Genomic DNA, 72089 nt, shown 5'->3' on the forward strand with positions numbered 1-72089 from the left:
TTTCAATTTGCTTAAGGAAGGTTAAGGCCTTCCTCTTAATCTTAATAGGAGCATACCGACTAACGTTTCTAGCTCTGTTTTTGTCAATTCTACAAACTGGGCCAATTGGATATTAAATTCGTCGATACCTGTTTGTCCGTCGTATTGCGGAATAGATTTTGCTATCTCTACATTCTTCGCGACCAACTTTTGCACCATTAATAGTTCGCTTAATTCTTCTGACATTTTTGGCTTTGAATAACTAAAAATAAATTTGTTTTTTTTACTTAACCTTTTTGGAGGAGGCTATTATCTCCTATGATATATTTTAAAGGGTTTCCTATTATAGCTTAGCGATTATAGGCCTAATCACTTTTTCTTATAAATCTGTATCTATCAAATTATTTAAATTTAAATTACGAAGTTTGTAGCCTAAGGCTGCTAGTTCGCATGTTTTCCTCAAAATTTACGACCGCGCTATATGTGGCGTTACGATTTAAAGCTGTAGAATATAACGTTAAGATTTAAAGCTGTATGCCGACCGCACAAACTGCGCCGTTGAGATTTGAAGCTGTGAACTTACACCTTATAAGTTTTCCGATAGCGCCACTTATAGCGCCAAAGATTGTGCCACCCGGGGCTACACCACACTAATGGGGAGTAAGGTTGATGGGTGACCGCGCCACTCTCAATTTTAGAGAGAATAATAAAATATGTAATTATATAAATGTAACCTCTTTTCTTTGAGCTATCTAAAAATCATATTTCTTAGGGAACGGTACCAATGGAGTACAAACGAACTAGTTACCTGCTGTGCGATTAGATACAGACATATAAGTAAGACAACACAAATAACAAAGTAATAGTTTTATTGAGACTTACATTTTAGGCGTACAACAGTGCTTCACTTCAACTGACGACAATAGTGGCAGAGATAACAATAATGACCAAATATCTACAATGACTGCATAATGATAATTCTGACAAATGAAATGCCCAATAATAGTTCTGACAAACAAATGCCCTCATCATAATGCCTTCATAATAATAATAATAATAATAATGACTGAATTGCAATGCCTGAATGCCAATAATAATAATGACACGTAAAATACTTTTCATCGCCATATATCCTAAGTCCTGATTCTGTGCCGTGATAGCTATTTCACGATTGGCCCAAGTCCTGTGGAGGGCCCGCTACCTTGTAATTATGTTTGCAAACTCACTTCATCATGCTAACTGTCCATCCAATAATTTGTTTTAAATATTTTTGATGATTCAACATTCATACTGCTCTTATAACTTAAGCTTCCTGAGAACTCTGTATCTAGTGATTTTGTTTATTACCAAATATTTTAGCGAAATTCAAAACCGAATAGCGCCGTTGTTTGGCTGAGACTAAAATGCAGTTTTTCTTTTTGCTTATTAAGCATTTTTCTTTTTGAAACGAGATTTGAACTTAATTAGGGGAAGTTTAATTTATCTCGGAATTATCCTTAGAAGCAAAGAATTTTATTTTTTTTTGTATTTTAAATACATCACATTTTACTCACGGTACATATCTACGGAAAGTTAAGAAACCTAGCTAAGAAAATATTATTAATAGAATCAGATGTATTTTAAACTGGGATATTCTTATTTCTGAAAACTAAAACCCAACTTTATTAAAAAATATGCAAAAATGTACTTAATTATTAAAGGTAATCAAATACTATTAATAAAATCAGATAAATATTAAATATGGATGCTCTTATTTCTGAAAATTAAAACCCAACTTTATTAGAAAATCAAATATTATATTAAAACCAGACATACACCTACAAAAGGTTAGATAATCTAGCTCAAAAAAGTCCAAAATAGCAAACTACACATCCCAAATCATGAGTTTTATGCAACAGACATCTACGAAAGGTTAAGAAACCCAGCTAAGAAAATGTTATTAATAAAATCAGATGTATTTTAAACTGGGATGTTTATATTTCTTAAAACTAAAACCCAACTTTATTAAAAAAAATGAAAAACATGCACCTAATTATTAAAGGTAATTAAATATTATTAATAAAATCAGATAAATTTTAAATATGGATGTTCTTTTTTCTGAAAATTAAAAACCAACTTTATTAGAAAATCAAATATTATTAATAAAACCGGACATACACCTACGAAAGGTTAAGAAATCTAGCTCAGAAAAGTCCAAAATAGCAAACTATACATAGCAAATCATGAGATGAATGCAACACATATCTACGAAAGGTTAAGAAAAATAGCTAAGTAAATGTTATTAATAAAATCATATGTATTTTAAACTGGGATGTTCATATTTTTGAAAACTAAAACCCAACTTTATTAAAAAAATATGCAAAAATGTACCCAATTATTAAAATGAAATCAAATATTATTAATAAAATCAGATGTATTTTAAACATGGATGTTCTTATTTCTGAAAATTAAAACTTAACTTTATTAGAAAATCAAATATTATTAAGAAAACCAGACATACACCAGACATAAACTGTACAAAAATGTGCAGAAATTATTTGAAAAACCTATGTTTTCTAAAGAGTTAAAGAGGCTGAGTCACAAGTTCATGCCTTAAAACTTACAGGGATTAGGAGGTACAGTTGGGGGGCTGCCGCCCCCCCAACCCCACGCGTTTGCAGCCTCTTTTGTTAATGTTTTTTTAAGTCCTGTAGCCTGCAATCAGTTGGTCGTACCAAGTTCATCACATTATAGCTTGTTATCGGTTAGGAAAAATCTCCTGTAAAAAATCCAGCAAACAGGCTCAGTACTGTTTCTAATCAAAGAAATGCCATAGGATTTTCTTACGGTAAAAAATTCAAGTAGACTTCGTTCGTGTTTTAAAGTATTTCATTGCATGGGAAAATGCAGGGGTTGAGGGGGGCGGCAGACCCCCAAAATAAAAATCTTAACAAAAGAGGCTGCTAAAGCGGGGGGTTTGGGGGTGGCAGCCCCCCAACTGCACCTCCTAATCCATGTACGTTTTAACGTTCGAACTTGTGACTCAGTCTCTTTAACTCTTTAGAAAACGTAGTTTTTTTCAAATAATCTTTTAATAGAGTTAGCATTCCCTGAGATGCCTTACCTTTTTCGTTTCTACTTCTTCAAAATTTATCATTTCTCATGGAGAAATTTTGTCAATCAGATATCTTGTCCGGTCTGTATTTCCAACTCTCTGATAAGAATGTTCCAATGTTGAAATTTCCTTATCTGATGATGTCACCTTGTTATCCCAATATTTCTAACTGGTGATTGACAGTTGTAAAATTTCCTTATTTGATGATGTCACCTTCTTATCCCAATATTTCTAACCGGTGATTGACAGCTGTCATCTTGTACTGACAGTATTCTAGCTCATTGGGGGTCAATGATCTTGTACTACTCGCCGTAATACCTCTCCCTCTACTTATACAAGACATTGCTCAGTACAGATATGAAATTAGACTCAATCTAATATCTAAAATATCTTGACATATATACGAAGTAAACTAGACCAGTAATACGCAATCGACCCCGTGATTTATTACAAGCTATGGGTCAATTGCTCTTACGACATCTGAGAGAGAAAGGTGGTCATAAAAACATCCAGGTTTATGTCCCTTAAACCCAACAAACGTGTCCCGCATGGCATCTGATTAACAAAGAATACACATTGATAATGAAGTTCACAACCCTCCCCCCACTTAAAGGAAAAAAAAACTTTTTTTTTCTTAATTATTTCTTCTTAAGTAAATTTTTTTCTTTTTTTTACTAATTAAACGAAATTTACATTATGATAAAGTACGCTATATTGTAATAGAAAATGAACTAGTTTTTATCTACAATACAACTTAGTATGCATTGATAATAAAAATACACTCAAACTTAAAATGCGTTATATCCACAGAATGTTATTATTCACAAAAGGAAAAATTCACTTACGGCAGTGTGAAAGCTTTAGTTCACTACATAGTAAAATTGTCTTGTTGACACCAAGTGTGAGCATTCTTTTTTATAGATGAGTGTACAATTGTCGACAATAATCTCTACACCTAAACATATAAATTCACTAGAACACTAAAACGAGGGAATTTTTTTCTTTTCATTCTGTTTTTTGAACAATTTAATTTTCTTTAGCTGTTTGAGTGCCAGTTCTTTCTCCCATGTTATTATCTTCGCTTTTTAATGAAAAGAGAGGGAAGTGTAGGGATCTTAAGCGAAAGCATTTCCATACGCAATCCGTTCCATATACTACCAAAAAAATGACGTTAAAAATACCTATGATGTTCACAAAGGATGGAGCTAAATTTGATTCGCCGTCGTCAAAATTGATTGTACTAATTCTAATTTTAAGTGCATTATCATTTACCTTAAGGTCACTGCTTTTTCCTTTTAGACCAAGAAATACCTTTGTGACGCCATCAATGTTATCATTGTTTACTATTTCATTCAGTTCTATTTGTATGATTGAACAATTTAATTTTGCCATTTCTAATGGAGTTCGAACGACCGATTTGGAATGTAGAAGCTCATTTATCCTAAACTGATGGTGGTGAACAGAACAAAATGGAGATAGCTTTACTATCATAGAACCTGTTATATTAAGTGTAAAATATTTGTAAGCATTCTCGGAGGTTATAATATTTGAAGTTGCGTTTTAATGTGACATGGCTTGATTCACCTGGTGGTGATGTAAAAACGTAGTTTTCTTCGTCCAAGGGTTTTATAAACATTGATTCTATGTTTGTAAAAGATCTTATACATGTCCTTTTAATAATTTGTTTTTAACAAATGGTCCATAAGAACAAGATTAGTATGTCGATTAAAAAAAAAAACTAAGTGATTTTTACAAATATACTTGTTGTTAATCGAAGGAAATGTTTTTTGTGCTAGTTTATTTAATAAAATATAACTCTGTTTATCTTTAGTTGGTCCAAAGAAATCGGAAGATGGTTTGGTGACGAAATGGCTGCTTAATGACTTATCGACAACTTTAATTATTTCGTTTTGAATTTTATTCATTCTTTGGTATAATTCATTTATAACAGAGGTGGCTGCAGAAGCAAATTTTTTTTGTTTGCAATGATAATATTTCAAGATTTGTTTTGATTTCCTGCTTAAGGCATTCCGTTGATAAACTAAATATATATCCAAGGATTGATCCTTGGATACTGGATCAAGAATGCTCCTTTCTTTCTTTCAGGGTTTTTGATGGAGTCAATAAATAGTTAAAACTTTAAACTTTTTCTGAAAGCAATGACAATTCATCATTTAAAATTCTTTCTTTGACTGACAAATAATCGAGAAAGTTTAGTTTAAATTGTTCGAATTAGCATATGTATATGTAACCTTTGCGTGCCGGGATGCAACCCTTTTTCACATCCCTATGGACACAAACCTTTTTTGTCTTCCTTGAGCGGTGGACGCAACCCTTTTTTTGCATCCTTAAGAGGTGGACGCAACCCTTTTTTTGCATCCTTAAGAGGTGGACACAACCCGTTTTTGCATCTTTAAGAGGTGGACACAGCCCTTTTTTGCATCCTTAAGAGACCGACGCAACCCTTTTTCGCATCCTTAAGAGGGGCCCCATCAACTTCCTTCTGAAAGACATGACTCCCTGTCATGACATTTCCGTGACTCCCAGCCACAATAGGCCTACTCCTAATGGTTAACCTATTTCTACAAAACTACGGAAACTGGGCCTGTGCTTCCGGTGGTTCCCCAACCATTTCCCAGAGGCCGCAGAACTTTTGGCAAAAATTGCCCTAGCATTTTTCTTGGGGTTGGTTTATAGGTGCTGGAGCTAAACAATATTTTGTTTTGTGTCCTGTTTAACCATAGCGGACACGCGTTGGAGTTTATTCACATTCTAATTGTCTATGTGGACCCCCGAAAATCCAGCATTTTAAGTGAGCGTTTTTTCTTTCACTAAAATTATTCCCGGAATAATTAGCTCTAGTTAGTCTTGACATATCTATTCTAAAATGGCCGGAATCTTTACAGTTAGGTTTTCCCGTGTTGTTGCCTTGGGGTAGGTGGAGTCTATTTTCAACTGTTACAGCAGCTGTTAGAAATTCGTCTGCCAGTTTGGTTGCTATCTCTATCTTTTCATATTTACTAGTGATTCTAAATGCGTCCTCCAAGTCATTGATATTATAATCATTTTGCATATGGAAATTTCTGACGTTATGCGTAAACCTTCTCTAAATGTGTTTAAAGTTAACGTTAATCTACTTAAATTCTTAACATTGAAGACACAGACCAGGCGAATTTGAAACACACCCATTTACAACCCGCTCACTAATAGATTCACCCCTTAGGGTGGTTTATTCCTTGATTGTATTATGAGTATGTTGACTAAATGCTTGATCGGGAGATAATGCGAGTAAGCTGTATGACTCTAAGTGGCCCTCAAATATTGAACAAGCCCCTGGTAATTTTTTGAGGGGGGGGGAGCTTTAGTTATTAGCACGATTGTGCACGGGCTCTTTTGAATCCATCACTGTAGCAACAAAAGAACATGCATTGCACCGATCTATTACCCATGGTCACTAACGTGACTATTGCGTCCTCCCCCCCCCCCTAGGAGCCAAGATATAGCCCTAAGTTCTATACAAAGTTACTGATATTCTTTTTCAAAATACATTTTTTGCGCTTGGAAGCCAAAGATGATGAGAAAGGCGCCAAAAAATCATGCCAGCCAACAAAGGAAGTAACAGTTTTGTATAGAAATTAAATTTAAAAAAAAGTTTTTTCAACTGAAAGTAAGGAGCAGCATTAAAACTTAAAACGAAAAGAAATTATTGCGTATATGATGGGGGTTGCTACTCCTTAAAACCTCGCTCTTCACGCTAGTTTTTTAGAACTCTAAAAAAAAGCTTCTTATTGTTCTAATTAAACGAACAGTGTTTCGTGAGCCGTTGTTAAAGAATTGGGACATAATTCAAACTTTAGTGTAAAAAGCGAGGTGTTGAGGAGGAGTAACCCCCACATATACGTAATAACTTCTGTTCGTTTTAAGTTTTAACGTTGCTCCTTACATTCAGTTGAAAAAACTTGTATTTTGTTTAATTTCTGATCGTTTTTAAGTAATGCCAGGAAATCTGGCAACATCTCCACGGATAAATCCCTCTTGCTCACAGATTTATTCTCTAGATACTTCAATCCTGGTGAAAATTTACCTCGGGCAAGTACCCTTAACATCTCCACGCGTAAAATTGAGTCGGCAATAAGAAAATAATAACTGACAAGAATTTTCGTGTAGGAATTCTGGCAACGTCCCCTAGTTTAAAATTTACCGCCTGGAAACTACCCTCCCCATGGAAAATCATACTCGTGGAGAATCCTACCAGCAGAACCCCCCCCCCTCCCCTGAAAAATGTATGCAAACTTCCCAATAACAAATACTATACGTGAATAATGGGCAAATTTATTAACGTATAGACCTTTCCCCACGGGCTGTGGGGGGCCCAGATATCTCCAAAGGCATAAGTATTTGGCCTTTCAACAGTGGCGTCGCTTGGGATTTGCAAGGGGGGCAGTTGCCCCCCCCATTTAATTTAAAATAGCTATTATATAGCCCATGCTCCTTGACTCTCTGGATGTGGAAAATGTTTGCCCCCTCAATAAAAATACTGGAGGTACGCCCCTGCCTTTCAACTATGCTGAAGAAAATGGATATCTCAAAATTTTGTTTGGACCGTTTTGCGATAAAAGGGGCGTGTAAGGGGACCTAGTTCCCCTCCAATTTTTTTGGTTACTTAAAAAGGGCACTAGAACTTTTAATTTCCGTTTTAATGAGCCCTATCAAGATCTTCTAAGACCAATGAGTCGATACGATCACCCCAGGGTAAGACTAAAGTTAATGAAACTTACATATTTGAAATAAGCACAAAAATTCAACGTCTGATATATCTACTGGTATCAAAACTCTGTTTTTTAGAGTTTTGGTTACTATTGAGCCGGGTCGCTCCTTACTTAAAGTTCGTTACCACGAACTGTTTGACTAGGGCTATATCGAACCATATTTGGGAGGGGATCTGGGATACGGTATTATCACGGTAGCAGTCATTGCATGTGGGAATAGTTTTGAAGGCGAATCTATGGGTCCCATGTTTTTGCTAGTATAATGTCTAGTCCAGAAAGCAATAATTCCAGAAAGCAGATCAAAGCAATGATAAATTGTAGGACAGTAGGACATTGAAAACCAGATAATAGCAACAGACTGTCAATGAAAATACGGTCGTCATTCAGTTATCTAGTTTATAAATTAGCTAGGGTGCGGAAACCTCTTGTTCACTTTATATTTGAAATTGAAGTTCCATTTAAATATTTCTGAATTATAATCCACTCAAATCTCTTGACCCAATATAATTTTTATCCCATTGGTTCAATATCATTAAGTCTTGTATGCAGAATCAATCAATATGCAAACCATACTTGTTCGGCTAATTTCTAAGTTCTATTATGCACCCCCACCATCATATGTAGATTTAGTCAAATCAGGTTGGTGATTTAACTTTTTTAGTGAGAATGATGTGTGCATGAATATTTCTCGGGGAAGGCTCTAAAATAAAATACAAAAATATAATAATTTGCATAAGAAAAATGCAGAAATTTCCGGAAAAAAAGGATATCAGGCCTCGGGTCGATTAGGATTTCAGCTTCCAGGTCCCGAGATCACTTGCATCCGTACAGTTTTAGTAAAGAGCCTGGGAATAAAAACTTGACTAAACTTAACTGAATCGTCTTTATGAAAAGAAAAACAATTCTGGAAAGTAAAAAAAAAAGAAAGACATAAAAAATAAGATCATTTCTGTTACACAGATTGAGACTAATTTTTGGCTGTGTCAATTCATGAACCCCAAAATTTGTTCAGTCTCAAATAGTCTGGAAACTTACAGTGTTTGTGAAACAGGGTCAAATAGACCCTAATAAAGACATAACATTTTAGAAGTTTGGTTGTATCAATATTAAGCGCCTAAAACTGCCCAAAAAACCTTTCCCAGTTGCCTTAAACTTACAGGGCATATAGACAGGACCAATGGAGGCCCCCTTTAATCAGCATATAAAGATAAAGAAAGTATGAATAAAAATCGGTTACATCAAGTGGGGACACGCGAATTTCTAAAAACCTTAAATTCTCCTCTTTTTGGGTTGAAACTTACAGGGCATGAGAAAGGGACAAAGGTAGATAAATCAAAACCCCTGTGCTTTCTAAAAGCCAGAATATTCAGAAATTCAGTGCTTAACTGAAAAAAATTCTTTTAAATGTTTTCATTTTTATAACTTTAAGATTTCAAAAATTAATTAAGATTTTAAGGAATCAATTTCAGCAAATGTGTATTAACCTGACACTGGACATTTTTTTTCAGTAGATTCATTTGAATTTTTTAAGTGAAGTACAAATTATATCCTGGCTTTTGGAAAGCATAGGGGTTTAGATCCCTACTCACATTAATTCCTGCTGGTTTTTAGTTTGACTCTGTTATTTATTTTGATTTATGTTTGTTTTGGGTTTCATTTGTTTATTGATGCTGATTTGTGGTAGTTTTATGCTTGGTATATTATTTGACTCTATTTTTGTTCATTTTTGGTTTAATGTATTAATTTTTTTTTTTTTTAACTCATTTCGTGGAAAAAGTTTTTTAAATTAATTTTTTAAAAATTCAGTTGTTGTGTATTGATTTGCCAAACCCCAAAATGGGACAGACATTATTTTTCTTCTGTCAACTTAATTGATATTGATCAAACAGTCAATAAGACCGGATCAAGACAAAATTAAAAAAAAATAACGAATTTTAGAAGAAAAAATTCGGCTATATTGATTCATAGTAAGACAAAGTTCAACGTTTTACCTAGCTAATTGAAAGCTACAAAATAACTGAACTTAATGATAACTTGGGAACTGCAATAGAAATATAATCCAATAAGCACTAGTTGGAATTTTTTACGAATTCTTAATTATTTATTTTATCTAATTAAAACAAAACCTAATTCCTTATAAGTAACATTGTCGTGAATCTATTGAAAAAACAAAAAAACTGATAGTTCTGACAAAACAGTACGTGAAACAATTTTTTTGATAAATAGTAGAAAAAGATAAAAGTATATTCAAGGATTTCTACTAGCTAAGGGTCGAAACGGCCTCAGTGATATACTTAAAATTATAATACTCAATCCTTACAATTATAATTCCTCATACACAGCCACCACATACAAAAATATTAGTTAAGCATTATTACAAGAAACGACGATTGATATAAAATTTTTAAATAATTTTTAAAATTTTATATTTTTATAAATCTACGTTGCATTCAATTAAATTTCGATTTAAAAAAAAAACAAAAAACAACTGACAAACCCAGTAGTGTAAAACTCTACCAAACACTTCGACAATTCACCCTCAATGAAAATATTTAAATTAATGCGAATACTAGGATAATTAAAAAAAAAAACCTGTTCATATAAATTTTAAAATGAAAATAAAAGAGCCATAATATAAACTGAAACGACCCGAAATAAAATTATATAAAAAGTCAAACTTAATATTAACACAAATTGCTATCATACAATAAATGGAACATAAAACGAATGTCAATTAAAATTAATAATTATATCAAAACTTGGAAAAAACACATTTTCCAAAAAGCTTTTCAGCGAAAAGTAAAGAGCCATAATATATCCTGAAATGACCCGAAATAAATTCGTATAAGAAGTCAAACTTAATGTGAACACAAATTCCTATGATCGAATAAATGAAATATAAGACAAATATCAATTAAATGAATAATTAAATCCAAAATAAATATAGGAGATGCTACTTTGGATGAATAGACGGAACCCATAAGGTCCAAGTATTAAAATGAAAAGTCAGGTCTTATCATAAATAAGACATTGACCGCCTGCCTTTTTCTGCTATCTACTAGCCAAGGGTCGAAACGGCCTCAGTGCCAGACTGAAAATATAATATTCAATCCGTATAATTAAAAGCCTCCCCATCCTTTCCGTGCAAAAAATATTAGTAAAAAGGTATTGCACAAAACTACGGATGATCTAAAATTTTTACAAAATGTTTTAATTTTTAATTTTGAAAATATTTGTTGCATTCAAATATTTTTGGTAAAAAATTGACAATCGAGAAGTGGAAAACTCTACAAGCACTTCGACGATTAACCTTCAGTGAAACTCTTTCAGTAAATGCGAATAAAAAAACAACACATTTTCCAATAAGCTATCCAACGAAAAGTAGAGAGCCATAATATAACCTGAAATGACCCGAAATAAAGTCATATAAAAAGTCAAACTTGATATGAACATAAATTGATATGATCAAATAAATGAAATATAAAAGAAGGAATCTATTAGGTCCAAGTATTAAAATGAAAAGTCAGGTCTTATGACAAATAAGACCTTGACCGCCTGTCTTCTTAGCCCATCAAAAGCCAGAGCGTCCTTTGGGTATGTATTTACCATAACAAATCAACCAAGAATCATTAATCTGATAAGCCTTGAATTTTTATCGAAGATTTTTTTTCTTTTCATCAAATTTGACTCCATATTAAATAAACTGATAAATGATTTATATGTTCATCACCCATTAAATTGTAATAAAAATAAATATAGAAATACAAGCAAAAACTACGGCTCAGGTTCAGAGTCAGACCAAATAATTGGCAAAAATTCTTCAGCTGCTAATTCTTCAGCTGCTAATTCTTCTTTTCTTCTTTTCTCTGTTTTTTTGTGGTTTGTGTTATTTGCGTTCAAAATCTGCCTCTTACCGCTATTATAGCCCAACGTTTTCATTGCTGTTCCAATAGATATTGGTTCTCTGGGCTCTAGATTCCTGAGAAGGCGCGAATCAACTATTTCTGGTAAAAGACTTTCCTTCCAGAAGCTTAAAGGCTTGGGAATACTCGGGCCCAATGCTCTCTATTGCGTTCAATTGTAAGGACGTCCCAATCCTTCTCGTTATTATAGACAAGTAGGCAACATTTTTCTTGATTTGAAATTTAAAGCTGTCTTTGAATTTGGCTATAATACTTGTGAGTGGCTTTGAGCTTAATATCTAAGCCGATACTCTGCAGAAAGAAGTCTTTGACAAGGCCTTTCGTACGAGCTGCATCAATTATAGTTTTGTTTTCTGGAATATTGTGGACAGTCTTAACCTCTATTGGTGTCCCATCTGGCAAAATCCCGTCTAATGAAGTACCAAGAAACTGGTGTGTCGATTGAACCAAAAGACTAATATCCTCACCTTTCGTAATTTCCGCGCCAATTTTTTCTTCATATGCTCTTAAAGCAACAGGATCTAACCGACTACCTTTCAGCATAGGAGTTGAGTGGTAACCACAACCTCCACTTTTAATATCTTTCACAATCGGTGCAGTTTTAGTTGATTGTTTGCGTGTAGCTATTCTGTGAAAGTACGTGCTGGTTATTCTATTACTTCTTTCATATATCCAGTTTTCATTGGAAGATTGGCCTTTGGTTCTCTCGTAAAGTTCTTTCAAAGCGGTGTCACTGCTCTTAAGATAGGACTCCTCAAATGTAACCATAGCTATTTTTAGCTCCTCTTCTTTCATATCAGGCCTATTGCAGCTTGGTTAATAGTCAGAGTTACCCAGAGAGAGTTGTTGATTGTATTTTCTTTTGGCCTGGAATCTACCTCCATTATTACTATAGTACCGTATCAGATTTCGCTTGGATTTAGCTCTTGTGGTTTGCGGTTTTACTACAGAATTTCTTCATTATATTTGTTGGACTGTGATTAAATGTTTTTTTCCATGTATAAGCATGCCACTTGTTCATCGTTGTACATCGGTAAGGAGGAAATCTGCTTTCTTGCACACGTTCTCAACCCCATGTCTCACATCCTGGAGAACCTGTGCTGGCAAGTTGTACCAACGATCCTCTATAAAGCCATTGGGTAGTTGACTTTTTTTGGGGCAAATATCATTGCACTTTGTATGATTTCCAAAGACATGATCGGGGCCTTTGTCGAGCAAACTTTTTAAATTATCGGCTGTACACTCCTCTTACAATTTTTTTTTTATTTTCCCACGAAGGTATTTTGTAAGTCTTTGAATAATCTCTCTTTTAAGAAATTTTACATGTGCATCTTTCTTCATTTTCACTAGATTATATAGATATGAAGTGTTGTTTTTCTTAATATAGTTTGCACACTCTTTTTTTTTCAATTAGAGGACCGTATGAGATGTTCTGTTTCAATTTGTATTAAACACTCGAGTCTCCATCTCCAATAAAACGACGGTACTGCAGTCCATGCATTTCATCGCTCACTCTAAAACCTTCAGTGAGAATATCCGTCTCCATACTCTTTGACGGGCCATCATAATTCATAAAACACAAATGTTGTAGAGGAGTTTTTACCTCTTTTTTTGCCCGAAAACAAACATAACAATATTTATTTTTTATGCCCACGTACAGCAATTTTTTTGTGTAAGCGTCAATGATTACAGCCACACAACCCTTAGCTGTATAATCATGCCCCTTACTCCGTTTGTTCCACCCACCATCACAAACCACTTTGGTCCATATGTATCATCGACATATCGATCTTCGTGAATTGCACGGTGTAGGGATTCTTTTCCATTCTCCAGTAAAACATCTGTCAAAGTATCCATCCATACTTTCCCTACAGAAAGTTGAGTTTTCAAAAATAAATTTTGTGACATGCCTTGCACACCTAGTACACCTAGAATCTCACAAAGTGTTGCGTAGCCTCCTCCTGAGCCCATGACACCCCAAGTAGCCTTCAAATTGAGGTCTCCATGCACATTTGTGTAATGTTCAATTGATTCTTTCGGATTTTCTTTGGAAAAAGATGTTAAATAATCTTTGATCTTTATCACGCGTGGGTCAGGTTCATTTTTCACTAGTTTTTTCCACTTACAGGCAGTACATTCTGTCACTAGTGTGATTTTCAAGCCAACATTATATACACGAACGATGCGGATATCGGGGCTTTCTTCTCTACATTGAAATTTGTGCAGTAAAAATTCTGCGAGCTCTTGGACGAAAAATGGAAGGTTCACTATGCAGCTGAGATTTGGAATGTTCCCTAACTCAACACCCTCCAGAATTTTGTTATCTTTGTTAATGAGAGCTGGTTCTGCATCTGATACTGAATCACTAGCATCATCTGTAGACTCATTAGCAATAGAAGTTTCCCTTGGAAGGTAGTACCTGAAATACGAAAAGCAAGTTAGTAATCGAACAGGCAGTGAGAGAACAAGCAATTTTAAAATAAATTAATTATGCAATGTTTTTCCGAAAACCAAATTTAAAGGAATACCACTCTAGCTAAACTTCTTGGCGCGCAAAATGTATTTAGAATAGTGTAATTATCAATAATCATTTATGTGTAAAAGAGGGAAAGGGGGGCTGAAAAATTAACTGAGCTTTTAAGTGAATCTAGTTGGCTCCTGTTGTTTCAAATCAGGGTTGTCAAATGCGTTCTTGTCAAATTTTATTTGATTATTTCAGGGATAACACCATAAATCATTTGTTACTTTTTTGACTGGGATAAGGCACTCTGAAGATGAATTCCGATTCAAAAATTATAAAAAAGTCTCTAACATAACACAGTAGTGAAGTAGAGCTCATTCGCGACCACTTCCAAAACAAAACCTATCAGAGACAAAAATAAGAAAAATAACTAGAATATATTCATTTTCCTCTTGAAAATAAATGAAAGTATTCATTTTGTTTATCTAGGCCAGCTGAATTTTAAGTGTAGTTCACTCTTGTCCAGAGGCAGACTGAACCACTGCTCCTCCTGTCACCTGGTTGGTGAGTCCTCAATAAAAATTGCACTTGAACCTTCGGATAAAAACTAAAAAAAGATTGAGGAAAAAGTTGAAAAACAAATAATATTAAACTTAACGAGTATTATATATATGGTATAAGCATAAAAATTGACTTTTTAAGGTAAAGCATAGCATATATTAAATGCATAACCTAAACAAACCTATTTTAACCTAACCAAACCTATCTAACCTAATGAAGAAAAACATGATGAAAATAGAATGCTAGCAAAATAGTGAAAACTACAACTTGGGAATATGCTCCCAGAGCATATTTAATTTATAAAATAAATTACGTATTTTATACAATAAATTACGTATAATTTATACACTTATCGCACATGTTTTAGATTAAACCATCCTTTGTTGATCTTTTGTCTACTTGTTGTTTGCATACGAGCCTTTCAGCGGTCAAACTCAAATTAAAAATGAACTGGCTCCGACTTAGAATGGTTTTGGTAATAAGACTATTTTATTTATTAGGGTTTTTTTATACCATGGGACATACTTTAAGAATACATTCTTTTTTAAAAATTTATATGAAACTAAAGACTCGGATTAAAATGCTGAAAAGATAGTACCGTATCAAATAAAAAAAGAGCTACAATTTGAAATCAATTTCGACTTCGTCGCTTTTATACAAGCCCTACAAGAGTCTAAATTGTGAAAATGTAAAAAGAATCGTGGAGGAATAAATTAAAAAAAAATAGAATTTTCAAATGGGCCAATTAATTTAAAGATTTTTTTTTAATTTATGGCTCTTTAAATTTTTTAAAATTGTCATTTTTTTACGCTCCAGACCTTTACAAAAAAAAGCTACCAATTTTCACTTTATATTTTTTTTATTTTTTCTGGTAATTAAATAAAAAAAAAAAAAACGGCCAAATTTTAGATCCTTCTTCAAAGATCCCTTGTGGAAAAATTTGTTTTGCTGACATGCCGGGTCAGAGAGCTAGATCTCTTTTCATAGCAGAGGAAAATTAACATTACAGTGGATTTAGGGAGTTTAACCTTAATGGCTTGACGGCGGCGTTTCGCAAACCATCGCCATAACCCACTGAATTTGCGTATGCTTTTGCTGTTCTTTCTACCCTCTTGAAAAATTGGTATACTGTTTCCTCAGGAGATTCTTTACACCCGATTAGATCCTGTAAAATTTGACCATGGCTTCTTGGAGGAACAAATGCTTCAAGAAGTTTTTTCTTTAGTGTTTCTAGGGTTAGAGTTTCTTTATCTAAATCATCAAAAAAACTAGAAAATTTGCTTTTCATGAACATTTCCGCTGTCGCTACCACTTGTTTATCTGGCCAGTTTAAAGTACTTATGATGCGTCTTAGTTGGCAAATAAACCTTTTTATTTGATAGGGTTCTGTTATACGTGTAATTAGGGATCCTAAATTGGTGGTTGCTCTTATTGAAAGACTTATTATATAAGGGTTATATCGAACCATTTATATATTTTTGTGTGTGTCATTGCATAATCTGAATCGAGGCTGCCTGACAAAACTTGAGGGTTAAAAGTTAAGAGCCAATAAGCACTAACTCTTTCAATGTCCCTTTACTGTTGAGTGATCCAAAGACTCATTAATATGGCCTCTATAGTATTTAGGTTTTAATTGTTATTTATCGTGTGGTGTCACACCGTTTTTTTAAGTAGGCTTTTAATTTTTTTTAATTTAATTAACTGTCATTGTTGGTCAACGTTGAGCGATTTCATGTCGTTTTGTTAATTGAGCATGTCTGATAAGTTGCCTCTTAGCTTATTTTTGGAACTAATTTAGTCTATTCCTTATGGAGGGTTTTTCAATAAACTCAATTAATTTCTTTTAAAGAGGGACGGGGGGGGGGCAAAAATATTTGGTAAAAAGGAAATTCAAGAAACCTTAAAAGGTTTTTGGGGAATTAAGTGTATTTAAAAACGCTTAAAATTATGTTGTTTTTTTTACGCTTTTTTCATATCTTATGTTATTCCAGGGAGTCAGGGTAAAAAAAAAAAAAAATTGTAACTGTCATATTCTTTGTTGACATAAATATACCAATTTGTGTATCGATGCATGTTTTGCCATAAAATAAGAGAAGGGCCCTGGCCAAAAAGGTAAAGAAAAGACCTTGCTACCCCTAATTGTTTACAAGTCATTTACAAAAGAACTTGCAATTTTGTGTTGAAAAGAACCCTACAGGAATATTCTCAAAGGGTTAGGTTTGTTCCCAAGAACCCTCGAGATCGTACTTTTAGGGGGAATTAAAAGAAAGTGCGTTAACAAAATATTGACTTTGAGTCCTCAAATTCCCAGGATTACATTTGCGCTCGGCGTTCAATTCAAAGTAAAAAAATATGTTCACCTTTGCCTAGAATTGTATCAATTATTCCGAACGTTTAGAATTTGACATTTGCAATCTTGTTCACTTTGGTAAAAAAAAGGAAAGTTCTTGGAATCTAAAAATATTTCGGATATTGTTTTTGTGTGATTTAAAATTGTCGTTTTACACCACAAAATGGGGAAAAGGGCTATTTCGTTTTGACATAATCTTTTCTGAAAATTAAGAAGGTCAGCAGAATGTTCATTTTTTTCTAATAAGCTTTCTACTGAGATTCAAGAACCATAGGCTTGCTACGACCACCCCTGGATTAAACAATAAAACAACAACAAATATACACGCAGCTCTACCCAAACATCTCAAAATAAACACAAATTTCACATTTTTGTAGATATGGGCTTCAAACCTCAGCAATGGAGTCTTCTTGTATGCCTTATATGTGGAATTATTCGGCGTGATTTCCGAAAAAATCACTCACTCTTTTTTGGTTGGGTTTGGTTGGGTCTTTTTTGGTTTCCCCTTTTTTGAAAATAGGACGCATTTTCTCAGGCTCGTAACTTTTGATCGGTAACTTTCAACTTTATGAAGTTTAAATAGTTAGCATCATATAAAATCAAATTTTCATTTATTGTGTATACTGTTTTGTATATATACCTTTTTTAAGAATTGTGTTTTCTATTACCACGTGTTTCTCTTCTTACTTGCAGTTCTTTTATTACCAGTTGTGTAATATAAGAGAAGAAATGAACACAATACCCCCATATTTCCCTTTAAAACTGACAAGAATAAAGCTTCTGGTGTTACCCCACTCCCTACACAATAACCCACCAACCCCTTACTACTTCTTACTTGACGCTCTTGCTCAGCAGGGTCGCCAGCGTAGAGGCAACTGGTTGACATCGCTGTCAGTCTTCTCCAAGCAGTCCTGTTCAGGGCTAAGGATGGATCCTCATTCGGGTCGATGTTGCGGTTGCAGAGGCATTGATTTATAACATCAGCCCATCTGGTGCACGGCCCCCCTCGAGGACGGTTCCAGACAATCGTGGGATTGAAGTCCGATATGATCATTGCAGGGGTTGATCTGGCTGAGATTTCGGCGTCAAGTGTACCACTTGATAATATAATTGATCCGAGATAAGTGAAATGCCTTACCACGTCAACAGCTTGGCCGTTGATTGCAACAATTAAGGGTGATGCCGATGCGGTCTTTTCTATGGGTATGATCTTCATTTTCTTCCAGTAGATTTGAAACCAAAATCCGGAGGCAGTGGAGGAGAGCGTCTCGAGTGCCGACTTTAAGTTAGTCGAGAGTTGGTCGGAAGTCAACATCAGACAAAGGCCTCCCGATATAACTTATGCCAAAAGAGAGGGCACTGTGTGTCTCGTTCAAAATGTGGTCAATCACGCAGTTAAACAGCTTAGGTGCAGCAGCGCATCCTTGCCGTACACCATTTTTGATGGGGAAGGATGAAGAAAGCTTCCCGTTAACAAGGACAGCGCTTTCTGTGCTGCTATAGAGTCTTTAAAGAGGATGACTATCTTTGTTGGTAGGCCCGCAGCTTTCAGGACTAGCCAAAGGAACTGCCTGTCAACAGTGTCAAAGGGCAGAACGAAAGCAATGAAAGCTAAGTAAGGTTTCTTGGTGAATTCAAGTGTCTTCTCAACGATTTTTCTGTCCGTATGAATTTGTTCAGTTGTCGATCTTCCTGGCATGAATCCGGCTTGTTGGAAGGCGGCGCAAAGCATGTAGGAAACTTATTGCACGTTTTAAAAGGAGCATTGCAAGCAGCTTACCAGGGACAGAGAGTAGGGTGATACCACAGCAGTTGCTGCAATCTGTCTTGCTCCCCTTGCTCTTAAACACTAGCACATTGATTCCTTTCTTCCAGTATGACGGTATAACTTCAGTGCGCCAGATCACGATGAACACCATATGCAGCCAAACTATCATTACAGGGCCGCCCGTAGTAAGTAGCTCTGAAGCGATGCCATAGGTGCCAGCTGCTTTATTGCTTTTCAGTTTTCTCATAGCATATTTAATCTCCTCAGGAGAAAATTCGACGCCGTCGGAGACAGGGTTAGCCTCTGCAGCAGCGGCAATAAGCCCTGGGTCAATGCAATCGGACAGATCTGGTTTTAGCTGCTCGTTAAAGTGTTTCTCCCAGAGACCAAAACATTGAGACTGATCGTATATAGTTTCTCCATTCGCTGCTTCCAGGTTTGTGGACGTCACAGCATGTTGGCCAGTCAGCTCACGCAGGATTTTAAATGTTTCGCCTATGTCTTTCTTTTCGGAAGCTTGCTCAAGCTTTACCAGGAATGAAGTCTTTCTTGTCCTTGTGAAGCAAGGAGTTGCGTTGTTTGTTGACCTGTCTGTAGAGTGTCATATCTCCTCGTTATCTTGCTTGCCGTCTCTGCTCAATTATTTCAAACTTCTGGGTACTAATCCACTCTTTCTTCTTTCGCGGCTTCAAGCCCACAACCTCGGAAGATGCTACAAGAACATTGTCTTTGAAGCCTCGAAGCAGTTAGAGACTTCAACCATGTACCGCTTTTGAACCGAGGGGTCTTGCTTCAGTCAAGAGGTGTCCATCTTCTTGGTTGATGAGGAGTTATTCGTACTGGCCCCTAGCCGGAGTTTTATCCTTGCAGAGACGAGACGATGGTCAGCATTGCCAAGCTCGGCACCTCTGTATGAGCTGCAGTTCTAGGCAGTAGAAAGCTAGCGTCATCGAACAATGACTTAGTCAAGCATCTTTTTTGTCCTGCCATCATTGCTGTACCATGTGCACTTCGTAATGTCTTTTCTCACAAACCAAGTATTTGTGACTGATAGAGCGTGGGTGATGCAGCAATTGAGTATCCGCTCACCATTATCATTCAGAGTGTCAACTGTCACAAGTCCAACAGCAGTATCGTACAGACCAGATCTGTTACCCACACCAGCGTTAAAATCTCCTAGGACTAGGAGGTAGTCGTGTGGAGGTACGGAGGAGAGCTCGGAGGACGGTACGCATAGAAGTCGTCCTTATCTTCATCCCCTCGTTTGTCGGTGCATAGCAGTTAATGTCAGTTATCTTCTCGAGCTTCAATTTTCGCTCTCAGTGGACGTGGTGAGATAGGCGTAAATGACAATAGGGCATTCCGAGTGAAATTGTGGAGAACGAGGCCGAATCCCCCTCTTCTTTGGGGTCCACCAGACCCTAGCAGTGTCCGCCCTTTTCCAATATCTTCTTCGCCGCTTTCAGTAAGATGTGTTTCTGTTATTTCTGCGATCGTCACTTTGTATCTTCTTAGTTCTTTTGCTATAAGAAGCTTAGAACCAGGCTGGTTCAGCGTCAGGACATTCCAGGTGACGACATTAATGCCACCTTGGTCAACAATTTTCAAAGGGATACGTCCTTGGGCAGGTATGGGTGCAATATATATATATATATATATATATATATATATATATATATATATATATATATATATATATATATATATATATATATATATATATATATATATATATATATATATATATATATATATATATATATATATATATATATATATATATATATATATATATATATATATATTTATCCTCCTGACGACCCTTGTTCTGGGTGGACTTAGAGTTAATATTTCTTAGCGCAATAGTTATTAGTTTGAACGTCATCTATGTACCACAGTTTAAATCAGCGTATCTGGATTGCAGTGCTTCCACTATGTCGGATTTTTCCGACATTGTCAGATTTTTGGCCTTCTTGTCAGACAAAAAAAAATTGTGTCAGACATCAGAATTTTTTCAGATTTTTAGCAAAAAATAGAAATTTGTTGGATTTTTTCTTGTTCTAGATTTTTTTTTTACTGGAGAAGGATTTGTTCTGCAATAAGGAGTTGGATATACAAGTAGACCTCCTTGATATGGTTGAGTGTTGTAATGGGAAAGCAGAAACCATTTTCAACCTTATTTGCAATGTTCTTCAAGATAAAAATATACCTACAGAGAACTGGGTTGAATTTTGTGCAGACACAGGTAATACTATGTTTGGGCATGATAACTTGGTTGTGAACAGAATCAAAGACATATTCCCATCTGTGATATGTTTCAAGTGCAGCAGTCATTCAATTCATTTAGTTGCATCTTATGCTTGCAAACAATTGGAAGATCTGTGTTGAACAGTATATAATCACTTCAGCATGAGTGCCAAATGTTGCTCTGATTTTGAATTGTACTAGAAGTTTACAGATACACCAGTCCTGAATGTGCATGCCCCAGGTCAGACATGTTGGCTGTCTCTTTGCATCTGTGTTGAGCAGCTATTGTATAATTGGGATGCACTTAGTAGCTACTTTCAGGGATTAGCAGCTGAGGATACAACTCACCCAAATGACAGGGCATCACAAGCCCTAAAAAATTTTATTCTTTGGATTCTACTTGAGTTCCAGCTCTATGTGCTGGAGCTGTTTACAGATTTTAATCTTCTTTTCCAATGTTAAAAACCTTTGTTTCACAAAATAAATTAAAGGTGGAGATACTTCTAACAAATCTGACCATAATTTCATGAAGACTAGCTACCTTAGATCAACCTCGCCATTGAATATCAGCCCTGACGAAGCAAGTGAATACTCACCAGCTGAAAATGTGTACTTGAGGATGGTAGCTCATAAGTCTCTTCAAACCTTGCAGTCAAGTCCGAGTACAAAAACAGATGAATGTGAAGTGTAAGTCATCTATAAATGTGCTTGTAAGTTATATGTGGAAGCGGTGAATCAAATCAAGGAGCAATTCTTGTTTGAGAACAAACTGTTTATGTTGTGTGAGATCCTTGACCCTATGAAAGCTTTGGAAATAGGTGCAATTGGTCTTCTCCAAAAGGTTCTACAGAGATATAGTGCACTGTTGTGGGATGGAAGAAAGATAGTAGAGGAATGGCAGAGTTTACTGTTTTTATCTTCCAAATGTGACAGATATCTGTGATTTTTGGCATCACTTGGCTTCTATAAAAACACCAAATATTACTCAGAGGTTCTCTAAAATAATCAGCATTGTCCAATACCTCCTGGCCTTGCCATTTTTGAATGTTGTTTTAGAGTGGTTATTTTCAACCTTAAAGGATGTTAAAACAGATCATAGAAACTTAATCAGAAGTGTGACCCTTATCTCAATTATGCAGGCCAAGTTTGGCATGAAAAGAAAAGACATACATCCCATGATTTAGAGGTCCAATCTGTATAACTATATGTTTAGAGGTCAAACTACTCAAAACTGTAAAAAGTCAATATGACTGCTGATGAGTGCATTCAGCATAGTTAAAAAAGTGCAGCTAAAAAAAGAAAAAATGATGAAAGTTTAGAAAAAATGATGAAAGTTTGTTCTGTATTTGAGGAAAAAAGAGATTTTATATGAATTTTTAAATATATATGAGCTAAAAAGGAATAAAAGTGAGTGTCAATAAGGTGTGGAATTTTTCTTGAATGGTAAAGATATATATGTTACTATTGAGGGAGGAGGAGCCGTAGGACAGACAGTGTAAAAGATTGTCTTTTGAAAAGAAAAAGATTTCAATTAGACAGAATTTTGTCAGATTTTTTTTTTGGAGTCAGAAATTTTTTGGATTTTAGACCAGTGTGTTGTTGGGGAAAATGTCTGATTTCCTGTGGTCAGGTGTCAGAATTTTCAGACTTTCTAAACTGACCAATTGGAAATCTGGTAGGAACAAAGTGGAAGCACTGCTGTCTTGCCATCTGTCATTTTTTAAGCTTGTTACTGGTATTAGAATAGTTGTTTATGCATTAAAGAAATTGAGTAAAATTCGAAATCGAAAAAGAGGAGGAGGGCAAGAGGTAAGAAAATTTCAAATTTTTATTCTGAATGAAAGGTGGAGCCTGGAAAAAATAGGCTTACTTGGAAGGATTACAAATTCATTTTGGGAGGAATTTGGCCATATATATTTATCGCCATCTACTGGTGGGTAACAAAAGTTCAATGTCCACCCCCATGTACATCGGTTCTCAATCAAGTATTTTGAAATTAAGAGCTGACATAATAGAACAAATTTGTAGTTTAATTATGGTTTCTTTACCATAGATTAAATTTCGTGCAACTATTCAACGTAAAATAATGGATAGTCAAAATAGTATACTGTGAAAAGAAATGGTTCCAAAAGAGTAGAAACTGTTTAATTTTGGCAGGGAAAGAGACTGTTTTCCGGAATGTCCATTGGATTTAATAAGGTCTAGCGACTTCATCGAAATAGAAAACCATTCCAAAATCAAATAAGGTATCATTACTTGGAAAACAGAAAGCAATAGCAGTGAAAAATATGCACACATGAACCAAAAAAACACTTTTTTTTTCAGCCAGGCAATATTCCACATCACTCTCTATGGATTTAATATTAGGTCATAAGCACTTGTCTTTTTAATTGACTTTATATAGTTAAAATATTGATACCTTTCAGTGTACCTTTTAATTTTATATATATATTTATACCTTTTCGTGTTTATTCACTTATTTTATCCCCCCTCTTTTTTCAATGTCCCTTCTAATTTTCTTAACTTGTGTTTATGTTAATTTTCTTAGTTTATTTTGTCCAGTTTTTATCTTTTGAACTTTTTAATTGACTTCTTACAGTAAAATTATTAACTCACAAATAATTGTTCATTCTGATTTTTCGTTTTCGTTGTTGTTCTTGCATTTTTGCCAATTTCCGTGTTTTAATATGATATTTTGACTTTGAAGTCCAAAATTGGTCCTTTGTGGGCTTGTGGTAGTGAATTTTTTTAAAATAAATGTCTTATTTTACCAACCCCGTAGAGATCATAAACTTAATCTAACTCCAGAGTGGAGGTTCTAAAGCTTAATGAGAAATTTTAATGAATGAACTTGAAACTATTTTTCTTTACTTGTTTATGTTTTCTTTACTTTCGTTTATGGTCATCTTCAAAAGTTAGAACCATGTTTTCCCTTATAGTTACCTTGTCTGATGCCTTGGCAATCATTGACGCTAGTGATTTCGAGGACCTTTCTGCAGATAAGAGTGATGATGACCTCTTTGAGCCTCATGATATAGAACTTGGAGATGAAAGTGAAGATGAAGATCCTAACAGTGCCTCCCTTCCAGGCGACGAAAGTATCATCGACGAGGAAGTATCTTAGCTTTAGTCTGATTTTGAAGATGATATACCGTACCCTTAGCCGAGCAGGCTCGAATACTGCAGCGACCTATAAAACGACCGAAATTGATGAAACGGAGGGAAAGCACGAGGTTTGATATTCACTTGGGTTCAGTAAGAGATGAATTTATCTTTACTGATCATTCTGTTTGGAAACCAAAAGAGTTTTTCACACAATACTTCCCCCAGTATTTTTTCAATGATGAGACGGCATGTGCCACAAATTATACCTACCAAAAAAATTCCACAAGAGCCAGAATGTCACTAGTGACGAACTTAAGACATTTTTTGGAGTTGTAATATTGATGGGTAATCTCAAATATCCTCAAATTGAAAAGCACTGGAAGGCAAAGTGAGGTGTAAACCAGATATCGGAAAATATTGAAAAACCGTTTCTTCATTCTAAAAGGCAATCTAAAATTTGTTGTATATGAGGACATTTCTGACGATATTAAGAAGAACAATCTGTTGTGAAGACTTCAGTCAATTATCGATCTTTTCCGTACCGTTTGCCACTCTTTCCTGAGGGGCGAAATTTGTTCAACTGATGAACAGATGATCCCATTTTACAGAAAAACTTCGTTAAGGCAGTATGTACCCAATAAGCCAAACCTTGTCAGCCTTAAAAACTTTGTTTTGGTTAATCCGAAGTGCCTCATACTTGACTTTGAGATTTATCAGGGTGCCACTACTCTTCCTGAAATTATGCGATGCCATGGCCTTGCAGCTGGAATCGTACTCGGGCTATTTCAAATTCTCTCACTTGGATCTAGCCTCTACTTTGATAAATTTTTCAACTCAATTATACTACTTGACCTTTTGTGCGAAATGCAGATAATGCAATGAAACTTATGACTTGGGATGTCTAGTTTGCTATTTTGGACTTTTTTTTGGCTAGGTTTCCTAACCTTTTGTAAGTGTATGTCTGATTTTATTAACAATATTTGATTTTTCTAATCAAGTTGGGTTTTAATTTTCAGAAATAAGAACATTTATATTTAAAATACATCTGATTTTGTTTATAATATTTGATTTCTTTTAATAATTGGGTACATTTTTGCATTTAAAAAAAAAATAAAGTTGGGTTTTAGTTTTCAGAAATATAAACATCCCAGTTTAAAATACATCAGATTTTATTAATAACATTTTCTTAGCTAGGTTTCTTAACCTTTCGTAGATGTGTGTTGCATGAAACTCGTGATTTGGGATGTATAGTTTGCTATTTTGGACTTTTCTGAGCTAGATTTCCCAACCTTTCGCAGGTGTATGTCTGGTTTTATTAATAATATATGATTTTCTAATAAAGTTGGGTTTTAATTTTCAGAAATATGAACATCCCAGTTTAAAATACATCTGATTTTATTAATAATATTTTCTTAGCTAGGTTTCTTAACCTTTCATAGATGTGTGTTGCATGAAACTCATGGTTTGGGATGTCTAGTTTGCTATTTTGGACTTTTCTGAGCTAGATTTCCTAACCTTTCGTAGGTATATGTCTGGTTTTATTAATAATATTTGATTTTCTAATCAAGTTGAGTTTTAATTTTCAGAATTAAGCACATCATTGTTTGAAACACATCTGACTTTGTTAATAATATTGGATTTCTTTTAATAATTGAGGACATTATTGGATATTTTTTTTTAATAAAGTTGAGTTTTAGGTTTCAGAAATAAGAACATCTCAGTTTAAAATACATCTGATTTTATTAATAACATTTTCTTAGCTTGGTTTTTTAACCTTTTGTAGATGTGTGTTGCATGAAACTCATGATTTGGGATGTATAGTTTGCTATTTTGGACTTTTTTGAGCTATATTTCAAACCTTTCGTAGGTTTATGTCCAGTTTTATTAATAATATTTGATTTTCTAATCAAGTTGGTTTTTAATTTTCAGAAATAAGAACATCCATGTTTAAAATAATCTGATTGTATTAATAATATTTGATTTTCTTTTAATAATTGGGTACATTTTTGCATATTTTTTAATAAAGCTGGGTTTTAGTTTTCAGAAATATAAACATCCCTGTTGAAATACATCTGATTTTATTAATAATATTTTCTTAGCTAGGTTTCTTAACCTTTCGTAGATGTGTGTTGCATGAAACTCATGATTTGGGATGTCTAGTTTGCTATTTTGGACTTTTCTGAGTTAGATTTTCTAACCTTTTATAGGTGTATGTCAGGTTTTATCAATAATATTTCATTTTCTAATAAAGTTGGGTTAATTTTCATAAATAAGAACATCCATGTTTAAAATACATCTGATTTTATTAATAATATTTGATTTCATTTTAATAATTGGTTACATTTTTGCATATTTTCTTAATAAAGTTGGGCTTTAGTTTTCAGAAATATGAACATCCCAGTTTAAAATACATATGATTTTATTAATAACATTTTCTGAGCTAGGTTTCTTAACCTTTCGTAGATGTTTGTTGCATGAAACTCATGATTTGGGATGTTTAGATTGCTATTTTGGACTTTTCTGAGCTAGATTTACTAACCTTTCGTAGGTGTATGTTCGATTTTATTACTAATATTTGATTTTCTAATCAAGTTGGATTTTAGTTTTCAGAAATAAAAACATCCATGTTTAAAACACATCTGATTTTATTATTAACATTTGATTTCCCTTTAATAATTGGGTACATTTTTGCATATTTTTTTAATAAAGTTAGGTTTTAGTTTTCAGAAATATGAATATCCCTGTTTAAAGACACATCTGATTTTATTAATAACATTTTCTTAGCTAGGTTTCTTAACCTTTCGTAGATGTGTGTTGCATGACACTCATGACTTGGGATGTATAGTTTTCTATTTTGGACTTTTCTGGGATAGATTTTTTAACCTTTCGTAGGTGTATGTCTGGTTTTATTAATAATATTTGATTTTCTAATCCATGTTCAAAATTTATCTGATTTTATTAATCATATTTGACTACCTTTAATAATTAGGTGCATTTTTGAATATTTTTTAATAATGGTGGGTATTATTTTTCAGAAATATGAACATCCTAGTTTAAAATACATCTGATTTTATTAATAACGTGCTTTTAGCTAGGTTTCTTCACCTTTCGTAGATGTGTGTTGCATGAAACTCATGATTCGGGATGTTTACGTTGCTATTTTGGACTTTTCTGAGCTAGATTTACTAACTCTTCGTAGGTGTATGTCTGATTTTATTACTAATATTTGATTTTCTAATCAAGTTGGGTTTTAATTTTCAGAAATAAGAAGATCCAATGTTTAAAATGTATATGATTTTAGTAATAATATTTGATTTCTTTTAATAATTGAATACATTAGTGCATTTTTTTTAAAATAAAGTTTTGTTTCAGTTTTCAGAAATATGAACATCACAGTTTAAAATACATCCGATTTTATTAATAACATTTTCTTAGCTAGGTTTCTTAATAAAGTTGGGGTTTAGTTTTCAGAAATATGAACATCCCAGTTTAAAATACATCTGATTTTATTAATAGTATATTCTTAGCTAGGTTTTTTAACCTTTCGTAGATGTGTCTTGCATGAAACTCATGATTTGGGATGCCTAGTTAGCTATTTTGGACTTTTCTGAGCTAGATTTCCTAACCGTTCGTAGGTGTATGTCTGGTTTTATTAATAATATTAACCTTTCGTACGTGTATATCTGGTTTTATTAATAATATTTGATATTCTAATCGAGTTGGGTTTTAATTTTCAGAAATAAGAACATCCATGTTTAAAATAAACCTGATTTTATTAATAATATTTAATTTCTTTTAATAATTGGGTACATTTTTGCATATTTTTTAAAAATAAAGTTGGGTTTTAGTTTTCAAAAATATTAACATCCCAGTTTAAAATACATCTGATTTTGTTAATAATATTTTCATAGCAAGATTTCTTAACCTTTCGTAGATGTGTGTTGCATTAAACTCATGATTTGGGATGTCTAGTTTGCTATTTTGGACTTTTCTGAGCTAGACTTCCTAATCTTTCGTGTATGTCTGGTTTTATCAATAATATTTGATTTTTGATAAAGTTAGGATTTTAATTTTCATAAAAAGGTTTCTTAACCTTTCGTAGATATGTTTTGCAGGAAACTCTTGACTTGGGATGTCTAATTTGCTATTTTGGACTTTTCAGAGCTAGATTTCCTAACCTTTCGTAGGTGTATGTCTGGTTTCATTATTAATATTTGATTTTCTAATAAAGTTGGGATTTTCATTTTCAGAAATAGGTTTCTTAACCTTTCGTAGATGTCAAATCAAATAATATTATCATAATTAAAATAAAATCAAATAATATTAATAAAACCAGACATACACCTACGAAAGGTTAAGAAACCTAGCTAAGAAAATGATATTAATAAAATCAGACATACACCTACGAAAGTTTAAGAAACCTAGCTAAGAAAATGTTATGAATAAAATCAGATATATTTTAAACTGGGATGTTCACACTTCTGAAAACTAAAACCCGGTTTAATTTTAAGAAAATGCAAAAATGTACCCAACTATTAAAAGAAATCAAATATTATTAATAAAATCAGATGTATTTTAAACATGTATGTTCTTATTTCTGTAAATTAAAACCTAACTTGATTAGAAAATCAAATATTATTAATAAAATCAGACATACACCTACGAAAGGTTAGGAAACCTAGCTCAGAAAAGTCCAAAATAGCAAACTAGACATCCTAAGTCATGAGTTTCATGCAACACATCTACGAAAGGTTAAGAAACCTAGCTAAGAAAATGTTATTAATAAAATCAGATGTATTTTGAACTGGGATGTTCATATTTCTGAAAACTAAAACCCAACTTTATTTTTAAGAATATGCAAAAATGTACCGACTTATTAAAAGAAAGCAAATAAATGTCCTTAGTAAAAGCCTGGACGAGATTTAATGTCCTTGGTAAAAGCCTGGGAAGGAGATTTGATGTCCTTGGTAAAAGCATGGACGAGATTTAATGTCCTTGGTAAAAGCCTGGACGATATTTAATGTCCTTGGTAAAATTCTGGACGATATTTAACGTCCTTGCTAAAAGTCTGGACGAGATTTAATGTCCTTGGTAAAAACCTCAAATTATATCTTGGATAGGTCCGGGTATGATTTGGAAAACAGCCAGGAGTTTTTAAAAATAGAGAGTAATTATATTTATTTTGTGTTTTAAACTTGTCCCCTGCTTTAGCTGAAAAAACTTTTCTGTTTGTTAATTTCTGTGTCTCAAGCGCGCAAAAAAAAATTTAAATAAATGGGGGGGAGGGGCCGAAAAATTTGAGGGGGGGAGGGAGTTTTTGAGGATAGGGTAGTGGACCTTACAATACTGTTCAAATGGTACTTGTGTATTATACAGAACACAGTCGAGAACCGCCCAAATAAAAAATAATATGTATCTCTTAATAGAGTTAGCATTCCCTGAGATGCCTTAACTTTTTCGTTTCTACTTCTTCCAAATTTATCATTTCTCATGGAGAAATTGTGTCAATCAGATATCTTGTCCCGTCTGTATTTCCAACTCTCTGATAAGAATGTTCCAATGTTGAAATTTCCTTAACTGGTTGGCTGTCACCTTGTTATCCCTATATTTCTAACTGGTGATTGACAGCTGTCATCTTGTACTGACAGTATTCTAGCTCATTGGAGGTCAATGATCTTGTACTAGTCGCGGTAATACCTCTCCTCCTACTAACAGCCATAGATACTTCTTTAACAAAATGTAAAGTTTCATTCTTGTTACTTAACATCATTAGCTCTTGGTGGAGGGACGGGGTGTGAAGATCATACTGACTAAAATTTGCCACCTATTTTCTTCTATCTAAAGGGTCAGCTTATGAATTCCTAGCGTAAGAGTTTTAGCAAATAATGAACCCATGAGTATCCTATAAGCACCAAGGTACTAAAATAAAGGCTACATATCTTTAATTACCTGGGTACCAAAATAAGCAACCTGCTGCCGCAACTTTATCATGGTTGCAGAGGCAGCTGCAACCTAGTAAAGAACGATCAACGGCCCATAGTAACCAAAAGTTTAAAAACACGTTTTGAAAATAACTGTCTTGTGAAAAAAATTGCCATCTGACATTGAATGAGGAATAGTAACTATAGTTTCGGTTAATCTTAAAAGTAAAAGTTTATTGTGAAATGAAATATATGGTGATTTCAAAAAAGAGCCTGAAACTCCTTGAAAATGGTGTCAGATCAAAACCAAGAGTAAACCATTGAAATCAGCATGGTTGAAAGCCTGTTATGGGGAAATTACAGTTCCCCTCCTTGAACAAAAAAGAAAATCCCTTTTTTGCATCGGTAGCACTGATCTGTCTCCTTTTTTTTTGGTTTTTTTTTACCAGGACTAGTGAATGACCAGAGCATCATAGAGAGATGTGTAATAGCTCATTTGAAAGAGAATTAAGCTTATAAGTGTCCTTTTTAAGCGACCAAGAAGATTGGAGGGCAACTAACCCTCCTCCCTACTGGCCCCTCCCCCAAAGTCATCCAATCAAAATTTTGAGATAGCAATTTTGTTCAATATAGTTCAAAAGGTCCAATATCTATGGTTTTAGTGATGATATGACCCACCATAGTTCCTGGGGAAAGGGCTGTACGCTGTATTGGTATCGGACGTATCGATATCACGGGTATCGGTATGGGCGTATTGTTATTGGGCGTTTTGGTATGGCCTGTATCTTAGACAAATTTTTAGTAGCTCATATAAAATATATTGCTCATACATACGTCCTTCCTTCCTATAAATCTCACCATTAGCAAGTTCCAAATGTTTGTTGCAGTTGCAGCTGCAACCTAGTAAAGAGCGAATAAAAGCCCATAGTAACCAAAAGCTAACAAACTGGTTTTGACAAAAAAATGCCTTGTGAAAAAAAATTTCGATCTGACACTGACTCAGGAATGGTAACTATTGTTTTCGGTTAATCTCAAAAGTAAAAGTTTATTACGAAAAGAAATTTATGGTGATTTCGAAAAAGAGCCTGAAACCCCTTGAAAATGGCGTCAAATAAAAATGAAAAGTGTACCATTGCAATCAGCATGGTCCAAAACCTTTTATAGGATTTTTTACGGTCCCCCACATTGAACACCAAGGAAAATCACTTTTTTGCATGGGTAGCACTGATGTTTCCTGTTTTTCTTTTTTTTTTTCACCAGGACTAACGAATGACCAGTACATCATAGAGAGGTATTTAATGGCTCATTAGAATGGAAATTAAATTTTCTAGTACTCTTTTTAAGGGACCAAAAAGATTGGAGGGCAAATAGCCCCCCTCCCTAGAGGCCCCCTCCCCCCAGAGTAGTCCTATAAAATTTTCAGATGGCCATTTTGCTTAAAATAGTTCAAAGGTCCAATATATATGGTTTTTATGATGATATGGCCCCCCATAGTCCCTGGTGAAGGGCTGTAAGTGGTATCGGGCGTATAGAAGTGGCGCGTATCGGTATCGGTTGTATTGGTATCACATGTATCATATCGGGAATATCGGTATCGATATTCGGTGTATTTTTTCTATCATTTTCTAGGCTCATTTTTTAAAGCATGCCCCGGGAAAGTATTATGGTTGCTGCGGTAGCTGTAACCTAGTAAAGAGCAAACCACAGCCCATAGTTACCAAAAGTTAAAAAAGGCGTTTAAAAAAAACTACCTAGTGAAAAAATTGCCATATTATATCATCATGGTTGAAGCGGTAGCTGCAATCATCATGGTTGCAGCAGAAGCTGCAACCTAGTAAAGAGTGAACCACAGCCCATAGTAACCAAAATTTAAAAAGCAAGCTTTAAAAAAAACTGTTCTGGTTAATTCCATCCTTCATTGTCTCAGGAATGATAACTATTATTTCGGTTCGTCTTAAAAGTAAAAGTTCATTGCAAAAAGAAATTTATGGTGATTACGAAAAAAGCCTGAAACTCCTCGAAAAGGGCGCTAGATCAAAATGAAAAGTGTACCATTGGAATCAGCATGATCGAAAACATTGTACAGCGAAATTACAGCCACCCTCCTTGAACAACAAGGAAAATCACTTTTAGGCGTATTGGTGTCGCCGGTATCTCAGACAGATTTTCAGTAGCTCATATTTACGTCCTTCCTATAAATTCTACCATCAGCAAGTTCCAAATAGATCTAAAACCGGCACTTTTGGTGCCAACGAATGACGAAATTTTTTTCAAAATCCTGTGGGGGGTGGGGGTCAAAGCTGGAGCCAATTTCCCAAACAAAGTGGAAATGACATAGAAAACTGAAAAACGAGCCATATAGTAATGAAAAAGGTAAAGATGTACTAACAAATTTGACCTGTTTCAGTCGATGCTTGAATTATGTAGGCTTATCTCAGTTTTGACAACATTTTTTGAGAAACTAAATATCATGGGTGCAGCGGTAGATGCAACCTTGTAAAGACAAACCGTAGCCCATAGTGACCAAAATTTAAAAACCGCGTTTAGAAAAAAGCTACCTAGCGAAAAAATTACCATCTGACGCTGATTGAGGAATGATGACTATTATTTCGGTTTGTCTTAAAAGTACAAGTTTATTGCGAAAAGAAATTTATGGCAATTTCGAAAAAAAGCCTGATACCCCACGAAAATGATGTCAATAAAAATGGGTTATTACATACAGAAGGGAGTGACGTCACAGTCAGTTTATTGATCCACTAACGGGTCAATGACACCTTTTTTAAGGTCCATGAGGGGTTGTTTCTAAGTGTATTGACTCCGGGACGAAGTTTGCACATGCGCACTGAGTACTAATGGGGCAATGTATTGATCCGATAACGGGACAGGATCACATGTCTCTTTCTAGGCCAATCAGGGGATGTTTCTAAATGTATTAATCCACGAAGGGGACTAGATTTCTGAGAAATTGATTACATAATAAACGGGGCAATGTATTGATCCGCAAACGGGAACAGGATTACAGTGAATATAAGGAAGGATTTTTGCTATAGTTGTTATTAGTGTGAGAATAGTATTCAAGTGGTGAGAACAGTTTGACCTTACTCATTAGGATATATTTGTAATAATGAGTGGAAATTTTACACTATTAGAAGTTGATAGTGGAGTTGGTAGCAATGATACAAGAGCACCAAACATTACGGTGGAAATCACGAGAGGATCGCAGCTTTGTCTGGAATGGGATGAAGTATATGCAAGATATGTGACATCTTTGAGCTAATTTAAAATGGAGGATCAATTATGCTTCACTGCAAAAGTTGATATAGCGCATGTGAATAGACTTCAAAGTAGTTTAAATGCAATAGTGAAGCATATCGAGGACAATAAGCTGTATCGCTAATTGTACATGTGCAATATTATTGTTGTAATTCTACAATAAAATTGTTTTGAAATCGAAAATGTCCCTTTCTTTTTGTTAGAATAAGTAGAATGATTCATGGTCAGTCTAGAGTCAGCGGTGAGAGTGATAGGATTGAAAAATGAATAAATTTGAGAAAGAGAGAATTAGATCGAATCTTGTGATTATGGAAAAACATTTGATTCTGGATAAGGGTTTTCTCGAGTTATCCCTTCAATGGAAGATATTCTCACAGGGAAAACTTGACAATATAATGAAAACTGACTCTCCAGTAGAAAGCTATCTATAACTCCGAACGGGGCACCAAATATGGGCATAGCCTCCCTAGGGAGAACACGTGGTTAATGGGGTCAATGATGGAACACCTGTGATACAGTCATTAATCAAATTGTTTCCGGGGAAGTTAATTAATGTCTGACAGATGACGTCAAGTTAATTAATGTCTTTGGAGTTCGACCAGAATTGTTTCCAGGGCAAAGTTTAGATCACACGTGACAGATGATGTCATGGTTGATTGATTTGACATGAAATGGGAATTAATTTGTTGTTTCTAAGGGGAATTATTGATTCATGAAAGGGGAATTAATTTGTTCTTTCTAAAGAAAATTGTTTCCGAGCGAATGTCTATTAATATCTTTGGAGTTCTACCAAGAGAATTGTTTCCGGGTGAATGTTTTGATCTTAGCGATGAAGTGATTAGCGCGCGAAAGGGTTTCTTAGTAATTTGAAATGTGACAACGCAGAGATGCCAAAAACAAAAGGAACACGCAGAAATTGCGTTTAGGGATTATTTGGGCGAAACCGTCTTAGACATTTTAGGGAATTATTTCGGCGAAACAGTTAGAGACATTTTAAAAGATGATTTTAAAATAGGTTTTAGAAGAGAATTTGAGGGTGAAACTCTGTGGTCGTTATAATATACAAGTTCCATTTGAACAGTGTCGTGAGGTCCTCTACCCCAACCCAAAGGCCCTCCCCCCGGTCCCAAAGGTCCACCGGGCTCCCAAAGGACCACCCGGCCCTCAAGGGCCCCCCAGACCCCAAAAGGCCCTCCCCGGGCCCCCAAAGGCCCTCCCCCGGTCCCCAAAGGTCCACCGGGCTCCCAAAGGACCACCCGGCCCTCAAGGCCGCCCACACCTACACAGACCCATGCCGGGCCCGCAAAGAGTGCCCTCACCCTTTTGTTAATACTTTTTTATGCACGAGATTACACCATTTAATAACAAGTTACTTTAATAATTTCATCCCATAAACCAATTTTAAAAGTTTAAGTACCCATCCTATAACCACAAATTTACTTTATAGCTTTTTGGATACCTCAACATCAAGCAATAGTTTTCAAAAGACATTTCAGAGCAACTTCATTTCTTAATGTTCATTCTAAACCCATTTTACAAGTTGAAGCATCCTTCCTTTTCACCCACAACTTTACTTTACAGCTTTTTGGATACCTCAACACCAATAAATACCTTTCAAAAACCATTTCAGAGCAAGTTCCTTTCTTTATGTTCATTCTAAACCCATTTTCCAACTTGAAGTACCCATCCTTTTCACCCACAACTTTACTTTACAGTTTTTGGATACCTCAACACCAAGAAATACCTTTCAAAAGGCATTTCAGAGCAACTTCTTTTCTTAATATCCATTCTAAACCCATTTTCCAACTTGAAGTACCCATCCTTTTCACCCACAACTTTATTTTACAGCTTTTTCGGATACCTCAACACCAAGAAATGCCTTTCAAAAGACATTTCAGAGCAAGTTCCTTTCTTAATGTCCCTTCCAAACCCATTTTACAAGTTGAACCATCCATTCTTTTCACCCACAACTTTACTTTAGAGCTTTTTGGATACCTCAACACCAAGAAATACTTTTCAAAAAGCATTTCAGAGCAACTTCTTTTCTTAATGTACCTCCTAAACCCAGTTTTACAACTTGAAGCATCCTTTCTTTTCACTCACAACTATACTTTACAGTTTTTAGGATACCTCAACACCAAGAAATACCTTTCAAAAAGCATTTCAGAGCAAGTTCTTTACGTAATGTCCCTCCTAAACCCATTTACCAACTCGAAGCATCCATCCTTTTCACCCACAACTTTACTTTACAGCTTTTTGGATACCTCAACACCAAGAAATACCTTTCAAAAAGCATTTCCGAGCAACTTCTTTTCTTAATATCCCTTCTAAACCCATTTTCCAATTTGAAGGATCCTTTCTTTTCACACACAACTATACTTTACAGCTTTTTGGATACCTCAACACCAAGAAATACCTTTCAAAAAGTATTTCAGAGCAAGTTCCTTTCTTAATTTCCCTTCTAAACCCATTTTCTAACTTGAAGTACCCATTCTTTTCACCCACAACTTTACTTTACAGCTTTTTGGATACCTCAACACAAAGAAATACTTTTCAAAAGACATTTCAGAGCAAGTTCTTTTCTTAATGTCCCTTCTAAACCCATTTTACAAGTTGAAGCATCCATCCTTTTCACCCACAACTTTACTTTACAGCTTTTTGGATACCTCAACACCAAAAATACCTTTCAAAAGGCATTTCAGAGCAACATCTTTTCCTAATGTCCCTTCTAAACCATTTTCAACTTGAAGAACCCATCCTTTTCACCCACAACTTTACTTTACAGTTTTTTGGATATCTCAACACCAAGAAATACTTTTCAAAAGACATTTCAGAGCAAGTTCCTTTCTTAATGTCCCTTCTAAACCCATTTTACAAGTTGAAGTACCCATCCTTTTCACCCACAACTATACTTTTCAGTTTTTTGGATACCTCAACACCAAGAAATACTTTTCAAAAGGCATTTCAGAGCAAGTTCCTTTCTTAATGTCCATCCCAAAACCCATTTTACAAGTTGAAGCATCCTTCCTTTTCACCCACAACTTTACTTTACAGCTTTTTGGATACCCCAACACCAAGAAATACCTTTCAAAAGGCATTTCAGAGCAACATCTTTTCTGAATGTCTCTCCTAAACCCATTTTTCCAACTTGAAGTACCCATCCTTTTCATCCACAACTTTACTTTACAACTTTTTGGATATCTCAACACCAAGCATTACTTTTCAAGAGCATTTCAGAGCAAGTTCCTTTCTTAATGTCCCTTCTAAACCATTTTAAAAGTTAAAGTACCCATCCTTTTCACTCACAACTTTACTTTACAGCTTTTTGAATGCCTCAACACCAAGAAATACCGTACAAAAGGCATTTCAGAGCAACTTCCATTCTTAATGTCCCTTCTAACCCTATTTTTCAACTGAAAGTAGCCATCCTTTTCACCCACAACTTTACTTTACAACTTTTTGGATACCTCAACACCACGCAATACTTCTAAAAGTCATTTCAGAGCAATTTCATGTCTTAAAATCCCTCCTAGACCCATTTTATAAGTTGAAGAATCCATCCTTTTCTACCATGCAATACTTTTCAAAGACATTTCAGAACAAGTTCTTTTCATAATGTCCATCCTAAACCCATTTTATAAGTTGAAGTACCTATCCTTTTCACCCACAACTTTACTTTACAGCTTTTTGAATGCTCCAACATCAAGTAATACTTTTCAAAGACATTTCAGAACAAGTTCTTTTCTTAGTGACCGTCCTAAACCCATTTTACAAATTGAAGTACCCATCCTTTTCACCCAAAACTTTACTTTACAGCTTTTTGAATTCTCCAACACCAAGCAATACTTTTCAAAGGGCATTTCAGAACAAGCTCTTTTCTTAATGTTCTTCCTAAACCCATATTACAGGTTGAAGTACCCATCCTTTACAGCCAGCACAAAGCAATACTTTTCAAAAGGCATTTCACAACAAGTTCCTTTCTTAATGTCCCTCCTAAACCCATTTTACAAGTTGAATTACTCGTCATTTTCACCATAACTTTACTTTACAACTTTTTTTCTTAAAGTCCCTCCTAAAGCCATTTTACAAGTTGTAGTACCCATCCTTTACACCCACAACTTTACTTTACAGATTTTTGAATGCTCCAACACCAAGCAATACTTTTCAAAGAGCATTTGAAGTAGCCATCCTTTTCACCCATAACTTTACTTTTCAGCTTTTTTTCTTACTGGCCATCCTACAACCATTTTGCATGTGGAAGTACCAAACCCTTTCACACTCTACTTTACTTTACAGCTTTTTGAATTATCCAACACCAAACAATACTGTTCGAAGTTAATTTGACGTAGCCCTAATGTACACCCACACAAGTTCTATATTACTTTTTCGAATGATCCAACACCAAGAAATACTTTTCAAAGGGCATTCCAGAACCAGTTCTTTTCAAAATGTCCATCCTAAACCCATTTTACAAATTGAAGTACCCATTCTTTACAGCCAAAACTTTACTTTACAGCTTTTTGAATGCTCCAACACCAAGCAATACTTTTAAAAAGAACATTTGAAGTAGCCATCCTTTTCACCCACAATTTTACTATACTGCTTTTTTGAATGCTCCAACACCAAGCAATACTTTTCAAAGACATTTCAGAACCAGTTCTTTTCTTAATGTCCCTCCTAAGCCCATTTTAAAAATTGAAGTACCCATCCTTTTTTACACACAACTTTACTTTACAGCTTTTTGAATGCTCCAACACCAAGCAATACTTTTCAAAGGGCATTTCAGAACAATTTCTTTTCTTAATGTCCTTCCTAAACCCATTTTACAAGTTGAAGTTCCCATCCTTTCTATCCAAAACTTTACTTTACAGCTTTTTGAATGCCCAACACCAAGCAATACTTTTCAAAAGACATTTCAGAACAAGCTATTTTTTTAATGTCCCTCCTAAACCAATTTTACAAATTGAAGTACCCATCCTTTTCTACCATGCAATACTTTTCAAAGACATTTCAGAACAAGTTCTTTTCATAATGTCCATCCTAAACCCATTTTACAAGTTGAAGTACCTATCCTTTTCAACCACAACTTTACTTTACAGCTTTTTGAATGCTCCAACATCAAGCAATACTTTTCAAAGACATTTCAGAACAAGTTCTTGTCTTTGTGACTGTCCTAAACCCATTTTACAAGTTCAAACACCAATCCTTTTCACCCAAAACTCTACTTTACTGCTTTTTGAATGCTTCAACACCAAGCAATACTTTTGAAAGAGCATTTTAGAACAGGTTCTCTACTTAATACTCTTCGTAAACACATTTTACAAGTTTAAGTACTCATCCTTTTCACCCAACACCAAGCAATACTTTTCAAAAGGCATTTTACAACAAGTTCCTTTCTTAATGTCCCTCCTAAACCCATTTTACAAGTTGAAGTACTCATCCTTTTCACCATAATTTTACTTTACAACTTTTTTTCTTAATGTCCCCCCTAAACCCATTTTACATGTTGTAGTACCCATCCTTTCCACCCACAACTTTACTTTACAGCTTTTTGAATGCTCCAACACCAAGCAATACTTTTCAAAGGGCATTTGAAGTAGCCATCCTTTTCACTCACAACTTTACTATACTGCTTTTTTGAATGCTCCAACACCAAGCAATACTTTTCAAAGGGCATTTTAGAACCAGTTCTTTTCATAATGTCCATCCTAAACCCATTTTACAAATTGAAGTACCCATCCTTTACACCCAAAACTTTACTTTACAGCTTTTTGAATGATCCAACACCAAGCAATACTTTTCAAAAGAACATTTGAAGTAGCCATCCTTTTCACCCACAATTTTACTATACTGCTTTTTTGAATACTCCAACACCAAGCAATACTTTTCAAATGGCATTTCAGAACCAGTTCTTTTCTTAATTTCCCTCCTAAACCCATTTTACAAATTGAAGTACCCATCCTTTTTACACACATCTTTACTTTACAGCTTTTTGAATGCCCCAACACCAAGCAATACGTTTCAAAAGGCATTTCAGAACCAGTTCTTTTCATAATGTCCATCCTAAACCCATTTTACAAGTTGAAGTACCCATCCTTTACACCCACAACTTTACTTTACAGCTTTTTGAATGCTCCAACACCAAGCAATACTTTTCAAAGGGCATTTCAGAACAAGTTCTTTTCTTAATGTCCTTCCTAAACCCATTTTACAAGTTGAAGTTCCCATCCTTTTCATCCACAAGTTTACTTTACAGCTATTTGAATGCCCAACACCAAGCAATACTTTTCAAAAGACATTTCAGAACAAGTTATTTTCTTAATGTCCCTCCTAAACCCATTTTACAAATTGAAGTACCCATCCTTTTCACCCACATCTTTACTTTACAGCTTTTTGAATGCACAACACCAAGCAATACTTTTCAAAAGGTATTTCAGAAAAAGTTCTTTTCTTAGTGACCGTCCTAAACCCATTTTACAAATTGAAGTACACATCCTTTTCACCCACAACTTTACTTTACAGCTTTTTGAAAGCACAACACCAAGCAATACTTTTCAAAAGGCATTTCAGAACAATTCCTTTTCTTAAGCTTTTTATTTTTTTTTGTAAAATTAGAAATGAATTTTGTTCTTTGGTAAAATTCAGAAGAGATCTTGAACGTTTCAATCTTTTATGAAAAATTGAGCCTGCTAGTAGTATCTTCATCTCTAAAAATTTTTTTTCTTACATCTCTGACCTTTTTAATAGATATTCTGAACGTTTGACGTTCTAGCTTACCCTAAAAATAATGAACACTTAACAAAATAATTCATAAGATATTTTTAATGACATAATGACATGTAGAATATTAATATAAAAATACGTTAAATACATTATTATACATTATTAGTACACTTGCGGTTCACTATCCGTCAATTCATCTTTATATTCATTGATGATATTGTCTGCTAATGTCCTTTTTATTCTGCCTGCGATTTCACTGTCTATTGTCAAATTATTTTTACATAGATAGCAGTTTTGACACATTGACAAGATATGATTTATGATGTTGGTGCAGCTGTATGCATGCCTTCTTTTTCCCTTTGCTTTCATTCGAATGCTAACACCGGAAAGATAGCGATAAGATCTATCAACGGCTAACATGCTACCAGAACCATTAGCTAGAAGTTGTCCCTCTTCATCAACTATTATTTTTACTTTGGCATTTTCTTTGAATACTACTTTCTCTGGTAATGTTACTCTCGCATATCCACCGTTTGCATGATGGAAATTCTTGGGTACTCCAAAGGAATCTAACTTCTCGCTGTCATGACAACGCATGCATACATTTCCAATAGTGTTACCAATTGCACTCTTCTCATAGTTCAGGTATTTCTCCTTGTCAGCATTCAACACGACGATGATTTAATCATGTGCACATACTTTCGTCGAATAATTCATCTTCACTTTTTACAGATATGAATTGTGTGTTTATCCTTCCACTGCGTAAAAAATACTGATTTAATGCACGCATTAAACTAGGTAGTGTCGATAACTTGCCATAGAGTACCAATGGGAAAGCCGCATCGCGCCTATGAACAAGCACAGAGTACGATTGGTAGAGCCGTAAGCATATTTCATGTCATTTTAAGATACGTAAAAAAGTTAAAAAATACCATGTTAAAAAAATTCAAAATTATTTTAAAAAATGGGGGGGGGGAAGGGGTACCGGTGGTCTTTAGGGGCTGGAGGGGCATTAGGGGGACCGGGGGCCTTTGGGGTTGGAGTAGGGGACCTCACGACACTGTTCAAATGGAACTTGTGTGTGAATATTCTTCATGAAGATATGGAGCTCCACTTTAATTCTGAGTTTTCTCGAAGTTGTGCAAAATGTACAAGTTCTCTTCTGAATTTTCTTAGAGAAGAGAAAAAAAGTTAGCTCAATTCTGAAATTTACTAATGAAAATGAACAATATTTCATTTCAGTTCCTAATTTCTCAAAGACATAAAAAAATTAAAGTTCAATTCTAAATTTTTCCATAGAAGATAGGGATGGCTATACTATGATTGTGATTATTTACCATGAAGATAAAAAGTTTCACTTTATTTCTAATTTTTCTTAAATTCAGTTCATTCATCAAACCACCAAAAACAATATGTTAGGTTAGGTATAAATAAATATTAATAAATAATTAGAAACATTTCTCCATTTTTAAGTTAGGTTAGTTTAACTTATCTTGAGCTCTCATGATAAGCTAAGCTAAACTAACTTAAACATGGTAAAAAGATTAAATTAGGTTAGGTTAGGCTAGATTAAGTTAGGTTAAGTTAGTTTAGGTTAGGTTAGATTAAGTTAGGTTAGGTTAGGTTAGGCTAGCCTAGCCTACGTACGCGCGCGTACGGGGGCTAACCTAACCTAACCTAACTTAATCTAACCTAACCTAACTTAACCTAACTTAATCTAGCCTAACCTAACCTAATTTAATCTTTTTACCATGTTTAAGTTAGGTTAGCTTAGCTTATCCTGAGCGCTCATGATAAGTTAACCTAACCTAACCTAACTTAAACATGGAGAAATGTTTCTAATTATTTATTAATATTTATTTATACCTAACCTAACCTATTGTTTTTGGTGGTTAGATGAATGAACTGAATTTAAGAAAAATTTGAAATAAAGTGGAACTTTTTATCTTCATGGTAAATAATCACAATCATAGTATATCCATTCCTATCTTCTATGGAAAAATTTAGAATTGAACTTTAAATTTTTTATGTCTTTGAGAAATTAGGAACTGAAATGAAAGCTTTTTTATTTTCAATGGTAAATTTCAGAATTGAGCTAACTTTTTTTTCTCTTCTCTAAGAAAATTCAGAAGAGAACTTGTACATTTTGCACAACTTCGAGAAAACTCAGAATTAAAGTGGAGCTCCATATCTTCATGAAGAATATTCACACACAAGTTCCATTTGAACAGTGTCGTGAGGTCCCCCCCCCCAACCCCAACGGCCCCCGGTCCCCCTAATGCCCATCGAACCCCCAAAGACCACCGGTACCCCTTCCCCCCCATTTTTTAAAATAATTTTGAATTTTTTTAACATAGTATTTTTTTAACTTTTTTACGTATCTTAAAATGAAATGAAATATGCTTACGGCTCTACCAATCATACTTCCTGCATGTTCATAGATACGAAGCAGCTTTCCCGTTGGTACTCTATGGCAAGTTATCGACACTACCTAGTTTAATGTGTGCATTAAATCAGTATTTTTTACGCAGTGGAAGGATAAACACACAATTCATATCTGTAAAAAGTGAAGATGAATTATTCGACGAAAGTATGTGCACATGATAAAATCATCGTCGTGTTGAATGCTGACAAGGAGAAATACCTGAACTATGAAACGAGTGCAAGTGGTAACACTATTGGAAATGTATGCATGCGTTGTCATGACAGCGAGAAGTTAGATTCCTTTGGAGTACCGAAGAATTTCCATCATGCAGACGGTGGATATGCGAGAGTAACATTACCAGAGAAATTAGTACTCAAAGAGAATGCCAACGTAAAAATAATAGTTGATGAAGAGGGACAGCTTCTAGCTAATGGTTCTGGTAGTATGTTAGCCATTGATAGATCTTATCGCTATCTTTCCAGAGTTAGCATTTAAATGAAAACAAAGTAGAAAAGAAGGCATGCATACAGCTGCACCAGCATCGTAAATCATATCTTGTCAATGTGTCAAAACTGCTATCTATGTAAAAATAATGTGAGAATAGACAGTGAAATCGCAGGCAGAATAAAAAGGACATTATCAGACAATATCATCAATGAATATAAAGATGAATTGATGGAAAGTGAAGAGCAAGTGTACTAATAATGTATAATAATGTATTTAACGTATTTTTATATTAATATTCTACATGTCATTATTTCATTGAAAATATCTTATGCATTATTTTGTTAAGTGTTCATTATTTTTAGGGTATGGTAGAACGTCAAACGTTCGGAATATCTATTAAAAAGGTCAGAGATGTAAGAAAAAAAATTTTTAGAGATGAAGATACTACTAGAAGGCTCAAAGTTCCTAAAAAGATTGAAAAGGTCTAGACCTCTTGTGAATTATACCAAAAAACACAATTCATATCTAATTTTACAAGAAACAGTAACAAGCTTAAGAAAAAAAATTGCTCTGAAAAATCTTTTGAAAAGTATTGCTTGGTGTTGTGCTTTCAAAAAGCTGTAAAGTAAAGTTGTGGGTGAAAAGGATGTGTACTTCAATTTGTAAAATGGGTTTAGGACGGTCACTAAGAAAAGAACTTTTTCTGAAATACCTTTTGAAAAGTATTGCTTGGTGTTAGAGCATTCAAAAAGCTGTAAAGTAAAGTTGTGGGTGAAAAGGATGGGTACTTCAATTTGTAAAATGGGTTTAGGAGGGACATTAAGAAAAGAACTTGTTCTGAAATGTCTTTTGAAAAGTATTGCTTGGTGTTGGGCATTCAAATAGCTGTAAAGTAAAGTTGTGGATCAAAAGGATTGGAACTTCAACTTGTAAAATGGGTTTAGGAAGGACATTATGAAAAGAACTTGTTCGGAAATGCCCTTTGAAAAGTATTGCTTGGTGTTGGAGCATTCAAAAAGCTGTAAAGTAAAGTTGTGGTTGTAAAGGATGGGTACTTCAACTTGTAAAATGGGTTTAGAATGGACAATATGAAAAGAACTTGTTCTGAAATGCCCTTTGAAAAGTATTGCTTGGTGTTGGAGCATTCAAAAAGCTGTAAAGTAAAGTTGTTTGTAAAAAGGATGGGTACTTCAATTTGTATAATGGGTTTAGGAGGGACATTAAGAAAAGAACTGGTTCTGAAATGCCTTTTGAAAAGTATTGCTTGATGTTGGAGCATTCAAAAAAGCAGTATAGTAAAATTTTGGGTGAAAAGGATGGCTACTTCAAATGTTCTTTTGAAAAGTATTGCTTGGTGTTGGATCATTCAAAAAGCTGTAAAGTAAAGTTTTGGGTTTAAAGGATGGGTACTTCAATTTGTAAAATGGGTTTAGGATGGACATTATGAAAAGAACTGGTTCTGAAATGCCCTTTGAGAAGTATTGTTTGGTGTTGGAGCATTAAAAAAAACAGTATAGTAAAGTTTTGGGTGAAAAGGATGGCTACTTCAAATGCCCTTTGAAAAGTATTGCTTGGTGTTGGAGCATTCAAAAAGCTGTAAAGTAAAGTTGTGGGTGTAAAGGATGGGTACTACAACTTGTAAAATGGGTTTAGGAGGGACATTAAGAAAAAAAGTTGTAAAGTAAAGTTATGGTGAAAAGGATGAGTACTTCAACTTGTAAAATGGGTTTAGGAGGGACATTAAGAAAGGAACTTGTTGTGAAATGCCTTTTGAAAAGTATTGCTTGGTGTTGGGTGTAAAGGATGGGTACTTCAACTTGTAAAATGGGTTTAGGAAAGACATTAAGAAAAGAGCTTGTTCTGAAATGCCCTTTGAAAAGTATTGCTTGGTGTTGGAGCATTCAAAAAGCTGTAAAGTAAAGTTTTGGGTGAAAAGGATGGGTACTTCAATTTGTAAAATGGGTTTAGGACAGTCACTAAGAAAAGAACTTGTTCTGAAATGTCTTTGAAAAGTATTTCTTGGTGTTGGAGCATTCAAAAAGCTGTAAAGTAAAGTTGTGGGTGAAAAGGATGGGTACTTCAACTTATAAAATGGGCTTAGGATTGACATTATGAAAAGAACTTGTTCTGAAATGTCTTTGAAAAGTATTGCATGGTAGAAAAGGATGGGTACTTCAATTGATAAAATGGGTTTAGGAGGGACATTAAGAAAATAACTTGTTCTGAAATGTCTTTTGAAAAGTATTGCTTGGTGTTGGGAATTAAAAATCTTTTAAAGTAAACTGTTGTGTGTCGGTATTGGATAATCCAGCTTGTAAAATTGGCCTAGGAAGGACGTTAAGAAGAGAAATTGTTCTTTAATGTCCTTTGAAAAGTATTTCTTGGTTTTGAAGCATTCAAAAAAGCAGCAAACTAAAGTTGTGGGTAAAAAGGATGGGTACTTCAATTTGTAAAATGGGTTTAGAAGGGATGTTAAGAAAATAACTGGTTCTGAAATGCCTTTGAAAAGTATTGCTTGGTGTTGGAGCATTCAAAAAAGCAGTATAGTAAAATTGTGGGTGAAAAGGAAGGCTACTTCAAATATTCTTTTGAAAAGTATTGCTTGGTGTTGGAGCATTCAAAAAGCTGTAAAGTAAAGTTGTGAGTGAAAAGGATGGGTACTTCAACTTGTAAAATGGGCTTAGGATGGACATTATGAAAAGAACTGGTTCTGAAATACCCTTTGAAAAGTAGTGCTTGGTGTTGGAGCATTCAAAAAAGCAGTATAGTAAAGTTGTGGGTGAAAAGGATGGCTACGTCAAATGCCCTTTGAAAAGTATTGCTTGGTGTTGGAGCATTCGAAAAGCTGTAAAGTAAAGTTGTGGGTGTAAAGGATGGGTACTACAACTTGTAAAATGGTTTTAGGAGGGATATTAAGAAAAAAAGTTGTAAAGTAAAGTTGTGGGTGAAAAGGATGGCTACTTCAAATGCTCTTTGAAAAGTATTACTTGGTGTTGGAGCATTCAAAAAGCTGTAAAGTAAAGTTGTGGTTGTAAAGGATGGGTACTACAACATGTAAAATGGGTTTAGGAGGGACATTAAGAAAAAAAGTTGTAAAGTAAAGTTATGGTGAAAAGGATGAGTACTTCAACTTGTAAAATGGGTTTAGGAGGGACATTAAGAAAGGAACTTGTTGTAAAATGCCTTCTAAAATGTATTGCTTGGTGTTGGGTGTAAAGGATGGGTACTTCAACTTGTAAAATGGGTTTAGGAGGAATATTAAGAAAAGAGCTTGTTCTGAAATGCCCTTTGAAAAGTATTGCTTGGTGTTGGAGCATTCAAAAAGCTGTAAAGTAAAGTTGTGGGTGAAAAGGATGGGTACTTCAATTTGTAAAACGGTTTTAGGACAGTCACTAAGAAAAGGATTTGTTCTGAAATGTCTTTGAAAAGTATTGCTTGATGTTAGAGCATTCAAAAAGCTGTAAAGTAGAGTTGTGGGTGAAAAGGATGGGTACTTCAACTTTTAAAATGGGTTTAGGATGGACATTATGAAAAGAACTTGTTCTGAAATGTCTTTGAAAAGTATTGCATGGTAGAAAAGGATGGATGCTTCAACTTGTAAAATGGGTCTAGGAGGGACTTTAAGACAGGAACTTGCTCTGAAATGCCTTTGAAAAGTATTATTTGGTGTTGAGGTATCCAAAAAGTTGTAAAGTAAAGTTGTGGGTGAAAGGGATGGCTACTTCAAGTTGGAAAATGGGTTTAGAAGGGACATTAAGAAAAGAAGTTGCTCTGAAATACCTTTTGAATGGTATTTCTTGGTGTTGAGACATCCAAAAAGCTGTAAAGTAAAGTTGTGAGTGAAAAGGATGGGTACTTTAACTTGTAAAATGGGTTTAGAATGGACATTAAGAAAGGAACTTGCTCTGAAATGCCTTTTGAAAAGTATTGCTTGGTGTTGAGATATCCAAAAAGTTGTGAAGTATAGTTGTGGGTGAAAGGATGGGTACTTCAAGTTGTAAAAATGGATTTAGGAGGGACATTAAGAAAGGAACTTGCTCCGAAATGCCTTTTAAAAGGTATTTGTTTGTGTTGAGGTATCCAAAAAACTGTAAAGTAAAGTTGTGGGTGAAAAGGATGGATGCTTCAACTTGTAAAATGGGTTTGGGATGGACATTAAGAAAGGAACTTGCTCTGAAATACCTTTTGAAAAGTATTTCCAGGTGTTGAGGTATCCTAAAAGCCGAAAAGTTTAGTTGTGGGTGAAAAGGATGGATGCTTCAACTTGTAAAATGGTTTTAGAAGGGATATTAAGAAAGGAACTTGCTCTGAAATGCGTTTTGAAAAGTATTGCTTGGTGTTGAGATATCCATAAAGCTGTAAAGTATAGTTGTAGTTGAAAAGGAAGGATGCTTCAAGTTGGAAAATGGTTTAGAAGGAACATTAGGAAAAGATGTTGCTCTGAAATGCCTTTTGAAAGGTATTTCTTGGTGTTGGGGTATCCAAAAAGCTGTAAAATAAAGTTGTTGGTGAAAAGGAAGGATGCTTCAATTTGGAAAATGAGTTTAAAAGTGACTAACACATAGGAACATGATCTGACATGTCCTTTTCAAAAAATTTTTTGGTGTTGCGAGGACCAAAACCTGTAAAGCATAGGTTTGGGTGAAAGGGATGGGTACTTAAAGATGTAAAATGATTTTAGGGGGGATATAAGTGAATGAATTTACTATAAAATTCCTTTTGAAATGTATTTATTGGTGTTGGGGTATCCAAAAAGCTGTAAAGTAAAGTTGTGGGTGAAAAGGAAGGATACTTCAAGTTGGAAAATGGGGTTAGAAGGGACATTAAGAAAGGAACTTAAGAAAAAAAGTTGCTCTGAAATGCTTTTTGAAAGGTATTTCTTGGTGTTGAGGTATCCAAAAAGCTGTAAAGTAAAGTTGTCGGTGAAAAGGATGGATTCTTCAAGTTGGAAAATGGGTTTAGGAGGGACATTGCGTAAAGAACTTGCTCTGAAATGCCTTTTGAAAAGTATTTCTTGGTGTTGAGGCATCCAAAAAACTGTAAAGTAAAGTTGTGGGTGAAAAGGAAGGATGCTTCAACTTGTAAAATAGGTTTAGAAGGGACATTAAGAAAAGAAGTTGCTCTGAATTGCTTTTTGAAAGGTATTTCTTGGTGTTGAGGTATCCAAAAAGCTGTAAAGTAAAGTTGTGGGTGAAAAGGATGGATGCTTCAACTTGTAAAATTGGTTTAGAAGGGACATTAAGAAAGAAACTTGCTCTGAAATGTCTTTTGAAAGGTATTTCTTGGTGTTGAGGTATCCGAAGAAGCTGTAAAGTAAAGTTGTGGGTGAAAAGGATGGGTACTTCAAGTTGGAAAATGGGTTTAGAATTGACATAAAGAAAAGAAGTTGCTCTGAAATGCCTTTTGAAAGGTATTGCTTGGTGTTGAGGCATCCAAAAACTGTCAAGTAAAGTTGTGGGTGAAAAGGATGGATACTTTAAGTTAGAAAATGGGTTTAGAATGAACATAAAGAAAGGAACTTGCTCTGAAATGCTTTTTGAAAGGTATTTATTGATGTTGAGGTATCCAAAAAGCTGTTAAGTAAAGTTGTGGGTGAAAAGGAAGGATGCTTCAACTTGTAAAATGGGTTTAGAATGAACATTAAGAAATGAAGTTGCTCTGAAATGTCTTTTGAAAACTATTGCTTGATGTTGGGGTATCCAAAAAGCTATAAAGTAAAGTTGTGGTGAAAGGATTGGTACTTCAACTTGTAATAATGGGTTAAGGGATGACATTAAGAAAGGAACTTGTTCTTAAAAGATATAATAAAGTGTACAAAAAAGTATTAAAAAAATGGGGAGGGGCCTCTTTGGGGGCCCAGGAAGGGCCTTTGGGGGTCTGGGGGGCCCTTGAGGGCCGGGTGGGCCTTGGGGAGCCCGGGGGACCTTTGGGGACCGGGGGAGGGCCTTTGGGGGCCGGGAGCGGTCCTTTGGGGGTCTGGGGGGCCCTTAAGGGCCGGGTGGTCCTTTGGGAGCCCGGTGGACCTTTGGGGACCGGGGGAGGGCCTTTGGGTTGGGATAGAGGACCTCACGACACTGTTCAAATGGAACTTGTGTATTATAACGACCACAGAGTTTCACCCTCAAATTCTCTTCAAAACCTTTTCTAAAATCATCTTTTAAAATGTCTCTAACTGTTTCGCCGAAATAATTCACTAAAATGTTTAAAACGGTTTCGCCCGAATAACCCCTAAACGCAATTTCAGCGTGTTCCTTTTGTTTTTGGCATCTCTGCGTTGTCACATTTCAAATTACTAAGAAACCCTTTCGCGCACTAATCACTTCATCGCTAAGATCAAAACATTCACCCGGAAACAATTCTCTTGGTAGAACTCCAAAGACATTAATAGACATTCGCTCGGAAACAATTCTCTTTAGAAAGAACAATTTAATTCCCCTTTCTTGAATCAGTAATTCCCCTTAGAAACACCAAATTAATTCCCCTTTCGTGCCAAATCAATCAACCATGACATCATCTGTCACGTGTGATCTAAACTTTGCCCCGGAAACAATTCTGGTCGAACTCCAAAGACATTAATTAACTTGACGTCATCTGTCAGACATTAATTAACTTCCCCGGAAACAATTTGATTAATGACTGACATCACAGGTGTTCCATCATTGACCCCATTAACCACGTGTTCTCCCTAGGGAGGCTATGCCCATATTTGGTGCCCCGTTCGGAGTTATAGATAGCTTTCTACTTTCTCCCCCATTGGACTATTGTATGAAACTTTGTCGATGTGACTCAAATGCTTATACTCAATTTATCGATATATTAATCGAAACAAAGCAGAATAATATCGTGGATATACTTTTGAAAACATTGCCAAAAATTCAATGTAGATGGCTCCCCCTTCAAAAGAGGTAGCGTCACAGAGTTACTCCTCTCACCATTCCCCCCACTGAATTAATGGAACGAGGATCAGTTTCTTTTTAGCTGTGACAGAGTTGACATAGGAAACCAAAAAATGTTCTATACATGTCCACTATGTATGTCCATTCTTGGCAGTTGGTCATCATGTGAGAATTGTACAATTATTGATGACTATAATGAAAAGTGTAAATTATGTAATCCTTGTGAATTACATAGAGGATATGCAGTAAAAATTAAAGGATGTAATTCATGTATTGAAGAGATTTGTAACTCTAACTCTAAAGGACAACTGTGCTCCAGTTGTCACTATGACAAATGTGATCAGTGGGAAAATACTTACCCTGGTATGATTGGAAAGAACCCCAAACGTGAGTTTAGTTTATTTCTACGAGATTGGTATCGTCGTGGAGTTAAATTATTTTGGAAGGAAGAATCTGGGCTACGATTTAACTGTTGGGGTAACAAGACAATTTGGTTTCTACGTCATCGTTGTGACGACACTGCCTTTTATGACTATAAACCTAGTGATTTTTATTTGGCAGTTACCAAATGTGATTCACCATTTGAAAACACTGTATGTGATATTGCTTCAAATAGACAGATTGAAACACGTGAATTTCACAATATGAATGCAAATAGTATCATTGACTATACAAGGAGATATGATAAGAGTGAAGTTACATTCTATTGTAGAAAATGGGACCCTGACTTTGCAGCCAATAAAGATCAATATACAGTAAATTCAAATGATCTACCAGCATTAGTGGTTCACGACAGTTGCATATACACCGAAGAAGAAGAAATCTAAAGTGAAGAATAAAGACATTTTTATATATATACATTTTTCATTTATTAATAAACAAATTCACATACATTTTTTAAGCACTTTAATCGTAGGGCACTAAAATCAATATTATACAGGTCTGAGAGGATATTTTCCACTAGAAAGTCGTTCAGACGTGGATTGTCTACATAAATGTTGAGAAACTGCTTGTAAGTATAGCCGCGACATCTGAACACAAAATATAGTAGTGCATGGCAGCCACATGTCTTAGTTGTCAGATCTGGCACTCTCTTCCTATTTTGAATAATAGTTTTCCCACTGCTTTTAATATAGTTGCTGATGTGTGGAGTGTAGAATGTATAGGGTAGGCCTATAGGATCAAAAAATTCAATCGTCTTCATTGTTTAGAAGATGCACAACCAATGACCAATATTCACAGTCGACGGACTGCTATTAACAATGATTAGGGTATTGTTGGCACTTTGAATTTTTCCAAGAAAGTCCGACGGCAGACAATAGGATCTGCATTTGGACATATCCAGTCCACGATCCTATTGCAATAGCAATTGTTACAAATGCCAGGGCTAATTTTGACGGAATTTCACCATTTATAAAGGATGAGTCAGTGAAGTTGCGTGAGCCTGTTGCAATATGAGGTTGATTGGTGATTGTATGAGGAACAGGTAGTTTAATATTATTTCCACTGACTCTCAGTTTTTTCCACTGCCAAACTAAGAGAACTCATAACCTGTTGTTTACGTACATGTAGTATTGCCGAGGTGAGGGAGAGAGTTACATCAGGATTGACAACAAGTTTCTTTTATAAAATGAAATTGGATGGAGCAAGCGTCCTTTTTATATCCTCTTTGATTTTAGGTGGTAGCCATTGGGGTATATTAAATATTTCATGATAAATCTTTCCAACTAGATGTAGTTCACTAGTTGTAGCATTTTTAAGTGCATCTGTACTATCAGTATTAGTAATATATTCATATCCATTGGAGGTGACTCTCAATTCCTTGTGTGACCTGGGTGTCATCAGCATGAATTGCATATAGCTTGCATAATTTGAGAGATTGTTGCTTGTGCTCACCAGTTTGCTATTTATGTAGATACTGATTTGACGAAATAAATTATGTAATATACAATTTTCATAGGGTATTCCATCGACAAAAATTGGCAATGCATTATCGGATTTCCGGACTTTCATTCATAAATCTATAAATGTCGAAGACATATCCATAAAGTAGTCTTTATTGGAATAAATTTGAAAGTGGATATTATCGGAGAGGGGTTGTTGTGGATAAAATTCTTTATAGTATCCATGATTTACTCTCACATCAACATTTTCTGCATTGAATAGAAATAAAGATGAAGTGATTGAAGGTTGGGAATCCTTATGCGGTAGATATGACATCTTAGGAAAAGAAATCTAGTTTCGGTCGAACAATTCTCTTCCTGGGACTTCATCTACTGGTGTTTACTGTACGTGTCATCTTTTTTCTTCTTTTCTTTGGCAGGGGTGATGTCTTTCGTTTCAAACCTGAGTAGAGACTGATGAGTGATGCACTGTTTCTCGACCTTTTTAAACCTTTTCCATTTTGGTGAGATTTCAATTGTTCGCCAAGGGTTTGCGCACTGGACCTAAGATTTTCCAAAGCTCTTTTTTTAAATCCTTGCCAGAGCCCCAGTCGTATAGAGTTGAGTTTGCAAAATCTGTCACAGCCGGTACAATATATTTTCTAGCCAGAAGTAGTGCAGAGCGAAACAACTTAGCAAACCAACTGCCAAGACCATAGCCAGACATCAACGAACGGCCTTTGTAATAGTCCATTCCATTGCCCTGTTGTCTTGGGCCAAGAGTATTAACATATCAGCCAATATCTAGAAAAATAAATACCACTTTTTTATTAGACATATTGTTGTTTAATGGGTCGAAAATGGCATATAATCACAGCCAAACCTTTTGATATTGCTAGGGGATCACCTAATTCCGCTCTTATTGTCAGTAGACACAGTTCCAAATAGGAAGTGTTTACGGGGATATACTGAAGATGCTTTATATTGTAGTGGTGAATATGTTCTTGATTGGTTTTTTGTTCAAGAACTCGTAGGAGGGGAACATTGCTGTTGCCACCCCGGGATGTTTCAACAAATGAAGCGTAGAGAAATATACAAGTATCTGTGGAGAAGGCAGGCAGGTAGTCAGCAAAAATAAAATTAGTGTTTCCAGCACTTTTACCATTGATTATATTGAGCTTAAAGCCAAGAACATCTTTTAGATTATCATTGAGAATAACCTTTTCATCGGCAATGGGTGAACTAATGTAGATCTTGCCCTCCTCCTTTGAATAGTTGAAATGAAAGGCTCCTTTTTTACGAGCGGAAATTCTTTTATTATAGAACGACATACATCATTCATACAAGTAAGTTCTTCATAGAAATTCAATATATGGATAATTCATCCAATTGATCTTCTGAATTTGTTCTTGATCACCTGGGGGTGGCGGCCAACTATAGAGTAATTTTCATATCATATTTGCGATCTTTTCTCAGGATATCATATGTATTTTTGAGAATACAGTCGACAAGAGCCACTTCATAATTTCCATCGAATTTGATGGTAGGGGAGAGTGTCGTCCAAAAATCACTTGTTCTATTCAAATCATTGTAGAGAGGATCAAAAACATGGGACATGAAAGTCCCATAAAAAAAAATTGGGCATTGTCAATATCTTTAACTGCAACCCAAGAATCAAAATCTGAGTTGTATCCTAGCCACCGAACAAGTAACTGTCTCTTGCCCCTGCGAGTACGAGTCTTTAATATCTTTTCAATTTGATAAACTTTACTAGTGTTTCTAACTTTTTGTAGTTCGTATTCATAAGAACCGCCGAGAATCTCATCACCTTTTGTGTCTCGCAGCCGATATGTAGTGGGTGTAGTGTCCAGGATTTTAAACACGTTTAAAAGTACGGTCCTTCATGAATAATTCCCCTTTTCAAAAATATTGGTGGTTCTATTAATTCGAACAGTATCACCAACATTGAATTTCTTCTTCACATTCTTTTTTCTTTTTCACTGGATTATTGCTTTAGAAAAGTATCAAACGTATTTTCACTGCAATAAACTTCCCGAGGGCTTGAGTTGGACAATGATCGATGTGGTCGCTGGTTTTATATTTGCATGATTTTATCTAAATAATGAATAAAATCAGCAGTATTTTTAAGCGTACAACATCTTTAAATTAATAGACGAATTATTATTATAAATCGTTCAGCCGGTGCAGCCTTTATCGGGCCGTGACATTAATAGAACGTTGTGTTATGTTTCAATATAACATTTTGCACATGAGGATTAATAATTTCACTACCATGATCCGATTGAAATTTTCTATAGCAATCCTGTTCAGAATAATTTAGAAGGCATGCGCAACTTCTACACTTCTCTTTGATCGCAATAGAATAGCCTAAGCATAGCAACTAAAGACATTAACTGTCACTAAACTCTAGGTTCAAGGTGTATGGTGACGTTATGGAATCGTGTCTAAAGTTGAAAGATCTACTTGCATTATATGCAGACGGAAAAAGGCTTTAGTTTGTCGATATTGTTTGTCACGAAGCCTATGATTCCGATGCAGTGTGTAACTCGGTTCATTTTCTAGATATTTTTTTGCTTTTTTTAATGTGCTGCCATCTATGTCAGAGGCAGCCTTAGATAGCGTTGTGAGGGAACTTAGACTTTTCGCTTCACCAATATTTACATAGACGTATTTCAGAACTTCATCCATTTTGAACGCAAACACGTAGTGTAATGTCCACTCCCCTTTTGCACACTGGAGGGTGAATCAATACGTCTTCGCTTTTGTCTAGCAACAATCGTTGGTGTTATAAGATCATTGCTGCTGCTGCTGCTAGTATTTTCCAAGATTGAATCTTCTTCTTTTTTAAATGGTGTTGGCGTTGTTGGAGTACTATATTCTCTTAGTTTCTTTAGAATTTGCTCATTGCCAATAAGACTTTTGGGGAAGTTTGATGTATTTGGAAAGTTGTACAGATTATTGTCAAATGATAAAAGTCCTTTACGATTAAGCACCATATCGCAAATTAAATCAACTAGATTATAACTTTTTCCCTGAATTAAAATTCGTTTCCCTGTGCTATCGACCTGAACTTGATGATCATCACCACCACTTTCCAACATGAGATATGTTAATACTCTTTTACACTGTTCTCGATAGGTCACTGGCAATAGGATTCCAAGTGATGTCACAATGAAATTCAATTCCTTCTCCTTTGATTGCACTTCTTCAGAATCTTGAGGAGATGTTTCCTGTTAAGATGGATCTGTGACGACGGTGGGTCTCTCACGATAAGGTCTATGTTTGTCCACACGTTGCAATGCATCTTGAAGTAAAACTAGCTTTTTATCATCGGCAATATTTTCATCATGAATGAATTTGGTTAGATTGTCTTCAAAATGTTCCACGGGTGAGAGGAGAAGTTTAAATGGCGTTAATTTATAGGGTTTATCCATCTAGAGAAAACTATTTACATGTCCTGCAATTATTGGTAGTAAAAGTGTAAAAAAGTTACCGCCCGCTTGAAGGAGACGTTTGCTTTTAAAAAACTTTTCCTTTGTTTTTGCAAGCCAAAGCACGTACAGTGGAACGATGTTGCTTTGTCTGTTGTTTAACACCTTCTGGCAAGTGTACATTGCCCTCAGTTAAATTTAAACAAAGTTCAGATATTAGATTAACGAAATCATTGTCAACACCGTGTTTGAGTATGGCCTTCCTGAGTGGTGGCTTTGAAGTGCCTAAAACGGAAAATAAATGCCGTTGTTCGTGTAGTTTCTTCAGTGTCATGATGGCAACTAATAGCCTTTTCTACTGTTCACTGGAAAATATACTGTAATTTCTTTGCCAAAAATATCTGTGATGACACGTAGATCCTTGGGGGTTATCTGATTAAGATCTAGCACAATGTATCCGTAGGGCTCATTTGTCGCCTGAGTGTACGCTGACAGCAGAAATTTTGGAGCGTCTGGATATATTTGCTTATTGAGAGCTATTAGCGAGCTAGAATCACGAAAAACTCGGTAGACAATATAGATGGTGCAATTCAAAGCAAGGGTTCTCATACATTTGCTTTGATGTAAAAGATTTTGTAGAACTAGAGTTATGGAAATGTGTTCATGATGGGAGCAAACGGTAAACAGTTGTAGTATTTCCTATGAGAACTGTTCAATTGATTCAGCCAAATCATCAATAATCAGCCATGAGTTGGGTTCAATACCATTTGAAAACATCAAGTCCCCGTATGAATTGTATTGGCATGGATGTGGCAATAGCTTTTATTTGATCGTAGGACTCCTGCCAAACACTATAGAAATAATAAATTTTCTTTGGTTTTTCCAAAGACATTTTATTACAATTTTGAATTATTCTAGCTAAAAGTGTCGTTTTCCCAGACATTGTAGGACCACACAGGAACGATCTGCATGGTGTTTTAAATTGATACATACTGCTGCTGTTGACAACAGTCGGACTACAACTAACTGTAAACCATAATTTTTCAATGAATAAATCATAATTTTCCATAGATTTATCTGTGTTAACAAGAACAATAAAAACAATACTTTTTTCATTTATTAACATCAACACTTTTTTCTGTACATCATGAATAGCACACATACTATTTGTGCAGCAAGAAGAACAATAGCAACATTTATTAACAAAAAACACTTTTCTGTACAGCAACAATAGTACACACTATTTGTTCAACAAGAACAATAGCAATATTTATTAACAAAAACACTTTTTGTACAGCAAGAAGAATAAACAATAGCACACACTATTTGCACAACAGCAATAGTTCGCTGACACATTTTTGTGCAATAGCACGAATAGCAATAGCACACTATTTGTACAACAATAAGAACAACATATTGACATAAAAACAACTTATAACACGAACAAAAGCAGCACAGTTGAACACTATGAATTTATAGGATGTGAATACCCTCCACCCACCGGGAATCACGGGCCGAAGTCCCGCCACGGGCGGGAGCCGCGGACCGAAGGCCGGCCGCGGTCGGGACCCTCCCATCCCCCCGGGGATCGCGTGGAAAGTTTTGACAATAGCCGTCGCTGCTGCAGCTTAGATTTAAGTTAATTTATCAGGTTAGGTTAGGTTGTACTGCCTTTTTAGCATTTAAGTTAATTTATGGATTTGCTGTCTCCATAGAAAAAAAATACGGACCACAATTTGCTTTAAGGGTGAGGTTAGGTTAGGTTAATCTAATTTATCCAGACCAAGTTGGTTCCGATAGTCTACACATTCAACCCAGTCTGAAATTCGATATTGGCCAAGGGGGAGTACTTTTACACCATCCTCAAGCATAAAGACCTTGTCAGATCTACACAACATGGCATTCTTTTCAACTCTAACAGTATAGTTTTTATACTGCAGAGAGTGAATTGCTAGCACTTGTGCTCTTGGCACTAGACGACTATCTACACAGGTTCTGTAGACACTCATGTTGAAATTATTTTTTGCAAAATGTGTAGGCACCCCCTTGCACGCCTGTTTTACAGCTTTGTCGTGGGTTTCTACACAATAAACTTTAGGACCAGAGAACACCCCATTGGATATCAAATGACTCCCTGTCTCTGATTTTAACATTAGTAGCTGGTTGGGAGCTTCACATTTCACCAACTCGGGGTAGAGGGATGCATTCCAGTTAGTGAAATCCATCCGCGAGCTGATGTACACCCCTTTTTCTAAATCATTTAACAAATCTCCGGTTTTAACTTTTAACAGCAGAGAATCTGTGTCCCCATAAAAAACTTGAACCTCCCCTCCCTTGGCCATTGTACCTTGCACACATTGTAAATAATGACAACATGAGCTTTTTGGAAATTTCCAGTACTGAACTACCTCCCGCTATATTCTTGTTCAGTACAACGTTTCTCTTTTTCCTGTGTAGAAGAACCTTGTTCAAATCTATGCTCGTGAACAATGTAAAATTAGGATCGGCTATAATTCGTGCACATTCTTGGGGGAGGGGGCAGGTTACGACGTCACAACGGGATCTGTTTCGTACGTTTTCACACATTTTGCCAAACGCGGAATTTAAAATGAGCTCGTACATTTCCTTTTCAACTTTACTTTTTGCCTGAGAGCGTTTACCCACAAAGGTGTCAATAAACGTCTTCAAATAAGGTTTCTAACTGAATTGCAGGGCCCCATTTATTTTTGTGATCTTTAAACCATTATTTACCATCCATCGCAATAGCACATGGTGAAAAATAATATTCTGTTTAGGGTCTAAATCCGTAATCGGTTTTTGCTTGGAGGGGGTCCGGTGCATGCCCATATCATCAGCCAAAGATCGATCGTATGGGCTCAGTGAGTCCTTAGTCACTGATCGATTGACACAGGGGAATGCAAAATCCTTGACAGAATCATGAAGTTCCAATGGTATGTTCCCGTCAATTTCAAAGAACCATCCTTGTGGCCCATTGTCCTCGACGGTGTGAATATCAGGGATCTCACAAGGATTCTCAAGCCATTTCTAGTTTCCACACGGCAAAGAGTAGTGAGATATTGCCGAGGGGTAAAGAGAATTCATGTCGAGTAAAACTGCATTAGATTTTACACCAGTGTCTTGTCCACTTGGATCTGTTGTTAAAACTGGATCCCCCTGAAAAACATACCCACCCCTCATTGATCATTCTACAAAAAGATGTTGATCCACATCAGTGAACAACCCTATTTACTCCCTACTAATTTTCAAAATCAAGTCCATAACCAAATGTGGTGTGGAAAAATAATAACCTAAATCAAATCCAAACTCTGAATAAATTTGGTCAGTGTTTTTACAGACAATATCTAAAAGAGTTAAAACGTCACTGGCCAAGTACAGTTTACAGTAATCCCACCCATTTTTACAATTACCCTTAGCCCAAACCCTCTCGGCAAATTCATATTCCTCGGCAGTGCATTCACTATTGGTGAGTGAATTATAGAAAGCATTAATTGGAGGTAGTTTCACCTCACTTAACCGAGTGCCAGAAAACTAATAGTCGTGTGCATATACGCCCTTACAGGTCAGTAGGTCATACATTTCACTGCCTAGAAAGCGCTGTTTGAGCAGAGGAAAACTATCAAAATTGTCGCTTTTCTGCACTTGAATCAATTGACTCAAAGCCTTGGGGAAGAAACTAAATGAATTTAAAAACTAGATATTATTCCAGCACGTATGCCCTTTATCCTCCGCCTGCCATTTCAACTCGAGAAGCACCAACTTCTCTGCTGATTTGGGGATAATATTGTAGCTAAATGAATTGTTTAGCCATCTACTATCTACTCCCCCTCCCTCCCTCTGCATACGTCTCAAAGCCGGTAAAATAAATTTCAAATCATAATATGAATTGTGAATGAAAACCGTTATAAAAAACTGCTGGCTTACACATTGCACGATTGATATGCTACACCTCGAAAGTTACTACCCCCTGATGATATTTCCTGCCAAAAGTTATTATGTTCCCTGACTTTCCCCTTCCCTCCTCTTTTCCCTCTAGTCCCTTTCCCTTTAGTCCCCTCTTCAAATTCCCCCTTACAAACCCAGCATATGTTTTGATTTTTAATCGCTAGACGATCCTCTGCAGACAACAATATTGTGTAATGGGTATTTTTCAAACGAGAAATAGCTCCATTCGCAGTGACAATTAATTTAGTCAATGCCTTGATCATGAAATCCTTCTCATCCAAAGTTTCTACTGTTTCTAACAACTGCATCGTATTAGAGTTATGTCTCTGCGCGGTAGTGTAGCGAACCACAATTAGTTAATGCTCTTTGACACGATTCGAAAATCGACTATCATTCCCATCCAGTAGCTTAGCTTCAAAGTCCATAGCGATTTTACTGCTTTCCAGGACATTGTTTTGGATAAGTTCAAATCTTAAAATGGCCCTGTCACCCGAAACTGTTTCCACTGACTGGTAGCCATGCCGTCTACAATGCTTCATGTGGTTCTGTAGCTTTAAATCACTATGAAATCTAGACAGGCATCTTGGACAGTAGAAACATACCCCATTAATCTTTTTACCCTCCCCCAGAACTCTACTGATATCTGTAATTTCGTTAAAATGGCCAATTGCATTGGGTTCACTAGGTGGTTTATACAACAACCAAACCCAGTGCTTCACCAATTCAATTGAAGTGCCCCTTACTGGGAACAAGACCCCCTTTTCATTAGAACGTGCTCCATCTTCAAATTCAGTTTCATACTGAACCACAGTAATACCAATATTTAAATCGGCATTGGCTCTTTTAAAAATATCAATTGATCTTAGCGTTACTGGGAATTTTCCCTCTAAACAAGTGAAATCTGCAGTGGGAAAATCAGAGCCCACCTTTCTATGTACAGCCCAGTATTCTAAATTTTTCTTTGTAGTGTCACATGCTAGGGGGTCGAATACTGATATGAGGAAAGCGTACATGAAACATTTTTGACATGTTTCATAACACATTCGTTGAATGCCCGGACAACCCTCTAAATCTGAATTATATTTTAAAACTATTGACCTTTCCCCACCAGCCCCCCTATTAAAATAAATTTTTTTTTTTAAATTTACAAATATTAACACTTAAATTTTCAACAAATAAAACTACTGACCCACTCCCGTTCTCATTAAAATTTTTGAAATGCGTAATAATGTAGTCTATCCATTGTATCAAAACTGTTTCATAATTTTCCAAATGGGGATAGATCACTAGCATCTCGGTGTGTACATACATAATGGTCATATACCTCACTTTTGCCCTCGTTTAAATAAAATATTTTTAAAACAATTGAAACCTTAATAGAGTCCCTAACCCCCCCCCTCCACAACTGAATCTGGTTTTCTAATAGTGCACGAATATTATCTACATATACATAGATAATATCTATTGGGTCAAATATAAAATCCCCCCCCATAAGCCAATTAAAGGGATCCCCAAAGGTTGTGGTATAGACGACTATTGTATTTAATATTAAATTTGATTGATGAAAATCTGGAAGTATTGTAAATTGTGTATTGTTACCTTCCCCCTCTTGTATATCACCATCTAAACTCCCTCCCCCGCTTTGTTCAACAATAGGGCTGTGAGAATCCATTGGAGTCATTTCAGTTGTTTGAACTGGAACTATTCCTATTAAATCAGTGGGGAGAGGGATCTCGGTCAATTCAATGACAAAATAGTCTAAAAGCTGTAAAGTATTTGGACTTAGCAATGGCAAGTCCCCCTGCTCAACTGTGCTACTATCTACATTAAAATAATTATTTAGAAAATTATCAATATTGTCAGGTATTTCAATGGAATTAACGATACCATGCCATTCGTTGATAGGTGAATTTTCCTGAATGGCATGAAATTCCGTAGACGCGTCAATGAGTTCTTCTTCAACTGATGAGGGGGGTGACAATGAATATGGAACCAATGCAATCTATAAAAGAAAATGGCTTATTTTCAAAGTGTCTAAATCACTCTATTTTTAAAATTGGATTATTATTTACATGTGCTTAGTAGTAGTAGTAGTAGCATTTGGTTAATTCACTACTCTAACTACTCTGAAAGTTCCAACTTAATATAAGATATTTACAATCTAAAACATGACTTAGTAGGTTTTGATTTTGTTCAAACAACTCCTACAAAAATTTCATATTAATACTCTTTATCTGCTTTGGAAAAAACAACCGGTGTCTTTACTTGGTTTGAAATGTATAGCCCACCCCTTTCATGATACACAACTCATTCCGATACAAAGTTGTTTTTATGATATATTTGCAGAAGCAACATTAAGCATTCGTTAATAAAGCAGTTTATATCGCAAAGATTTTGCTACTTACTATGGGAAATTATGGCCGGGATATAGTACCTTTTTTGGCTTCACTAACCGGATTCAGCAGATTGAACACATGCATTTGATATGATTCAAAAAGAGAACGCTATATTTCCATTGGGAGAAAAAATCTTTAGCGAAAAATGAAATTTAAACTTACATCTTCAAATTCTGGCTATACTTGAGTGCCGAATGGTCCCGGGAACATGTGTCAGAGGATGGATGGGGCGGTGACATCACGCTCTTTTGTAGTCGGGCCAGCAATGTTAGTGGGTTGTGCAGATTCGGCAGCGACGTCACTGGCTTGGGGGGTTGGAGCAGGGGAATTCACCATTTTGTAGTTACCCGCCCACTCTCTCTTTACCTTTCTACCTGGCTGCATAGGGGCTGGCATGGATGGGACTTCAGCAGGCAGCGCTGGTCTAGAACGGGTGTGGCTGGCTCTGGATGGGCCAGCCATTTCCGGCTGTTGCTTAGGATTAGCTTCACTACCCTTAGCTATTCAGGAGGAGGAGGAGGCAGGTATTTCTTATAATTGTCCTTAAAAAGAAGAAAAAATTTACTATAAAATAACGACTCCCTGTTAGAGAACCTCCTTCTACAGAATTTATTGTAAGGCATAATTTTGTCTAGAAAGCATCTGTCATTGTCCCAGAGAACCCCCTCCCCCCCTTTTTCAGCAAAGCAAAAAGTAAAATTTGCGAGAAATATACTACGACAGTCAGTAGTTCCTATTTTTACCATTTAGAGAAAAAATTTAATATACTCCATGTTGGAAATAAACCCCAAAAGTATAGAACTCCTATTTTTACCATTTAGAAAACAAAACAACATGCAATTTATAGCAAAAACAGCTAAGGTGTGTTTAAAGTTAAAAAAACTAACATTATTCCTTAGGGCGAAAAGATGCATCGAATCCAGGCCAATGATTTAAAATCTAGATCTCAAAATAGCCAACCATAAATATAGCAGACAAAATCTATTATAATTAAAAGCTAACCAAACACTAAACTTCAGTGTTATATATATAGGAAAGGCTACATTAGTTTTCTTGTCAAAGGGTGTATATGTCTGTACAATGAATCCATCCTTTTGCAGTTCACACGAAGAAAGAGTTTATTTCCCCTTACAACAAAGTTGTTTGAAGCGATGCTTTAATTCAGGCACTACCCCCTCCTCCCTCCCCCAGATCAAGACTGAGTACTCATAATGGAAAATAAATACTATATGAAACTATTTATTATAAGTAACACTCCCATCCATTCTTGCAATTCAAAGGATTTACTGCAGTCAATTTGACGGGAATAAAAAAGTTTCTTTTTCAGCAAAAACTCTGTTTAACTGTTTAACTGTTTATTTGATTAATTCAACATAACAAAAAACATATACCCCCAACAGAGAGCAAAGCTCGTAAAATTGGGTAAAAAACAAACAAAACAAAACAAAAAAAACATTATCACATAAAAAAAAAAAAGAGAAAAAAAAAAAAAAAAAAACCTGGTTAATTAAAAAAACAAAAACATAACAAACATAAAGAAAAAAAACGCTGGACAAGTGAGGCACGGAAGGCTATCCCAACATGGGTAACAAATATAAACAAAAAAAATAACAATAATAATAAAAAAAATTTCTATTCCACCATCACAGGTCAATACATAATTTTAATATTTTCTTCCTTAGAACTGATGTTTGCCGAAAAGATGCCTCAATTTGAATTCTATCTTTCAGCCTATATTTATTTGAAATAAATGGTATTTGGTATCTAATTGAAAATCTAGATCTTTCGAAATTAACAAAGGGAATTCGATATGTTCCAGAACACCTAAGAGCCGAAGGAGGGGGCAGAATCAACAGAGATTTTTCATAAAAATAACTACTAGGATCTTGTATTTTAAAATGCCATATTGATATATTAAGTTCTCTTATATGTTTCAGATCTAATAAATTCAAGAAAAGAAATAATGTTTCATTTTCCGATGCATTTCTAAGTTTTGATGGACGATGTAAAAAATTTCCAACTATTCTCACTGCTATACTTTGAAGGATCTGTAGGGGTTTTATATGCGTCCAAAAAGTATTTAAATAAATAATTGTGCAATAATTTAAATAAGGAGCAATCAAAGAATGATAAATTATTTTTAAAATTGAAAATGGAAAAACGTGTTGCAAACGATACATAGACCCAATATTTTGCGAAAGTTTCACCCTTAAATGATCAATATGAGTTTGAAATGACAAAAGGGGATCAATAAAAACTCCTAAATAACGATACGATTGAACTCTACGTATTTTATGCTCAACAACTTGAAGCTACTGAAATTAAATTTTTTTAGTAGCACTTTTTGAATGACCAAAAACCATAAATTCAGTCTTATTAAAATTAGTTAATAAATAATTAGAAACAAACCATCGATTAACTGAACTACAAGTTTTAAAAAAATTTTTAATTATTTTAGATTAATACTTCGATTTAACATACCCAGCTGTGTAATCTTAAAATAAAATTGCAATACCATTATTTCCCTGCAAACATCGTGTACGATCATTAATATACATCAAAAATAAAAGCAGACCTAATACCGATCCTTGTGGGACACCAATATCTTCAAGATCATTTAAACTAGACAAATGTCCATCAACATCTACCACGATTTTACGTCCATAAAGGTATGATCTTATTATATCTAGTCCTTTCCCTCTTATACCGGAATTTTCCATTTTATCAAAAAGAATTTCATGGTTTAAAGTGTCAAATGCCTTTTTAACATCATAAAAAACAGAAGATACATGATAATTACTATCTAAGCAGTCATTTATTGCTAATACAAGAGCTGCAACTGCTTGTTCCGTCGAATGGCCTGCCCTAAATCCAAACTGATATGTGGTAAAAAAATTTATTTTATCTAGATAATTAGTAATCCTTCCTTTTAAAATTTTTTCCAATACTTTAGACAATGGTGATAAAATTGCAATAGGACGATAATTATTTGTATCAGATTTATCTCCTTTTTTGTGCAATGGTACTACACGTGCAATTTTCCATCTTTTAGGAAATGTACCTGAGAAAATACATAAATTTAAAATATGAAGCAATGGTTCAAAAATTACACCTGCAATATTTTTTAGCAAATTAGTTGAAAGTTCATCATATCCCAATGAATTACCATTTTTTAAATTCTTAATGACCTTTTGAAATTCTGCAAAAGTAACCGGGGCCATAAATATGCTCGTATCTTCAGTGGGCGGTAGATATTTTTTATGCGACCTTGGGGAAGAAAGGTCAACTTCTCCTGAAACAACAGATGATCCAATACTAGCAAAATATTCACTAAACCTCTTAGCAACAGCTTGTGGTCCTCTAAATTCTTTACCATTAATATCAAATAACACTTCAGGGTGTAACAACTTTTTATTTCTTCCAATTTTATCTTTAATCAAACTCCAAGTTTTTCTAGGGGAATCTGAATTTAGAAAAGATTTTTCATAATAAAGTCTTTCACTTACTCTAAGGATCCTTACCAGCATATTCTTATAATTTTTAAAACGCGTGATATTTATTTCCGTGGGATATTTTATTCTAATTGTATATAAACGATTTTTCTCATTAATAGATCTCAAAAGTGATTCATTTATCCAAGGTTTTTTTGGTGTAAGTTTCTTTCCTCTCGGGGTCTTATATGGGCAAAAAAGATCAAGCTTTTCATTCATAATATAATAAAATTTATCTAATGATTGGTTCGGATCCTTCTCATCAATTACAGGACTCCAATCAACATCACCAAGCCCTTCTTTTAACCTTAACACATTTTTATGTGAAAAATCTCTACGCTTGGTTTGATTTTTTTTTATTATGCGGAAAATTTATAAGAAAATCAGACATAATTATACAGTGGTCAGATGAATCATCAGGAATAATAATATTATCAATAAGTGAAAATGATGTATCAGCTATTCTAGAGGGCACAAAACATACGGGGTTTAGTCCATAAGATAGTGGGCCCTCCAAAAACTGCAAAGTATTTCTATCTATTCTATTCTGATCTGCAGATAGGAGTTTCATTAAATCAATATTAAAATCACCCATAACTAAATAAGGAGTATTAAGACTAGCTAATTTATCCAACATACTTTCAAAATTATTTTTAAATTCTATCTGGATGGATGACAGAGTACGGTAAATAACTGCAATTAAAAACTTCCGATTATTTGGAAAAGAGCATTCAACTACACAAGATTCAAAAATCATTTCAATATTCATTGGCAAAAAATCAATCCTTATACGTGCTGGTATGCAATTTTTAATCAAAACACCTAGACCCCCTTGTTTTTGTCTTTTCCAACTGATGTGAAAAAATTGGTAATCTTTTACATGTATATTTTCAATTGAAAAATCATCTAAAAAAGATTCACTTAGGCCTAATATATCCGTATCTGAATCCGACAAAAAAGTTTCAATCACATCCTGCGCAGTCCTCCAACCCCGGCAATTCCAAAACGACATCCTACTTGTATTTACATTTTTTCTTACCAGCTCATTCATAAATATATATTGATTTTTTGGGATATCAAAATTACTAGAAGTATCTTCATCATCACCAGCTACAATAGTTTGAAAAATTGACTGAAATGAAAGAGAATTCCGCTCAAATTCTTTTAAACTTGATGATGGAATTTCACGATTATCTCTATCCATTATCAAATATTAATCCCACGTTAAGAGAAAACACACCATGCCCCAAAAGACCAGCAAACCATAATATAAAATAACAATTAAAAAAAACAAAAAAATAATCTCCATTCCAAGTCGTTTTCCCTCAGTACGACTAATCTGCGCAACTTTTAATTTAACCTCTATGTGGATCTAAACAAAAAAATAAAAGGAAAAAAAAAATAAAAAAAAATAATAATAATAATACACCTTATATAAACTAAACATAAAAAAAACACTTTCAATTTAAATGTTTTCATTCATATTACTTGGGCACATGAACTATTACTGCAACCCACGACATTACGACATTTGAACATCGACAGGGAATATAACAGGCACTTCCCTTCGGGTGTTGGAAATTTTTTTATGAAAATCGTCAATCTCCGGTATGGCATCATTGAATGTGTATTTGGTAATCGAGCCGTCTGGTCTTTTCACTAGCAGATTCGGCTGAAACCCCTTCGAAATCCAGGCATCACATCCATGATCTTTTCGTAATTTGTCACGTTTCACTAGAAGCAGCTTTCGCACTTTACGGATTTCAGTTGGGACATCATCGCTGATGAACAGGTTGCTGTTGTTTCCAGGGAATGTCTTATCCTTAAGCTTGCTAGCGTTCTTCAATATGGCAAACTTATCGTCTTTTTTATTCAGTGTCACCTTCAAAAATTTACGGTTGCTATCATAATGCGTAACTGTGAAATTTACTTCGGGCATTTCCAGCCCGTGACGAACTACCTCGGTGAATAGAACTTGAGCGTGGTTATTATCCTTACAAGCTGCGTTCCATATGATGACATTATTTTCTAGCTTTGCAGCTTCCATTCTTACAATCCGAAACATATAATCTTCATTTTTCCTTCTTAATTCCATTATTTCATCCGTGCAAGTTTGAGGCTATCCTAATTCATATGGATTTAGCAAAGCCGGATGCACACTTGACGGGGTGCAATAAATATCCCTATTTAAATCTTTACGGAACTGTTAAAAGTCATGTTCGCGGCTTAATGTCATAGTGGGAATTGGCATACCTAAGAGTTGACGGTTGTAAGTTGTCACTTTTGCTAGGATAAAGAAAGCATGAAAATTGTATAAATTTATCAAAAAAGGGAATTATTTCCAAAGAAAGAATTAAAATCGTTAACGGGGGGGGGGGGGTTACATGGTAAAAAAGAGCGTATTTTATACTTTCTAACGACTATAAACATTACATAGTGGAGTTTGTATTGGGGGGGGGGGTATACCCTGAATTTGAATATACTGAATGGGGACTACAAAAAATATTTTATTTGGAAATAACCTAAGAAAATTTACTAAACAGAACTCACATTTTAGATCGATGTAGCTAAAATTTCCAAATCAATAATATCAGGTGTACTCTCCATGGTGGCTTGAGACTGTATGATAATTTAACCTCAACGCATGTCCATTATATACAAAATCTCAAGGGCAAATCGTGATGTAAGGGAAACCTTACGTAACTCCCTAATTGACCTAGAAAGAGACTAATGATTTAGTCCCGTTAGCGGATCAATACATTTAGAAACATCCCCTGATTGGCTTAGAGAGAGAGACACGTGATCTTGTCCCGTTATCGGATCAATACATTGCCCTGTTAGTTTTCAGTGCGCATGTGCAAACTTCGTCCCGGAGTCAATACACTTAGAAACACCCCCGGATTGACCTTAAAAAATACACTAGATCCTGTCCCGTTAGCGAATCAATGCATTGCCCCGTTAGTATTCAGTGCGCATGTGCAAACTTCGTCCCAGAGTCAATACACTTAGAAACACCCCCTGATTGACCTTGAAAAAGACACGTGATCCTGTCCCGTTAGACTCGATTATAGATGGCAGCAGCTGTGTTCGTTTCGGAGTCATTAGGTCCCTCCTACTGGCGTCTGATCAAAATGAAATTTTATTACAATTTAAATGACGCGAGGGGAGGGGGAATCAGGTTTTAAGAATATGTGAATGTAACATTGGAATCAGCATGGTCGAAAACTTTTTACATGGAAATTACAGTCCCCCTCCTTGAACCACAAGGAAAACCGCTCTTATGCATCGGTAGCACTGATCTGTCTCTCGTATTTTATTCGCTTTTTTCTAGTAGGGCTAGGGGGTGGCCAGAGCCTCATAAAGAGATATATAATAGCTCATTCGAAAGAGAATTACATTTGTAAGTGCCCTTTTTAAGTGACCAAAGAGATTGGAGGGCAGCTAGCCCCCCTCCCTGCAGGCCCCCTCCCCCAAAAGTCCGCCAATCAAAATTTTGAGATAGCTATTTTGTTCAACATAGTTCAAATGTCCAATATCTATTGTTTTAGTGATTCTTAATTGCTACTAAATTTAATTTTTTTAAACAAAGGGAATATATTTGATATTAAAACAAAGGATTACAGATCAATGTCTTGTTTAAAAAAAAAACACGATTACTTTTCACATAATCCACTATTTTTGCAAATATGATGCACTCATTTTTAAAAGCATATCCCGGGAAGGCTCATTTTAAACCTATTACTTATATCTACGTGCTTTTTATCCATTTTACTGTCAATAAGTGCTATTTAGCACTATAAATTACACTTTTGGTACCACTTCTTAAGTGGAAGAGTTTCGAAGCAAAAAACGGTACCATTGCAATAGCTATGGTCCAAAGCCATTAACTTGAGGTTTATCATACCCCTCACATATATTTTCTCTCCAGACCCTCTTAGTAAGTTTCATAACTCGCCTACTCTACTCATCTTAAAAGTAAAAGATAATCGCGAAAACAAATTAACTAAAACTTACAACTTTTACAATATAAATCCATCAAAATCTAAGCTTGATTGATCAAAAGTTTTGAATTGAACCTTCAAACTTTACTCTGTGATGAAGCATGTATGTTAGTTTTAACGATGGTCATTGAGAGGAAAGGGCGTCTATGTCGCCTTACTTTTTGCTCGTGCCTAGGTTTTGAAAAACACCTTTTTTTGGCCATTTCGTTGGAAAAGATCCTTTTTTTATTGAAAATAAAATGGGGGAAACAACTGAAAGTGCACTTTTTGGGAATGTACTATATAGTTAAATTTATAAAAAGCGATTAGGTATAAATAGAATCTTTTAAATGAGCCCATAAACAGCTCTCTTTTGTTACAGTAGCCTTCTAGCTTCTGCTAGTCAGTAGGTAATCTATAAAGCCCTGTCTTCATTATGGCTTTTTCAGGCGAAGTCGGCCGGGTAAAAACAGCTTTTTGCTCATCGAAAAACGAACGTTCCTGAAAAATATGTATTGTTTTGGGAAGTATGGATTATGAGCTTTATGTTATAGACTGAAAGTTTCTCGTAGCTTTCAAGGTTGTTTGCAGCATTTTCTACAGGTGTCTTATCTTCCCTAGATCGGTGGAAATTACAAACTACATTAAAAATAAGTTTTCAACTGAAACTAAGGAGTGCCATTAAAACTTAAAACCAACATACATTTTTCCGTATGAATAAAAAATATCATGGCAGCATTGTTTCCAAATTAAATTTGAATAAAAAACGAACAAAGATTAATTTAAAAAAACAAAGTTTTCCGAGGGAAGTAAAGATCCAAGTTTAAACTTAAAACGAAAAAAAAGTTACTATTTCACAGCCTATCTAACATATATCAATAAAACTAGTACAAATAAACCAACTAATTTTGTTTCCCTATGTTTCTAGGATTATCGAAAACTAGCGCTTTAGTGAAAACACAATAGTCAAGCATAAAACACAGGAATATTGATTTGGGAGTCAAAAGTGAATATGTAGCCTGACAACAGTAGACTAATCTTTAAAGTTTTTTTTTATAGTCTTAAACCAGTTGTGACATCAGTAACTTTTAGTATACAGAAATATTGGATTGATTTATCAGGTAGCATTTTGGTCTTGCCATCTTTAATACCAATAGTGAGCAATATACATTCTTAAATTGTAAGAAATATGCTAAACTATTACTTGAAATGAAAATCGAATAAGATATTATATGAACTCTGGAAATCCGGTTATTTCTCCCCATACAACAGTGAATTTCAAGCTATGATGCAAATTCTAAAGCTAGTCTATAGTCCTAATACTATTTAAGATGGCCTTACTTCGAACTTGTTTACAAACTAATCATGACATTCCCATTTCGGAGCCAAAACGAGAGCCAGTCATTGAACTGAGCCATTGTGTAGAAGTGATACCAAATTAAACGAAAGTAAAATAAAGCAACCATCCTAAAATACTTTAGTTTTATTCCGTAAAAAGTGTCCTTAATTCGTTTGCTTTTACTGTACCAAACTCCTATATTATTTTGTGTTTTCAGTAAAATGCTAGATTTCTAAAATCCTAGAAACATAGGTAAACATAATTTATTGGTTTATTTGTACTAGTTTTATTGATATATGTTAGATAGGCTGGGAAGTAATAATTTTTGTTCGTTTGAAGTTTCAACTTCTCTCTTTACTTCCCTCGGAAAAACTTTGTTTTTTTTTAAATTAATATCGAAACAGGATCTACCTCTGCACTGAAGAGGTGAACATGACTTTACCACATATATCCATCATGGTAGGGGGCTACCGGGCTGACCCCACTTTTAATTTTGAATTTAAAATGTTGAAATATGTTCTCCTTTATCCAAATTTGTTTCAATTATTCATTGTGCCTTGAATAGTGTATTGGCAAAATTTGTTCATTTGCGAATCTTTCTATATATTAAATAAAAAAAACAAGTTTTTTAACTGGAAGTAAGGAGCGACATTAAAACTTAAAACGAACAGAAATTATTCGTGTATACTTCCCAATAACCAATACTATATGTAAACATTGGGCAAAGTTCATAACTTGCAGCCCTTCCCGTGGGGACTGTGGGGGAGTAATCATCCTCAAAGATATAGTTATTATATTTTTCGACCATTTTGGACAATTAGCTATCTAAAAATTTTGATCGGGTGACTTTGGGAAAAAAATTAGCGTGGGAGGGGGCCTAGTTGCCCTCCATTTGTTTTGTCACTTACGAAGGACACTAGAACTTTTAATGTCCGTTCGAATGAGCCATCCTGCGATATTTTAGGACCACTGGGTCGGTAAGATTGCCCCTGGCGAAAAGAAAAAACAAACAAACAAATAAACACGCATCCATGATCTTTCTTCTGGCAAAAAATACAAAATTCTATATTTTTGCAGATAGGAGCATGAAAACTCTACTGTAGGGTTCTCTAATACGCTGAATCGGATGGTGTTATTTTTATTAACGTTCTATGACTTTTAGGGAATGTTTTTCCCTTTTTCGAAAATAAGGCAGATTTTTTCAGGCGCGTAACTTTTGATGGGTAAGACTAAACTTGATGAAACTTATATATTTGAAATCAGCATAAGAATCTGAGTCTTTTGATTCATCTATTGGTATCAAAATTCTGTTTTCTAGAGTTTCGGTTACTATTGAGCCGGGTCGCTCCTTACTTACAGTTCGTTACCACGAACTGTTTGAAAGTGAACAATTCTCCAGTAGTATGTACATATTGAATTTGCCCAGACGTATAGCAATCTCCATGTTATTTGCGGAGACACATAGCAAATACGTTTCAGGTAGGTATAATCTGGTTTGGTATGTATAATCTGGTTAGGTGGGTATAATCACATTGCCTATTCAAAGGTAGCGTGCAATTTAAACTGTATCAATTATTTTATTCCAGTTTTTCTAAGCCAGTATTGTCTATAACTTAATTTACGTAGGTTAAACTTCCGGTGGT

General features: G+C 35.1%; 1 protein-coding gene across 1 annotated transcript; it reads right to left on the reverse strand.

The window, feature by feature from the left end:
• Positions 1-18813: 18813 nt before the first annotated feature.
• On the reverse strand, positions 18814-20859 carry LOC148952833 (uncharacterized). Its single transcript, XM_089087793.1, has 2 exons — positions 20799-20859; positions 18814-19496 (listed from the first exon to the last, which is right to left on the reverse strand). Exons 1-2 carry the CDS (start codon positions 20857-20859, stop codon positions 18814-18816), a joined length of 744 nt encoding a protein of 247 aa, XP_088943919.1.
• Between the last annotated feature and the right edge of the window lie 51230 nt (positions 20860-72089).

Source organism: Artemia sp. Qi Xiang Cuo, chromosome 4, assembly GCF_049724085.1.
Source record: "Artemia sp. Qi Xiang Cuo chromosome 4, ASM4972408v1, whole genome shotgun sequence".
In the NCBI taxonomy this organism is placed as follows: domain Eukaryota; kingdom Metazoa; phylum Arthropoda; class Branchiopoda; order Anostraca; family Artemiidae; genus Artemia; species Artemia sp. Qi Xiang Cuo.

What these genes read in the sequence shown, in the direction of transcription:
- LOC148952833 (XM_089087793.1), bottom strand. Translation starts at nt 20,859, where the DNA reads ATGTCGGAAAAATCCGACATAGTGGAAGCACTGCAATCCAGATACGCT. An exon ending in ATACGCTGATTTAAACTGTG is followed by an intron (nt 19,497 to 20,798) that starts GTACATAGATGA and finishes GACACTCTACAG; the next exon opens with ACAGGTCAACAAACAACGCA.